The sequence below is a fragment of the Onychostoma macrolepis genome, chromosome 24 (assembly GCF_012432095.1).
Source record: "Onychostoma macrolepis isolate SWU-2019 chromosome 24, ASM1243209v1, whole genome shotgun sequence".
NCBI lineage: Eukaryota > Metazoa > Chordata > Actinopteri > Cypriniformes > Cyprinidae > Onychostoma > Onychostoma macrolepis.
In genome coordinates this window covers 18,128,173-18,181,876 of record NC_081178.1, presented here as the reverse complement: position 1 = coordinate 18,181,876, position 53,704 = coordinate 18,128,173, and the positions used below count along the sequence as shown (strand labels likewise).

Here is a 53,704-nt window from a genome sequence, read left to right as displayed (position 1 = left end):
ATAAAAGAGTTTGTTTTATTAGGGGTGTCAACATTAACGCATGCAATTAATTTTAAAAAATTAACGCGTTAATTTTTTTTAACCCAAATTAATCGTTTGATAAGGTTTGACCCAAACTTTTCCCGTCACCGCAGCGCGAAAGTTATCTATCATTGTGTGATGAGGGTACAGCGAACCAGTGTTGCCAGGGCAGCGGCACAAGTGGGCTATTCTGAAAATACAGTCGCGGGAAAAATTACAGAGCTGTGGGTTGCGGTTTTTGGGCTACTTTTATAATGTACATGACGCCCAATGTGTATATAGACAAATTAAAATTAAAATAGATCCTTTTACTAATGTGTATTATACTTGGAATGTATCCCTGGCAACTTAATAATGGAGAGGCGGATTTAACATAACGAACAACGTGAGTTTCAGCCAAAGCATACATGTTAAGGCTTTTACACAGCAGAAATAAACATGACAACAGCCACTATAGATTATATAAGATAGTAAACACTCGATTACGATAGATATGGTCTGTGCAGGTGCTGGTCATATAATTAGAATATCATCAAAAAGTTGATTTATTTCACTAATTCCATTCAAAAAGTGAAACTTATATATTATATTCATTCATTACACACAGACTGATATATTTCAAATGTTTATTTCTTTTAATTTTGATGATTAGAGCTTACAGCTCATGAAAGTCAAAAATCAGTATCTCAAAATATTAGAATATTACTTAAGACCAATACAAAGAAAGGATTTTTAGAAATCTTGGCCAACTGAAAAGTATGAAAATGAAAAGTATGAGCATGTACAGCACTCAATACTTAGTTGGGGCTCCTTTTGCCTGAATTACTGCAGCAATGCGGCGTGGCATGGAGTCGATCAGTCTGTGGCACTGCTCAGGTGTTATGAGAGCCCAGGTTGCTCTGATAGTGGCCTTCAGCTCATCTGCATTGTTGGGTCTGGTGTCTCTCCAATTCCTCTTGACAATACCCCATAGATTCTCTATGGGGTTCAGGTCAGGCGAGTTTGCTGGCCTATCAAGCACAGTAACACTATGGTCACTGAACCAGCTTTTGGTACCTTTGGGAGTGTGGGCAGGTGCCAAGTCCTCCTGGAAAATGAAATCAGCATCTCCATAAAGCTTGTCAACAGAAGGAAGCATGAAGTGCTCTAAAATTTCCTGGTAGATGGCTGCGTTGACTGTGGACATCAGAAAACACAGTGGACCAACACCAGCAGATGACATGGCAGCCCAAATCATCACTGACTGTGGAAACTTCACACTGGACTTCAAGCAACATGGATTCTGTGCCTCTCCACTCTTCCTTCAGACTCTGGGACCTTGATTTCCAAATGAAATGTAAAATTTACTTTCATCTGAAAAGAGGACTTTGGACCACTGAGCAACAGTCCAGTTCTTTTCTCCACAGCCCAGGTAAGATGCTTCTGACATTGTCTCTAGTTCAGAAGTGGCTTGGTAGCCCTTTTCCTGAAGGCGTCTGAGCGTGGTGACTCTTGATGCACTGACTCCAGCTTCAGTTCTCTCCTTGTGAAGCTCTCACAAGTGTTTGAATCGGCTTTGCTTGACTGTATTCTCAAGCTTGCGGTCATCCCTGTTGCTTGTGCACCTTTTCCTACCCAAATTCTTCCTTCCAGTCAACTTTGCATTTAATATGCTTTGATACAGCACTCTGTAAACAGCCACACCTTTCAGTAATGACCTTCTGTAACTTACCCTCTTTGTGGAGGGCGTCAATGTTCGTCTTCTGGATCATTGCCAAGTCAACAGTCTTCCCCGTTATTGTGGTTTCAAAGAACAAGAGATACCCAGAATTTATACTGTAGGGATGGTCATTTATTCAAACTCAAATGTAAATATTCTAATATTTTGAGATACTGATTTTTGACTTTCATGAGCTGTAAGCTCTAATCATCAAAATTAAAAGAAATAAACATTTGAAATATATCAGTCTGTGTGTAATGAATGAATATAATATACGAGTTTCTGGACATCTGATTGCTGACTGCAAAGTTTGGAAGAAGAAGAACATCGCAGTGAAACCTAAAAGTGTGGCCAATATTTTTTGTGAACCAATGGTTGATGTTGAGAATCAGAGTTTTACGGATGTCTCTGCTTTTACTCCTTTTGTTTTTTAAGGGTAAAATAGCAATTTCTCCTGATTCTACAGTGAGATCCATCTCTATTTTGAGAGATACAGGAGCAGAGCAGTCGTTCATCCTTGAAGGTGTGTTACCTTTTTCAAATGAAACTTATACAGGAACGGATGTTTTGGTTCGTGAAATTGAGTTGAGCTGTATAAAAGTTCCTCTTCATACTGTGTTCCTGACGTCTGATCTAGTTTCAGGTCCTGTGATAGTTGGAGTACGTTCAAGACTGCCTGTAGAAGGTGTGAGTTTAATTTTAGGAAATGACCTCGCTGGTGGTAAGGTGTTTCCTTACACGATTGTGACAAACACTCCTGTTTGTGATGTGGAGCTTGGCAGTCAGTTCCCGTCAACGTTCTCAGCGTGTGCAGTTACTCGTGCACAAGTACGTAAAAATGAGGATGTAACTGACCTGTCTGATACCTTTCTTGCTTTTGCAGAATCCCCTGTTGAACTGACCCTATCTGTACATCCCATGGTTAAAATAGATAGTGAGAGTAAGTCTACTGGTCAAGAATTTTCTTTGACAATGGGGAGAAATCAACTTGGTAAAGCCCAGAAATCTGACACGTCCCTGACACACTGTCTTGAGGCTACAAAGAAAGGGAAAGGAGAGGATGCCGATGAGGTGCAATATTTTTGGGATAGAAGTGTATTGCTGCGTAAGTGGTTGTCTCAGAATGCTAAAACAAATCTGGTTTAAGTCCAGACTACCAGATTGTTTTGCCTTCAGTTTATCGAAACGCAGTTCTTAAACTTGCTCATGATCATTCGTTATCTGGTAATTTGGGCAGTAATAAAACGTTCAAGCGAGTGGCTAGGTACTTTTATTGGCCTGGTTTAAGATTCGCTGTATCAAGATACTGTCGTTCATTGTCATACTTGCCAACTCGTTGGTAAACCCAATCAAATCATTCGGCCGGCTCCTTTGCAGCCTATTCCGGTGATGGGAGAGCCATTTGAGTGTCTTATTCTAGACTGTGTTGGCCCTTTGCCAAAGTCAAAAGTGGGGTTATCAGTATATTCTGACGTTAATGTGTGCGACAACACGTTTCCCTGAGGCAGTGCCATTACGTAATCTTAAAGCAAAAACGATTGTGAAAGAATTCATTACATTTTGCTCAACATTTGGACTACCTCGTGTGATTCAGACGGATCAAGGAACACATTTTAAATCTAGTGTTTGAACAAGTGTTGAATGGAATTTCTATGAGTCACGTAGTGTCAAGTGCTTATCGTCCGCAATCACAGGGAGCTCTCGAGCGATTTCACCAGACACTCAAATCGATGATGCGAGCTCACTGTGCTGAGTCTGGTAAGGACTGGGCTGATGATCTTCCTTTGCTCTTATTTGCGATGAGAGAATCCGTTCAAGAGTCATTAGGTTACAGTCCTGCGGAGCTCATTTTTGGTCACGTGGTTCGTTGCCCGTTAAAGTTATTAAGCGAACAATTGGTTGCTGATAACGTTCCGCTTGTTCCTGTGTCAGAGTATGTTACTTCTATTCGTGAACGCCTTCGCAAGGTATGTGAGAGAACGAGAATGAATTTGGCAGAGTCTCAGACTGATATGAAGGAGTATTATGACCGTAAATGTGTCGCTCGTTCATTTCAGCCCGGCGAGTCAGTTTTGGTGCTATTGGCTACGCCAGGTTCTGCTTTGAAACCAAAATTCTCAGGTCCTTATACAGTGACAAAGAAATTGTCAGACACTAATTATTTAATCTCCACACCTGATTGACGAAGAAAGTCGCGATTGGTTCATGTTAACATGATAAAGTCTTATGTGAAGGATGAGTCTGTGTCAGCTGCACTTACAGCTAAGTCAAGTGCTGTTGTTGCATTTCTGCCTGTGGCAGTTGATGATGTTGCTGAACAGGAGTTCTGGGTGCCTTCTGGTCGATTGTCAAACTCTATAATATTGAATGATTTAGATGTTTATTTAAGTCATTTAACTTTAAATCAAAGAAAAGATATCGTTGCGTTAATTGAAGATTCACGTTCACTCTTTTGTGATATCCCGTCACAGATTACCGTAGCCTACTTCAGCATGATATCAATGTCAGTGATGCGCAGCCTATAAAGCAACATCCTTATCGGCTTAATCCTAAGAAACGTGAGTTGATGAAAGCAGAGGTCGAGTATTTACGCCAAAATAACTTTGCGAGTCCCAGTCAGAGTGCGTGGAGTTCGCCTTGCTTGTTAGTCCCCAGGGCTGATTCGTCAGTTCGCTTTTACACAGACTATTGTAAAGTTAATGCAGTAACTAAACCTGATTCTTTTCCACTTCCCCATATGTAACGTGTGTTGGTGAAAGGATCGCTAACTTAAACATTTGTTGTCAACCACTGAATTAAGTAACAGTTTAGTTGTAATTGTATGTTTGTTACGTTTGGTTGCTTACGTCCTGGACCTTGTTTCAGTGGAGCTTGGTAGGAAGGTGGGTGCCTGTCTGTTTTGTTTGTTTTCTCCTGTTTATGTTAGCAGGGAGGTAAGAACTTGTATTTTATATGTCATTTTGATTTCTAGGTTAGGTTGTGTATAGTAGTAGTTTTGTTTATTGTAATTTACTTTGGCAATTTGCCCCTCCTGAAGTTTACGATGCAACTTTGTTTATCTTTATCAAATAAACTTACGTTTATTTGCACTTAAATAAGTGTCTTGTGATTGAGAAATTGAGAATGAGAGCAGGGACCTCAGGGATCTTTCCTAGATGGATCCCTGTTAATTGTTATGGACCAATTTATTTTCTCTTTGAGTAGGGGTTTAATTTGTAGTTCATAAGAGGCTACCCCTCCATCTGGCATCTGTCCATTCCATACAGTAATCAGTTTCATTTTCAGGAGGTACGATGGTGGGAATATGTGTGCCATCACTGCATACAACCACACTGGAAATCCTGAAGGAAATTCTAATTACTTCCAGAGGTCACAGAAAGATGTTATCAAGTGAACGTCATTTATCAGATTAGCCTCATTTAAACCGATTTCTACACCACTGACCTATAGTCCAGTGAACCTCCTCTTTGACAGATTTGTACCCAGGAAAAAATTATCAGAATGTGTTACAGGGCTGACGAGACGTGAGACGTGCGGATCCATCTGCAGACTTTTATTGACAAGAGACGTGGTCATAACAGGCAGGGTCAAACAGTGGCAAACAGGTATAACATGGGCAAGACAAAGAGTAAACAGAGACAAGCGTGGGTCGACGATCGGCGAACAGTATCCAGAGGGGCGAGACAGGAGAGGTAATCCAAAACGTCAGCGATAATCCAGGCAGGGGAAAACACAATCCGACAAAGGCAAGGCTAGGCGAGACAAGGCAAGACTAGGAAAACTAACGGGGCTCTGTTGGGCAGCGATAATGCATACAATACTCGGCAACGAGGGAGAGAAACTCCATGGCTTAAATAGAGTGTGTGCTTGGTTACAGCTGTGTGCGTGTGATCAGGTGAGCGTGTGATTAGTGAGATGGCTGATGGGAAACGCAGTCCATTGAGATGTGTGGTGTGAAAGTCAATATGATGAGCGAGTGACCTCTGGTGATGAATGAACGGGAGTGCACAGACTGGATTCGTGACAGAATGAGTGTTAGAGCGACGCACACTTTCCTTATCGGTCTGCATACAGCGGCCTTACTAATGTGCTCTGCATCTCCAATGTTTTAAAGAAAACTAGCATTTAAAATGGTACCGCTCAAATAAACATGCATGTGAATATGGCAAAAAGTATTTAGTCTTGTTTCCATGATGGGGAAAAAAAAAATAATAATAATTTATGTGCATTTTTCTTATTTTGCTAATTATCTGCCTGTGGGGTAAGAAATTAAAAATGTTCTTGTTTCCGTTTGCATTAAGATTATTTTTCTGATCCTATGGCGGACAATTGTACATATTTTATGTAAAATGCACTTAAACGTAAAATCCCCCAGGAAACAAATAAATATCTTAGACCATATTTAATCTATAGAAAATGCATCTTAACTTAAGAATTTTTAGATATTTGTACTTGAAATAAGACAAAAAATAAGTTACCTCTCTTTCAGAAACGAGCTTGACTTACCCTGCTTTCCATGGTTTGACAAACTTCCCATTTTGAAATGGAAAACCCAGAGTTTCCCTCATTTCAGGGTTAACATACTTAGAGTTTTCACTTAACCTCCTTTCTGAAACGGGCCCCTGGTGTGCCTAGTTAATTATCCTTGTTTGGTGCTTGTATCCTTGTTGGAGTACTTAAGTTCCTGTATGTTCACTTTGAGTTTGTCTGGTCTTACATCTACATGTCTTAAATGTTGATGTGCTACATTGTGTTTGGATTTACCCTTGTTGGGTTAAAGGCTTGTGATATGTGTAACCTTTCATCTTCGTTGTGCGCTCTTTAACACAGCATAGCTGTGACACTTACAGACTTACTGTGTAGAGTCTGAGTGAGAAGCATTTAGGTTCAAACTTGTGAAGGACGTTTTTTAAAGTATTGGAATGTGTCTTTGAATATTTATCTGTGACATTTGAATTGCTGCTTGTGCAAAACCTGGGTCAGGATGTTTTTACAAAGTAGGACAAGTTTCTGTAACTTATTTGAACATTTAGGGGGGACATTTTTAAATTTCTCTTTAAAATTTGTTGAGTATTGTTGATGCATAACTCACTTAAGGATTAGTGTGGCCCAAATAATGTATATTTAAGGTTTATTTAGTTCATTATTAGCTAAAATGTGGCTGTGGAGTGGCTTGCTTGTGGACCACTGCCAAAATACCACTACTCCATGCAGCATGTGGGCCACATGAGGAATGTGGGGAAAACCAGGGTTAGAAAAAAAGTCAACTGTGGCCCACATTAGGGCCAGTTTTGGTTTATTTGGTTGGCTTACATGCGACAATGCTATGGTTTACTTTAGGCCCAAATCTGGCAAACAGGACCAGACTGCCCAAATGGCATTATTCCACATGGTATGTGGGCCGGAGCAAGGTGTTGGATCTGGGACAGAATTAAAATAATGTGGCCCAGATTTATTTTATTTATTTATTTATTGTCACGACTGCCATGTGGCCTTCCTATGGTTTGCTTGTGGCCCAAATTTGGCAAACAGGAGTGGTCCACCCAAATGCCATCATTCTACACAGTATGTGGGCCGGGACAAGGTGTTGGATCAGGGCCAGAATTAAAATCAATGTGGCCCAGATTTGAGCCAGTTCTGCTTTTTTGGTTTACTCATGGCTGAAATTTGGCCTTCCTATTGCCTACTTGTGGCCCAAATCTGGCAAACAGGAGTGGACCGCCCAAGTGCCATCATTCCACGCGGTATGTGGGCCAGATGAAAGTGTCAGGTGTGGGCCTGATCTGGGCCTCAGAAATTTTGCTGGGCTTCAACCCAAGATAAACAATGGTAGTTGTTTACGGCACTTCTGAATAAAGAACAACACTGAAATATTGTTAAAGACACATTCTCCAAGCAACTATTGATCAAATAAATCCAAGTAAATCAATTTTCTTTGAGTGCACATAAACATTTACCAAAAAGAACAAAATAAATATCACTCACTCTGTGACGCGCTGCACTGCCCTAGAAATGCACGCACACTCACATGCCTTTATTCTCCACTCTAATATTATTTTATTAAAGGAGAAAGAAGTTCTTATCAATATCACAACAATGAACTGCATTTACAAAAAAACACTTAGTGATTATGTTAAACAAGCACTTACGAGAGATCACGTGACCCTTCGACAGCGATGCACGCGTAGTCCTTCGCTATGCTCATTCTGTCAAATATTATATAATCCTGTCAGTAAATTTCGAAGAAGACATATGCTGCAGCTCTACAAAGCAATGGGAAAGCAGCGGCCACCATCTCCATCTCTTCGGCCCAGCGAGAAGAACATAATGACTGGGATGCAGGTGATTCCAGCTGCTCGGGAGAGGATAATAATAACAAGGTGGACATGAACACTTGTTAAATCTCTCTTTTTTTTTTCTTGCTTTCTCTCTCTCTCTCTCCTCCTGGGATATTGTTCCTATTTATCCAGCACAACTGTCTCTTTACTGGTAAGACTAACATCCTTTTTTGGAGGGGTCTAATGGAGAGTAGGTTTAATTACAATAATTTTTGACTGTGGGCCTTTTGGGGACATGTCTTGTTTTGAAGTGGACCGGTCACGTATCATCGCCATTTTTTGTTGCTCAATCAGACCTACGTTCTCAGTAATGTGCGGTCTGGGTTGTTTCTTGTTTCTATTTGTTTGTTGTTCCTGTTTCTGTGTTGCTTTTATTTTTTACAACAGACACTCATACTTTTATTTATTTTACCTTATTTCTAAAAGGATTTTTCATCTAGCTGGTTTGGTATCTAGGATGCACACCAGCGTTTACATGTTACTTACAGAATGGGAGTGCTTTTGCTTTTCTTCATTTACTGAATACAGTTTTGGGATTATGAATACTCAGTGCATACTCTAAATATTTTATCATTGAATGTGAATGGCCTAAATTCTGCTGTGAATTTTAATGCTGTTGTAAATCCTGCTTTGGATAAATCTCAATCTGATACAAAAATCAATCCATCTTCTAAATTACTGAATAAATTTATCACTGAGCTCAACTTAATCGATCTTTGGAGAATTCAGAATACTAAATCTAAGGACTTCACTTTTTTTTCTTATAGACATAAGACTTTCTATTAATTCATGCGTTTATGACCTCAAGGTTAGACTATTGTAATGCTTTATTGGGTGGTTGTTCTGCACGCTTGATCAACAAACTACAGTTGGTCCAAAATGCAGCAGCTAGAGTCCTTACTAGAACCAGGAAATATGACCATATTAGCCCGGTTCTGTCAACACTGCACTGGCTCCCTATCAAACATCGGATAGATTTTAAAATCTTGTTAATTACTTATAAAGCCCTGAATGGTTTAGCTCCTCAGTACTTGAGCGAGCTCTTATCACATTATCGTCCTCCACATCCACTGCGTTCTCAAAACTCTGGCCGTTTGATAATACCTAGAATATCAAAATCGACTGCGGGCGGCAGATCCTATTCCTATTTAGCACCCAAACTCTGGAACAATCTACCTAACACTGTTCGGGAGGCAGACACACTCTGTCAGTTTAAATCTAGATTAAAGACCCATCTCTTTAGCCTGGCTTACACATAACACACTAATATGCTTCTATTATTCAAATCCGTTAAAGGATTGTTAGGCTGCATTAATTAGATCAACCGGAACCGGGAACACTCCCCATAACACACGATGTACTCGTTACATCGTAAATAGAATGGCATCTACGCTAATATTTGTCTGTTTCTTTCCTATTCTGTTTCTCAGTCCGTATCCTATCAGATGGTGGATCAGCACCAAGAGATGATGTCTACAGCCCTGATCGTCAGCGGAGACCAGGACACCCAGATGAGCCCCAGAGACATATCCCCAGTGAAGACCTCGATTAAAATACAATAAAACTAAAAATCTAATAAAATACCTAACTACATAATACTACTATTGTTAGAAATTGCAACAAAATTAAAATAGAAATATAAACTTTTGAACTGCGGGTTTCGTCTGGCCAGAGGAGAACTAGCCCCCCGACTGAGCCTGGTTTCTCCCAAGGTTTTTTTCTCCATTCTGTCACAGAGGGAGTTTTGGTTCCTTGCCGCTGTCACCTCTGGCTTGCTCAGTTGGGGACACTTAATTTCTAGCGATTATCGTCAATTTGATTGCACAGATACTATTTAAACTAAACTGAGCTAGACAATGACATCTCTGAATTCAATAATGAAATGCCTTTAACTGAAAATTGAGTGTTTAATCTTATCATTATACATTACTGACACTCTATCCTCCAATTTGATACTGTTAAGTGCTTTGACACAATCTGTATTGTTAAAAGCGCTATATAAATAAAGGTGACTTGACTTGACTTTCTCTAGGATAGACTACATATTTCTCAGCCCATCTTTAATTCCGTCTAATTCCTCCATCTTTATATTACCAATTTTATTATCTGATCATTCTGCTGTGTTATGCAATATTCCTCTTTCCGATATTAAAGCCAAATCCCCTAGATGGCGCTTTAACATATCATTATTAAGTAATCAGACCTTCATTACTTCTCTAAAAGAATATATAAAGGAATTTCTTGAAATTAATATGCCCTCTGATGTGGATCCTCAAATACTGTGGGAAACGACTAATGCCAAGTTCAAACTGCATGATTTTAGCCTGATTTTTCACTCGCCCACAGGTTTTGATAAATCGCCGACAAATGCCCGAAATCGTGCAGTGTGAATTATCAAAGACGCGCCGATGGGAATCGCCGATGCGTCGCAGATGCCTGTGAAATATTTGGCATGCTAAATATCTGGAGCTGTCGGCGATTCACAATCCTGCTGTGTGAATGAGTTCTGATTGAAAAATACATTGGTGATGACCTACAGTCATTGAGAGAGCATGATACAGGGCAGCAGGAAGTTCGGGGAGGACATTTTTTTTTTTTTACAAAGAGATTAACGTTAGCCATTTACAAATAATGTGCCTACATTTTTGCATTAGAATATACAGAACAGGTAGGCTACATGAAGATGAAGAAGGGGCTAGGGTTTTTCCTGGAAATAATATTCTTCTATAAAGGACAAGAGATTTATTGCATTTTTCTTTTACATCACTTTGAGTGCTTTTATAGGCTATAAGAAATAAACTCATGATGAACTTATTTGTAAGCAGTATTTAGATAAATTGGAATTTCTTCGGATCTCACAAGTGGATAAAGAATCTTTGGAGGCCCCATTAAGTTTGGAGGAGCTCCACTTCTCTCTAAAAAGCCTTCAAAAGGGCAAATCACCAGGTCTAGATGGTCTCCCTCCTGAATTATATTTGGAAATTTGGGATTTGGTAGGGACACTTACCAAATAATTCATTTAATTTTGCAATTGACCATGGTGTATTTCATAGAGATCAAAAAAACATCATTGATGTCATTACTTCTTAAAAAAGGGAAAGATCCATTAGATTGTTCCAGCTACAGACTGATATCGCTTATCCCATGAGCCTGGATTATTGGGAATGAATGTTATTAGTAGTTGTTACCAAGAATTGTTTTTGGAGCATGGGGCTAGGTTATTTGATTCTATTCCTCCTTCTATTCAACATGTAGGGAAAGTGTGGCAGAGAGCCTTTTCTGAGTGTCAACTCTGGGAATGTACTCTAGAAACTGGGTATGTAGGTCCGGCTCGGGTTCAGAGGGGTCCAGCTGTGCGAGTGCCAGCAGGTACCATGAAGTTGGTTCCGGCTACTTGCCATCAGGGCTTGGAGACTACATTTAATTCTTGTTTTTTGGAACCAGTATAATTTGTAGAAGGCCGATTGCCTGGGGACCTTTTAGTTCCATCTGCCTGTCTGTCAGTTATCTGGGGTGGTGAAGGTGCCAGTTATTAATGTGGGGAGTCAATATCGTTGGCTGTAGCCAAAAACTGTACTGGGAGAGTGGCATATTGTTCAGTCACCTGTAGTAACATCTTCCATTCAGTTTAATGTACAGAATGATGAGTCGGACACGGTAACACTGATACAAGCGGTTGGGGTAGAGAATAGTTCCCAGTTTGATTTCTCTCAGCTTACTTGGCCTACCTTGTCGAGTCGGCAACATCAACAAGCCCAAACATTACTTAGAAATATGCTGGTGTATTTAGTCATGGTGATGGAGACCTGGGTTGTACCGATTTACTCCAGCATACTATTCCATTAGTAGACGATGTACCAGTACATCAGCGGTACCGTCGCATGCCCCCTTCTCAGTATGATCTGGTTAAGACTCATATTCGGGAATTGGTTGAACAGGGTATTGTTGAACCCAGTTGTAGCCCATATGCCGCACCCATCGTGGTGGTTCAAAAAAAGGATGGTTCTATTCGGTTATGTGTAGATTATCGGCAACTTAACCCTCTGGGGTCGACAAACGCGGATACGCGTTTTGAGGCAGATTTTCCTGATAAGGCCGAAATGAGCTTGAATTACTCTGCCATTTTTGATCGTACAGATAAGAGCAATACACCATTCGAATATGTAAGGGGTCTACTTTTATTTGTATACACTCATAATAACAACTAAACTTTGTGCTTTTGAAGAATAAAGAAAACAAACAGGGTGCGTTCTCAGTCTTCACTCTCTCCGCGAACTGCTTTTTGAAACATGTCATTAAATGAACTGTAACTCAGCAAATACTTCACACAGAGACATGAGAAATATATCTATAGAAAGCTTGACATGTCTACTCTTAAATGAAGTAAGTCTTACCGAAAACAAATATTCTGTGATAAAGTAATCCGTATGAAACCAACTGCAGGTCCAGTTTTTCCGTCTGGTCTCATTATCTGTAATTAGGTCACGCGCTCGCGCTATTGTTATTACAAATCTCCACGTGAGACACGCGGCATGTAAACGCCCACACCACCGTAAACAAAGCTGCAACGAGTTCATCTCAGATACTTTTCAGTTTTGGAAGAACACGCTGTGAGGAATAAGCCTTGTATTTACCTCAGAAACACGCTGAGAGGAAAAAAACTTGTATTTACCCCCAGAAGACGCGCTGAGAGGAAAAAGCTTTGTTTACAAACAGAACGTGAGCGCAGCTGGAGCCTGCTGAGGAGATCTTTTATATCGAGTAAGTAATGTTTCTTATTGGCATTCGATAATGTGTTGTTGTGACAAAGTTGAACGCATTTACTAGTTGAACTTTTCCCAAACTATAACTCCAGAATAAAATGTGTGAAATCGAGTGCAACATTTTGAAATATGATAGGCAACCTTTCATTGCATTTAAATGTTGCACGACGTGAGGATAGTTATATGTTCTATAAACAATGATATAAAATTAATGTCTAAGAAAGTTTAGACCAGTCTTTAATGTGAAGTAGCCTACACTGTTTGCAAATACCTGCTCAAACATGTTTATAATAAGCTTAACAATAATAATTTAGTTTCTCAGTTATAAAATGTTGTTTTTGTATTGTATAATAATACATGCAAAGCATGTGTGCATCTATGTTATAAAATCATGTGGGCAATATTGGTGATTGTTAATGTAATAATGTAGTTGCTCCTGATAAGCCTATCAACGTGCTCACTAATTTATTTATTAATTTTAGTGTGTGTGTGGGGGGGGGGTGCTTTATTTATTTTGAATAGTAACAATATGTAGGCCTATATATTATAATAAATATAATGTACTGTTTTTGCTGTACTTTGGATCAAATAAATGCAGGCTTGGTGAGCTGAAGACACTTCTTTAAAAAAAAAACATTACAAATCTTACTGTTTAAATAATTTAACTGGTAGTGTATGTATTGTCACCATGTTTGCTTTGTCTTTGTCCGTTCATTGTGTTGCTCACGTCTGTTTTGTGTTTTCTCATGCAGTTTCTGCTGTCTCCCGTTTTCCTGGGTTCCAGTTTCCTATTTTGGATATTGTACCCACGATGTCTTGACTCTTCTGTTGTTTATTTGTTTGTTTGTTCCTAATAAACTTTTTAACTGCACTCGCAAGTGAATCTCAAGTTATTTTATGTGATAGTTATATGTATACACATTTATTTTTTCCTCACATTCTTTCTTGTAGCAATTCCCTCTGTCACATACCTGACTCAATGGCTCATTATGGAGCTCATTATGTGGGCCTTTGTCTTCTCAGGTGTGAGTCACAGCATTATCCAGGATAGTTCACACCCTCTCGCATAGACCCTTTTTACTCAAAAAGTGACTTAGAAAATTTAAATCAATATATTGTTTTCTCTGAATGAGTGAGTTAGATTATTTTCAGATCATTTTGAAGCAAATATTCTTGGCTACAAGATCCAGTTCTCAAAAGTCTTGTGAACAAATGTTCTGTATGTGTTTTATGGCCTTATTTCAGTTACTTTAAAACACATTCACGTACGTACATGCTGCTCACATATTATTGTAGCCCAGTTTGTGCTGAATACAATGTTTTTAGACTTTAGCCATTAAAATGTTTATAAGCAACTGAAAAAAGCACAAATGTCAGGGCATGTCAAAACTTCTCCGGGGCCCCAAAACACCCTCAGACCCCAGAGGGTTAACGCCAAAACTCGTAAGGATACTTTTCCCTTGACGCGAATAGAGGAGACCTTTGATGCGCTTGGTGGGGCCAAATGGTTTAGTACACTGGATCTGGCAAGTGGTTATAATCAGTTTTCGGTAGCCCCTCAAGATAGGGAAAAGATGGCTTTTTGCACACCCTTTGGGCTATTTGAGTTCAAGCGTATGCCCTTTGGGTTATGCAATGCGCCAAGTTCTTTCCAGCGTCTTATGGAACGTATTTTCGGTGATCAGAGCCTTCATGCTCTATTGTTGTATGTAGATGATATTGTAATCTTTTCCAGTACTTTTGGCCAACATCTTGAGCGGTTGAAGATGGTGTTGAGTTGGCTCCAACCCCACAACTTGCCACTTTTTCCAAACAGCGGTGACATACCTGGGCCATGTGATATCAGCGGCTGGGGTGGCAACTGACCCAGAAAAGATCTGTGCTGTTGCTGAATGGGGCAGGCCTAACTCTGTTAGAGAGCTGCGGTCATTTCTTGGATTTGCATAATACTATCGTCGGTTTGTGGAGGGTTTTGCTAGATTAGCAGCTCCCTTGCATAAACTAATTGGGACTTAACAGGGCATTCGGAAGCGGGGTGCAACCACTAAGCAGGGTTCTTTTGAACAACATTGGGATGATAGCTGTGAGAAGGCATTTAATGATTTAAAAGAACGGCTCATTCAGGCTCCTGTTTTGGGGTATGCCAACTTCTCTTGTCCTTTTGTTCTAGTGATGGATGCGAGCCATTTGGGTTTTGGGGCAGTGTTATCACAAGAACATGGGGGGCTGTGGAGACCAATTGCTTTCGCTAGTCGCGGGCTTTGACCAAGTGAGACTAACATGACTAACTATAGTGCAATGAAGTTGGAGCTCTTGGCCCTTAAATGGGCAATAACAGAGAAGTTTAGAGAATATCTTCTTGGTTACAGGGTGACGGTTTATACTGATGACAATCCACTGCACTACCTTGGGTCTGCGAATTTGGGGGCAGTTGAACAGCGTTGGGTTTCCCAACTGGCTCTATTTAACTATGAGATTAAGTGTCGACCAGGCACTGCAAATCGAAATGCAGATGTACTGTCCAGGCTCCCCTTGCATTCTGATCAATCTGCAGTTCTATTATCGGGTATTACGGTTCCTCAGTCAATTGCAGTGCGGGAGAGATCACCTGGGTTTGGCCCCCAGGTGGTGGAATCGTTAACAGTGGACGCTGTTCTGGTTCGTAGTAAGGCAGACTTGAAAGCTTTGCAGGCCGCGGATCCATGTATTCAGGCCTTTCGCCAATTCTGGGTGCAGGGGCAGCAACCAACTGTTGCTGGATTGAAAAACATTTCGAGGGAAGTTCAACAGTTGGTAAAACAGTGGCCCCAAGTACAGGAGGTGGATGGAGTTCTGTATAGGACAGTGCAAATACCTCCTCCTAGAGAGTTGGTGTGGCAATTGTTGCTGCCTAAGGGCCTTCAGGTTGAGGTGCTTACAAGCCTCCATGATAATCACGGTCACCAAGCGGTGGAGCGTACCATAGATCTCGTTCGCCAAAGGTGCTATTGGCCTAACATATGGCAAGATATAAATAAATGGTGTACTGAGTGTGAACGCTGTATTGTTGTCAAGGCATCGCAACCTAAGTTGAGGACATTTTTGGGGAGTTTATTAGCTAGTAGATCTTTAGAAATTATTGCAATTGATTTCACTGTGTTGGATAAAGCTAGTAATGGGCAGGAAAATGTTTTGGTTGTGACAGACATTTTCTCTAAATTTACACAAGCTTATCCTACACCTGATCAGAGGGTGAACACAGTGGCTAAGATTTTGACAAAGAAGTGGTTCTATATTTAGCTTTGAAAGGGAATTGCTGAGGCCGTTGTGTGAATTGTATGGTATTGCCAAAAGTAGAACAACTCCATACCACCCTGAGGGTAACGGTCAATGTGAAATGTTTAACCGGACATTACATGATTTGCTTCGCACATTGCCACCTGAGCAGAAGCGAAAGTGGCCGCAATTGCTGCCACAGCTGCTCTTTGCATACAATACAACGGTACACCAGTCGACTCAGCATTCCCCCTATGAGCTGATGTTTGGGCAGAAGCCCAAATTGCCGGTTGACCATCTGCTTGGTGGTTGTGGTGAAATGGAGGAATGTACCCCATCAGATTGGGTGGCTCAGCATCAAAAGCATTTGACTTCTGTTTATACCAGCGCCCGAAAACACTTGGAGAGTGCGGCAGAGCGCCGTAGGGTTGGATTCTCTGAGGTAACTCCTATACTGTCCTCTGGCACGTTAGTATATTGTAGAAACCATTTTCATGGCCGCCACAAGATCCAGGATGTCTGGAATTCTACGTTGTTTGAAATTGTGACGTGTATTGATCAAGTGGGGACGTTGTATAGGATAAGACATCAGGGAAAAGATGGCCCTATTAAGGTTGTTCATCGTTCACACCTTAAGTTGGCTCCTCGGGGTACAGATAGGCTTGGTCAACCCATTAGAAGTGATTCCGGTATCTCTCTTAGTCCGGGTAGGGAACTGAGGTCTGAGGATTTAGAAGTGTTGAATTCAGCCACAAATAGTTGTGGTTCATACCGGGGTGGGTGCCCAGGCTGATTCTAGTTCTGGAGTTACCAGCCAGGGGTTAGTTTGGCCGGGATAATTAATGATTGTCCTCCCATGAGCCGTATAAGAGAGCCCATGGGTGGGCAATCCCAAGGGTCAACCCAAGAACAGGAGCCGGGGTTGGTTACTAATATAGAGCCTCTTTTGGACCAGCCAGTTGGCCAGTCAGAATTGACTAGTTCCCCTCTTAGGCGTTCTACTTGTAGGACAGCAGGCCAACACCCAAATCCTTTTCAACTTCCTCAGTCCGTAGCACGAAATGGGTCTATTAGTATAGTGGAGGTTAGCGCCCTTACTACCCTTTTTAGACCTTGGCAGTAGTGTGCTAAGTTTGGTTGCTCACCGGAACGGTGATCATTAAAAAGCAGGGGTGTATGTAGCCAAGCCACTAGGAGGCGCTGTTGTACCTACGATAGTAGGCAGGATTCCGTTTAAATACGCACTTCCGTTAATTTAATCTTTTATTTTCTTTGAGAGTGATTATATTATCCTCTGTAGTTATTTGCACTTGCATGAGCAAATTGAGCCAGTTTTGAAGTGAAACTACTGACTTGTTTAATAAAATTTAAACTGTTTATTTTACCTTAAGGATATTCATTTAATTGAATAGCCGTGTGGGGAAAACCTTTTACATGGTCTGGGATCTCCCACCCAAATAAAATCAGAGTGGCGTAGTCAAGAATAGTGAGTGCTTGGTGTGCCTCACTACAATTAGCAGGGTTTTTTCTTTAATTTACTCGATTATATAAAAGAATGACTTGTTTTTTGTTTTTCCCTCCCTCTCTCTCTCCTTTTTGTCTGGACTTTTGAAGTGTTGATTGTATGTCTGTTGTTTTGTTTGTTTTGATGTTATGTAGGAAAATGAATAAAAAGTTGATAATAAAAAAAAAACACTTATCTGTGCCACCGCAGCCTGCGCAATTCCTCCATGTGTTAATCAGAAATCACCGTCATTGTTTCACGATGCCAATCTTTTGTCTGGGACAGTCAAAAATCTTGCAATGTGTTTAGGGATTAAGAAAACAAATGTGTTATTTCCCAATACACGCACTTCAGCTCAGGCGTGCTCAGGGAACCCTAACCAAGCTGTTACAAAAAAATACAAAATAAATAAAAACAACAACAACAGAAACCCTTCTTTTTCTGCTTTCACAACTGCGCTTATGCAGACGCGTGAGAGTGCCCTCTAGAGGCAGGTAGGCATGACCGCAGGCTATTATTATTATTAATATTATTATTCTTATTCTTATTACTACTTTCTTGTCCTCCTGGTTACATATGACAACTTCATCTTCTGCTGCTTGATGATATTAAGACACTGGCTATGTCTTGCATGCATCAAGTTATATTAGTTGGGTGCTTATGAAAACTGAAACTTATAAATGGGAGACATGTGCATGTATGAAAGCTATGTAAACAGTTTTACCTTATGTTTGTTTCAAATTTAACATGCTAATCGTATTACTCATTACCAAGTTAAAACATCCAAGCATATGCCTTATCATCAGTACATCAATTTGAGGACCAAATCTCAGCACAGAACACAAACAAGAAACAGGAAGTGGTTTATTGCTGCTGTGCTACTCAGTTTTATTTCCTGGGTGCCAGGAGATTTTTGAAGTGGGCTAAATTCCAGAAGACAAACTGACAACTAAAAACCTTGGGTTAATTCTACTGTTTTCACAAATACTGACCATTATTATTGCTTTTGTGCAGTAGAGTTCCCTGTACTGCACCAAAAGTCCCCTAGAATTCCAGGGGAATTTTGAGTGCCCAAAAACATTACAGTTTTAGTTGTAGATACAGTGGCTTCACAGTAAGGTCTTGTGATTAGGGATACTTTCATGACTAATGCAGTTAGAAAGGGTTTTGTTGTATAGTGTGTATGTATTTATCTTTCCTCTAACTTTTAACTAAGAATTTTAAGAATTAACTAAATACATTTTCTAAATTGTGAAGCTTAATTTTGTGGTTCGTTACCAAGCAGTACTTTGCTAAAGATTGACATGGTTAAATATAACTTACAAAAGCAGATATTGATTACGGAGAGCCACTACTATAGCTGGTCTGCTAAAGAGTAAGGGTAACCCTTTTTATGAAGCCCGTATTTATAATACATTATAAAGGTATTATTAAGGCATTATAATGAATGAATAGTGCATTATAAAAAACTTTATACTATGTTGTATCATCTCATGAATATTCATAAGAACAGTTTTAATGTATTATTATATGTATTATGATGATTTATAACGCACAATGAACACGATCCATCCGCTTAAGTTTCAATGGACTATATTTCTCATATCTTGCCACTTTACTTATGTTACTTTACTTAAAGCAGACAAAGACCACTTATAAGTAATAATAATAACAATATATATATATTTTTTTCCTCAAACAGCCATAAGATCAGATATCAGATCACATGAATGTGTAATATGACACATTTGCTTTGAACATTTTTTTAAATATATATAATATCAGTTTGATTATTTTGATGGCTCTCTTTAGACAGCTGTTGATAAGTAACTCTGCAACTACATGTCAACTAGCAGTCATGAGAGTATTAGTACTGTGTCTGCTGAATATACTGTATGCTAACACTTTATTTTGATGGTTCTTCAACAGACAAACTGAGTATAGGATACTTTGCAAGTATGTGAACATTCTACCTACCCTACCTAAGGGTGAATCCATTTCACTGTCTTACCCCTTCCCCTTCCCCTACCCCTTCGTCTTACCCCTAGCCCTTGTCCCTCGAAACCGAGTGGTAAGCGCTAGGGGTGAACACATACCCCTATGAAATGAGACACCACTTGGTTACGGTTACGTCATCATACACCGTCGCTAGTTGGCTGCTATGTCACCAAGTGTTGACCACAAACTTTGGATCGTTTTACAAACTTGTTAAAACTGTAGACATGCATGGAGTCCATTCAAGGCTAGTCTGCGGGACTGTTGTGCAACTCAGCAATGTAACGTTAGTGTAGCAAACTAGCGATTTTTTTAAACATTTCAATTAAGAACATGGTTTGCAAATATATATGTACAGGACTGTCTAGAGCACAAAACAAGACTGTCATAATTTTTAAATAAATTATTTAAGCCGAAAATACTTGAATACTTGATGATCTGGCCGCCATTGTTGCCGGTTGCGCAGTGTGTTCTGGGTACCCCTTGGTTTCAAGTAAGCTCGCGAAAATGCTTGGTTTTAAGGGGTATCTACCACTTCCCCTTAGCCCTACCCCTCGATCAAAACGAGAATTGGGATAGCCCTTACTCTCACGTGAACGCGCAAAACTAAGGGGAAGGGCTAAGGGGAAGGGGGAAAACAGAGAAATGGGATTCACCCTAAGTCTACTAATAAAATTAGTTTTATATATATAAACATTGCACCCAAGAGATGTAGTAAGGTACTGTGCAGATCTTAAATAAACAATGTCAAGCTATGATATAGCCCATTATAAATGAAGTACATTTAATATGGTGTTCATTGTGTGTTAAAAATAATCATACTTTTAAAAGTTATAACCACAAATACATAAGTACTATAATGAATTATAATTGTTGTTATGATTATTCATGAGATTTTATAACGCATTATAAGGTTTTTTATAATGCACTATGCATTCATTATAATGCCTTAAGGATACCCTTATAGTGTATTATAAATACGGGCTTCATAGAAAGTGTTAGCAGTAATTTTACAATGAATGGTTAAGGGATAAAATCACTATAATATTTACTTAATTACAAAGCACTCAAATAGCAAATACAGTATAAAAAAAAAACATAGGTGTATTGGAAAAACATGCCTCTGCCTACATTTTTGCCAAACTCCAAAAACATACCTGTACATACAGTTCACTGTGGTTTTCTGCTGAAATGAACACCAGTGGTAGTAAAACAGCAACAACTTAAATTCTTGTTTACACAAATTATAAATACAAGGGCAGAAAAGCGATGGCCGTCTTCCAAGACTTAATTTTACAGGGTTTCTTGCTCAATACTATGTTATCTTAATATTTGCATCACATAACGAGCTCCATATATATGGCTTTTTTTGATGTACTAAACTTGCTCAGCAACTTGGTACAGTATTGTACTTGCGATGCGAAGCGCTTGGGCACAAATTCTGTGAAACATAAGCCATGATAAAAGAGATCAAAGAGTCAAGTCACCTTTATTTATATAGCACTTTTAACAATACATTTGTGTCAAAGCAACTTTCCAATATCAAAATAGGAAATAGCGTGTCAATACTGTAAAATGACAAGATTAAACACTCAATTTTCAGTTAAAGGCATTTCATTTTTTAATTCGGTGATGTCATCATCCAGCTCAGTTCAGTTTAAATAGTATCTGTGCAATCAAGTCGACGATATCGCTGGAAATTAAGTGTCCCCAACTAAGCAAGCCAGAGGCGGCAGCGGCAAGGAACCACAACTCCATCGGTGACAGAATGGAGAAAAAAACCTTGGGAGAAACCAGGCTCAGTCGGGGGGGGGCCAGTTCTCCTCTGGCCAGACGAAACCAGCAGTTCAATTCCAAAGTCAGAAAGTCCCTGTGTAAAGGACTCATCTGGTTCCCGAGGTCTTGTCCTGATGGCCGTCTAGGTGACGAGGTCTTCACTGGGGATCTGTCTCTGGGGCTCATCTAGGTGTCCTGATCTCTGCTGATGTTCAGGGCTGTAGAGGTCATCTCTAGGTGCTGATCCACCATCTGATCTGGATACGGCCTGGATCGGGTGGTTACGGTGATCTCGGAATAAGAAAGAAACAGATTAATATTAGCGTAGATGCCATTCTTCTTACAATGTAACAAGTACATTGGGTGTTATGGGAAGTGTTCCTGGTTCTGGTTGACCTAATTAATGCAGCCTAAAAATTCTTTAACGGATTTGAATATTAGAGGCGTATTATTGTGTTATGTGTACGCCAGGTTAAAGAGATGGGTCTTTAATCTAGATTTAAACTGACAGAGTGCATCTGCCTCCTGAACAATGTTAGGTAGATTGTTCCAGAGTTGGGGCACTAAATAGAAAAAGGATCTGCCGCCCGCAGTTGGTTTTGATATTGTATTATCAAATGGCCAGAGTTTTGAGAATGCAGTGGACGTGGCGGACTATAATGCGATAAGAGCTCTCTCATGTTTACTAGGGAGCCAGTGCAGTGTTGACAGAACCAGGCTAATGTGGTCATACTTCCTGGTTCTAGTAAGGACTCTAGCTGCTGCATTTTGGACCACCTGGAGTTTGTTTATTAAGCATGCAGAACAACCACCCAATAAAGCATTACAATAATATAACCTTGAGGTCATAAATGCATGAATTAACATTTCTGGATTTGACTTTGAGAGCATAGGTCTCAATTTAGATACATTTTTAAGATGAAAAAAATGCAGTTTTACAGATGCTAGAAACGTGGCTGTCAAAGGAAAGACTGCTATCAAATAGCAGACCTAGGTTCCTAACTGATGACAAAGAACTGACAGAGCAACCATCAAGTGTTAGACAGTGTTCTAAATTATTACATGTGTGGGTTTTAGGTCCGATAATTAACACCTCTGTTTATTTCAGAATTTAGCACTAAGAAATTACTCTTCATCCAGTTTTTTTTATATCAACTATGCATTCCGATAGTTTCTCAATTTGGTGTGTTTCACTGGGCCGCGAAGAAATATAGAGCTGAGCATCATCAGCATAACAGTGAAAGCTAACACTGTGTTTCCTGATGATATTTCCCAAGGGTAACATGTAAAGCGTGAAAAGTAACGACCCTAGTACTGAGCCTTGAGGTACTCCATACTGCACTTGTGATTGATATTATACCTCTTCATTCACTGCTACGAATTGATGGCGGTCAGATAAGTACGATTTGAACCATGCTAATGCATTTCCACTAATGCCAACAAAGTTTTCTAGTTTATTCAAAAGAATGTTGTGGTCAATAGTGTCGAACGCAGCGCTAAGATCCAGTAGCACTAATAGAGAGATACAACCACTATCAGATAATAAGAGCAGGTCATTTGTTACTCTAATGAGAGCAGTCTCAGTACTATGAAACGGTCTAAATCCTGACTGGAAATCCTCACAGATACCATTTTTCTCTAAGAAGGAATATAATTGTGAGGATACTACCTTTTCTAGTACTTTTGACAGAAAAGGGAGATTCGAGATCGGTCTGTAATTGATCTTGTGGATTTTTAATGAGAGGCTTAATAACAGCCAATTTGAAGGTTTTGGGGACATATCCTAATGACAATGACGAATTAATAATAGCCAAAAGAGGATCTATGACTTCTGGAAGCACCTCTTTTAGTAGTTTAGATGGAATAGTGTCTAACATATATGTTGTTGGTTTAGATGATTTAACAAGTTTAAACAATTCTTCCTCTTCTATAGTAGACAGACTAAAAGACTTGTAAAAGCCATCTAAAATGGCATGGCTTCTTTAACAAAATCACTTTATGTTTATGTTGCGCTTCTACAAAGGGAACTAATAGTAGCAGGAGACCAGTGGTTTACAAATATTCAGTGTTTTCATCGCTCAGGTCTTAAAACAGTTGTTGGAGGCCGTTGTTGTCTTGCCGTTTGTGGTTATGCTCTGTGCCAAACTGATCTGTGTTCTCATACCAGGTCTAGTAATTAGATGAATCATTGGAAGCATTCGACTGGGCTTTCAAGTTAAGGACAGAATAAAATGTGGCGTAACGACTACAGATCAGTTTCAGAAAGAGTTTTCTGACAGGGACAGGTTTAAACTCTGCAACCTCATTGAGTGTAACTAACTCAGTCTAGCTGAATACCCTGCTAGCTTAAAGGGAGATTTCACCCAAAAATGAAAATTAACCCATGATTTACTCACCTTCAAGCCATCCTAGGTGTATGTGACTTTCTTCTTTTAGACGAACACAATCTGAAAAAAATGTCCTAGCTCTTCCAAGATTTATATTGGAAGTGAATAGTGGTTGGGATTTTTCAGCAAAATAAAGTGTATAAATCCATCATAAGAAGTACTCCACACGGCTCCAAGGCGTTAATAAAGGCTTTCTGAAGTCAATCAATGCATTTGTGTAATAATAATATCCATATTTAAAACTTTATAAACCATAATCAGTAGCTTCCACTAACTGTCCTACGAGTATTCACGATAGAGTGGCGTTCCAGCAGATGATGTAGGACGGGCGCCCAACCCTATTCCTGGAGATCTACCATCCTGCAAAGTTCAGCTCTAACCCTGATCAAACACAAATGAACCAACTAATTAGGATCTGAAGGAGCACTTGATAATTACAGACAGGTGTGTTTGATCAGGGTTGGAGCTGAACTCTGCAGGAAAGTAGATCTCCAGGAACAGGGTTGGGCACACCTGATGTAGGACGTAGGTGTTACATAAGCTCCGGTGAGAATATGCTAGTCTTGTGAGAAGTAAGTTTTTTTCAAGCAAAGGAAAACCAGTCTCCTCTTGGCTTACATCGAAATCATGCAACATTTTTCTTCACAAATCCTTGCTTTGTACTTCTAATTCACGACCTTTTTTGTTTTGTTTTGCTCTTTCCTCTGTGCTTCCACGTTTGTCACTACTCGCTGGAGCTTACGCTAAGTCTACGTCATATGCTGGAACACAACTCTCTCATGAACGCAAGTACGTCAGTTTGCAGAAGCTAGAAATTACAGTTTATAAGGTTTTAAATATGTATATTATTCTTACACCTAGGATGGCCTGAGGGTGAGTAAATCATGGGGTAATTTACATTTTTGGGTGAACTATCCCTTCAAACTATACCCAACATAAATGTGCTGTACCACTCAGCATCCTAACTGACCATTCCTCCAGCTGATTAATCTGCTAGCTTAACCTGTGCCTTATAAATGATTATAACCATCAGCATACTAGTTTAGCATTTCATTAAACAATTACCCTGTTGGTTCGGCTTAGCTATATCCTGTAAACGTACTACTCAGGATCTCAGTACTCCACCAGCCAATTAGCCTGCTAGCTTATCCTATACCCCATATAAATGTTCAAGGTCCCACTTTATATTAGGTGGCCTTAACTACTATGTACTTGCATTTAAATTAATCATTTGATACAATGCACTTACTGTGTACATACATGTTTTTACATTGTACTTATATTTTAAAAAATACCTATATGTAATTACATCTGTAATTAATTTCTGTAATTAAATTTATAATTACACTGTTCACCCATCCCTTACACGTTAACCCACCCTTAAACCTACCCATACCAACAAACCTGTCCCTAACATTACCCGTATCCCTCCTCAATAGCAGCAGAAGTGTTTTGCAATACAATATGACCACGGTAAGTACATTGTACTTATTTTTTGATGTAAGTACATAGTAGTTAAGGCCACCTAATATAAAGTGTGACCATGTTCAAATATAACATTTAGCATACTAACTTGGCATTCAACTAGCTCATTAGCATGCTAGCCTATACAAATGTTCAGTTATGGATTTATACATACTACATACAGTTAGGTCCATATCTATTTGCACATAGGCACAATTTTTTTTTTAAATTTTAGCTGCTGACCAAAACATATTCAAGTTGCTGTCATATAATGAGTACGGGCTTAAAGTGCACACTCTGATCTTTAATTCACATCAAAATTGGAGGAGAGGTTAAGGAATTACAGCTCTTTAATATATGCCTTTCCCTTTTTCAAGGCACCATAAGTAAATGGACAGTTGACTCAAAAGCTGTTTCATGGACAGATGTGGGCTATTCCTTCGTTATTTCTACATCAACTAAGCAGGTAAAAGTTCTGGAGTTGATTCTAAGTGTGCCATTTGCATTTGGAAGCTATTGCTGTGAACCCACATCATGCGGTCAAAGGAGCTCTCCATGCAAGTGAAACAGACAGTTTTTAGGCTTCAAAATCAAAATAAATCCATCAGAAATGCAGCAGGAACATTAGGAGTGGCCAAATCAACAGTTTGGTAAATTCTGAGAAAAAAAAAAAAGAAAAAAGAATGCACTGGTGAGCTTAGCCATATAAAAAGGCCTGGATGTCCATGGAGGACAACAGTGGTAGATGATTAGAGGATCCTCTCCATGGTAAAGAAAAACCCTTTCACAACATCCAGCCAAGTGAAAAACACTCTCCAGGAGGTAGCCGTCTCACTGTCAAAGTCTACAATCAAGAGAATACTATACAGAGCAAATAAAGAGGGTTCACCACAAGGTGCAAAAAAGGCCTGATAAGGCTGGTTGCACACTAGATGATTTTCAAATCTTAAACGATTTTAAAACCATGGGAGACCACAGACATGAAGACAGTTCAACCCATTTTTAGTCTTATAATCCTCTGAACGCGCAACACTAGAGGATTAGACCAGACCACGAGACCACACACTTGTCGATTGTAGGAACGATTTCACAGTGACACGTGATCTCGCGGACACTCACGAAATCAAACGTGACTTGAGAAGAAAAACAATAGAGGACAATCAATGTTGCCAGCTGGCTCTCCTGGCGCGTGTTCTGTTTCACAGTAAAAAACAAAGTATAGAAAAGAATATGCAATACCTCCGCTCCCTATACGCAGAGTATGCAGTTTGAAGTACTCCAGAGTGCAATCTGGACGATTGGGGTGTATTTAATTTGGCCATATTAAAGAAATATTATGTGCTAACTCTAGAATCATAGGCTTATCTTAATTATTATCTGTTTAGTAACCATGGTAATTTTAGTTAGATGAAGTCATTGTTTACAAATAAACTCTTGATGACAGCACCTCTGGGTTCTTCAAGCTGAATAGCGCTTCATTTATATTTCCTTGAGGATCGGCAGGCTGAAAATCTCTGAGTGAAAATCACTCAGAGCTGTAAATCTGTACAATAGATACGTGAGCACTTTTAATGAGTAAAAGAGACTTTCTCTGTGATTAATATTTTTTTATTTATTAAAGACTATAATAACTACTAAAAATCCAAAATCAGTAGACTTAATATAGTACAGTGATTCCTGGTTCTTTTTAAAGGATTGAGCCATAAAACCAGTAATTTAATTTGTGCATATAGCCTATATATAAAAGTATAAATAAAAATGTTGCAGAGAAAATTAACATTTATTGCTTAAATACACACTAAAGCACATTAATAATAATATTTGCTGTAGGTCAGATTTAATAACAGCTGTTTTAGTAAACAAAAACATTTAAAATAGGCCTATATGCAAAAAAAATAAAAATAAATAATAATAAAAAAGATATATATATACAGGTGCTGGTCATATAATTAGAATATCATCAAAAAGTTGATTTATTTCACTAATTCCATTCAAAAAGTGAAACTTGTATATTATATTCATTCATTACACACAGACTGATATATTTCAAATGTTTATTTCTTTTAATTTTGATGATTAGAGCTTACAGCTCATGAAAGTCAAAAATCAGTATCTCAAAATATTAGAATATTTACATTTGAGTTTGAATAAATGACCATCCCTACAGTATAAATTCTGGGTATCTCTTGTTCTTTGAAACCACAATAATGGAGAAGACTGCTGACTTGGCAATGATCCAGAAGACGAACATTGACACCCTCCACAAAGAGGGTAAGTCACAGAAGGTCATTACTGAAAGGTGTGGCTGTTTACAGAGTGCTGTATCAAAGCATATTAAATGCAAAGTTGACTGGAAGGAAGAATTTGGGTAGGAAAAGGTGCACAAGCAACAGGGATGACCGCAAGCTTGAGAATACAGTCAAGCAAAGCCGATTCAAACACTTGGGAGAGCTTCACAAGGAGAGAACTGAAGCTGGAGTCAGTGCATCAAGAGTCACCACGCTCAGACGTCTTCAGGAAAAGGGCTACCAAGCCACTTCTGAACCAGAGACAACGTTAGAAGCATCTTAACTGGGCTGTGGAGAAAAAGAACTGGACTGTTGCTCAGTGGTCCAAAGTCCTCTTTTCAGATGAAAGTAAATTTTACATTTCATTTGGAAATCAAGGTCCCAGAGTTTGAAGGAAGAGTGGAGAGGCACAGAATCCATGTTGCTTGAAGTCCAGTGTGAAGTTTCCACAGTCAGTGATGATTTGGGCTGCCATGTCATCTGCTGGTGTTGGTCCACTGTGTTTTCTGAAGTCCACAGTCAACGCAGCCATCTACCAGGAAATTTTAGAGAACTTCATGCTTCCTTCTGTTTACAAGCTTTATGGAGATGCTGATTTCATTTTCCAGCAGGACTTGGCACCTGCACACACTGCCAAAGGTACCAAAAGCTGGTTCAAAGATCATAGTGTTACTGTGCTTGATTGGCCAGCAAACTCGCCTGACCTGAACCCCATAGAGAATCTATGCACTGTAAAAAATGTACCGTAGAATTTACAGGATGTTACTGGCAAAAGAGTTGCCAATAAAATCTTGTAAAAATGATGTTAATTGCTGTAAAATGGATTACAGTATAATACTGCAAAGCAAATCACAGTTAATTGCTGTATGTGAAATACAGTAATTTGTAGTATTTTTTACAGTAACATTGAATTAAACTTGTAGTTTATATTACAGCAATATTTTGTAATCTCACGAAAGTACAGTATTTACCTGGCAACAAAAGTTGCCAATAAAATCCTGTAAATACCCCTAAATCCTAGATGTTGTAATAATTTAACAATGAAAATGCTGCAAAGAATAATTTTAACAGTAAACTGTAAAATACTGATTTAAATGAATTATCATGAGAACTATCTTAATACATTTACAAATGAATAAAAACCAAGTCAAAGATGTTGCAAATAAATATTTATTAAAACTGGCAGAAAGACACTGCAAGGCTTTTACTGGTAAAAATAAAAATGTCAGTCTTTCAACAGTTCTTATCATAAAAATAACATAGCATCACAAAATAACTACAAATAACTGTTATATCACAAAAAAATAAGCCATATTCTGAGTAGAACATTTACTTTCTATAAAAAAATTAAGGTCAATCAACAGAATTTGTATAATTTTGGTTAAAGGATTAAAATAAAATGCTGGAATCAACATTATACCACAAATTCTGTTGTTTGAGCTTATGTTCTATTAAATTTAGAATATTCCTGCAAAAGACAATTTAATAAATACATACTGAAAGTCCATCATCTTTCTGAGATGAGCACACACATGAGGGTTGTCCCTCTTCTCTGAGACCTTTCCACTTGTTTTGCCTCCATGTATCCGTCTTGTATCCAGTGAGTGTTGTGATTCCAACAAAACATCTGCACATAAAAACAAGCAGAAGCTTTAGAATAAAGTTCAGTATTGAATGAAACTAGCTCAATAAAATAAATGTAAAAATGCCACTTATACAATACAATCAGCATTTACCAGTACTTAAACTAAATAAGTAACCTTTTTCACAAATGAAATTACTCAAGTAAAACATGTTACCTTTGAAATTAATTCAAGTGTGCAAAAGACGCCTGCTCCCGGGACGCCAGGCTGAAGTTGTAATAAGATTGAAAATCCAGCCGCAAAGTTGAGGTATGAATTCACAACCGTGTGACCCTCGAATAGGCCTAGTCAAAAGCCACTGGGTGCACCTGAAATGAATAAATAGAAGCAATAATGTAACTTACAATACAGTATTTCAATACAAGTTTATCAAATGATTTACAACAGCATTAATAAGAATTAATACATTACCTAATATAATCAGCTTCAGAGAGTCTTGAAGCATCAAACATTTCTCCACATCAGCTGCTATTCTTTGCACCTACAAGAAATAATGAAAATTATCTTGATTAAAAAAAATTAAATAAAATAAAAATGCATTTACATAAATGAGACCAAAATGAACACCCAAAAAGGCATATATTTTAAAATAAACTTTTACATTTGATTAATAAATTCAATTATAACAATACATTGTAGAACTGTACCACCAATCAAATTAAATAATTTATAATGCAAAATTACAACTGTGTTATGACATTAATGTTTTACATTAATTTTTGAAATTACAAATAAGAAACGTTGTAAAAATGCAATGACACTTTTAAACGTGAAACTAAACCGCCATTAGGTGGCAGCAAATAATTTAATGAGTGAGTCAATTGAGTCATTCATTGAACCGATTCGTTCAGAATGCTGAATCATTCAGTAAAAACACCGCTGAGTTTTGCTTTGATCTTTGTTTGGAACGATTTTCGTTGGTGAAATAAAACAACAGTCAATATTATGTCTAAAAGTAAGTAACTTAATGTTAACTAATTGTTTATTGAACTACGTAACATTTGCAATCGTGATAATCAGCAACAGATCGCTTGTTATGCTACTTAACAATATCATGTGTTATAAATAAACTCGACAGTTTGAACATTAACCTCATGTTTCTTCCGTGAGTTTATGTGTGCTGTTAAGGTTATTTGTTTGTTGAATGTAACATTAGCAAAATCAGAATCAATCTTGCGTTTCGATGCTTCCCTAGTTATTTTTTTTTCCACTCAAGTTTTAATCATGCTAACTTGTCCAATCGGGCATGTAAAGATGTATTTCACAAAAAAATTGCCCCGGACAAGCTTTAATGTCGTGTTTGTCAGTTATTTCGACAGATAGAAGTTAACGTTACTATGACAATCGTTGGCGCTGGGCATTGTTAAAAGTTGGGTAAACACTACTTTAAATGCTCTCAATAAGAAAATTAAACTGCCAAAATGAGAAAAATGCAGCATTTAGCCTAACTATGCTATGATAGCAATTTCCAGTTTACTGCACATACCAAGGCCGCTTGTCTAAATGTGTGGTCGCAGGCTATTGTGGCATGATATCACTTATACATTAACTTAAATTTAAAAGGATACATTTCTTAAGTAAAATTAAGTGAACTTACCAGGAATTATGAATAAAGCCTCTAATCTTCAATAGTTCTGGCACTTCTCCAGTCGCTGGATTTCAAATTTGAATGATGCGCGTGCAATCCCATAATGCCACACTACAGTAAAGTAGTTTAAAAAGCAGGAGCTACAGTGATAACACCTGCTTCTTGTAAATTAATTACAGTTGACATGGAAATATACAGTTAACAACTGTAAAACCTTATTTGACCCATAATGCATTGCGGATTACAGCTACATCTTGTAAAATGTTTAAACAGTAAAATCTGTAAAATTTTGCTGTAGAAACTACAGCAATTTTTTACAGTGTGGGGTATTGTCAAGAGGAAGATGAGAGACACCAGACCCAACAATGCAGAAAAGCTGAAGGCCACTATCAGAGCAACCTGGGCTCTCATAACACCTGAGCAGTGCCACAGACTGATCGACTCCATGCCACGCCACATTGCTGCAGTAATTCAGGCAAAAGGAGCCCCAACTAAGTATTGAGTGCTGTACATGCTCATACTTTTCATTTTCATACTTTTCAGTTGGCCAAGATTTCTAAAAATCCTTTCTTTGTATTGGTAATATTCTAATATTTTGAGATACTGATTTTTGACTTTCATGAGCTGTAAGCTCTAATCATCAAAATTAAAAGAAATAAACATTTGAAATATATCAGTCTGTGTGTAATGAATGAATATAATATACAAGTTTCACTTTTTGAATGGAATTAGTGAAATAAATCAACTTTTTGATGATATTCTAATTATATAACCAGCACCTGTATAGTTTCAGCAAGGTTTTTATTCCCATTATCCACACATAAAAACCCAGTTCACGCTGATGGACTATTTGGTATTATTGTCTTATTTGTCACCGCAGTTGTTCTTTAAAATAAAACCATTTGCGGGTTTGTCCTATGTCTTATTGAACTACAGTGAATTATCATCATATCATAAAATAAAGAATATAGGCTACATGTAAATATACATTATAGCCTACAAAACAGCTAAATCTCAAACAGTGGATCATTTTTATCAACATCGCCCAGCTAAAACTGCTCAATGTTAAAGTATATCTGCTTCGTGTACAGTGAAAAGTGCAATAATATCTGACTTCGTTTAACCCACCTGTTGAGATTGAGGACCACTATTTACGTTTATCACACAGAAACAAATGTTTTTTTTGTGTGTGTTTTTTTGTTGTTGTTTGTATTTTATTGAATCAGATACCAGCACCAGATGTATCCTGATGTCTCTTCAAACTGTTTTCCTCTGAGAGCGCTGTACCAACATCAGATATTCAACTACACTGATATTCTATGTTAAAACAAGCTCCTTTTCTACTGATTATGTTTTTTTCTTCTTGAATCCATGGAAAGAAGTAGAAACACTTAAATAACACACGTAAATATCAGGTGTGATTTACTTGTTTCACTTGTTGAACAGAATCTGTTGCAGGAATGACTCAAAGTCTGTTCACACCTCTGTGGTCTTTGACCTTCATTATGTTCAATCTCCTCACATTCTCTCTTACCTGCCTCAAAGTCACAGTCACACTGATGGGCCATCAGGGGCCATTAGGGGAGGGCCCTTTGTCTCTCAGGTGAGACTCACTTAATATTCATGGCCATTGCCATTCCCTCGCAAATAGACCCTCGATGACAAAACATGTCTTGAAAAATTTAAATCAACATTGTTTTCTGTGAATGAGTAAGCAGAATGATTTTCACATAATTTTGAAGTAAATATTCTAGCCTACAAGACTGATTACTCAAAAGTCTTATTCAGAACTATTTAGTGTGGGTTTTATGGCCTTATTTCAGCTACATTTTTCTTCCCAAAACTTACTAACCACGCATAATATTTTTTTTCTAAAAAATGCAAACATGTACATCCATCTTGGTCACATATTATTGTAGCACAGTTTGTGCTGAATACAAAAAACAATTACATGTTGGTCAATAGTATGTTTTAAGTAGCTGAAATAAGCACAAATATCAGGGCATGTCAAAACATCTCAAGGGCCCCAAAATGACCTCAGACCCCAGAGGGTTAAAGACCCATCTCTTTAACCTGGCATACACATAACACACTAATATGCTTCTAATATTTAAATCTGTTAAAGTATTGTTAGTCTGCATTTATTAGGTCAACTGGAACCGGGAACACTTCCCATAAGACCCGATGTACTTGTTACATCGTAAGAAGAATGGCATCTACACTAATATTAATCTGTTTCTTTCTTATTCCAAGATCACCGTAGCCACCCGATCCAGTCCGTATCCAGATCAGATGGTGGATCAGCACCTAGAGATGACCTCTACAGCTCTGAACGTCAGCAGAGACCAGGACACCTAGATGAGCCCCAGAGACAGATCCCCAGTGAAGATCTCGTCACCTAGATGAGCCCCAGAAACAGGTCCCCAGTGAAGATCTCGTCACCTAGACGGCCATCGAGACAAGACCACGGGAACCAGATGAGTTCTACACAGTCTGACTTTGCTGCAGTTGGAATTTAACTGCTGGTTTCTTCTGGCCAGAGGAGAACTGGCCCCCCAACTGAGCCTGGTTTCTCCCAAGGTTTTTTCTCCATTCTGTCACCGATGGAGTTTTGGTTCCTTGCTGCTGTCGCTTCTGGCTTGCTTAGTTGAGGACACTTAATTTCCAGCGATATCGTCAACTTGATTCCACAGATACTATATAAACTGAACTGAGCTGGACAATGACATCACTGAATTCAAAAATGAAATGCCTTTAACTGAAAATTGAATTTTTAATCTTGCCATTTTACATTATTGACACACTGTTTTCCTATTTGATACTGTAAAGTTGTGTAGAAGATTTTTATTGATATTAATCAGAATTATTTAGACTTAATCAAGGTGAATTTTGCCAAAAATGTATCTATTGAATCTACCAATATGTTCTGAAGGCCTTTTTGTCAAAATGTGTACGTGGCAAAGCACATCTGGAAGAAATGAGGAGGGGGCTTTTCTCCCCTTTACCATAAAGTCAGGATGGTCTTCTCTCCTATGGGACAGATAGAATTACGTACACTAGTAAAATATAGGATGGTAGACGTGGGGTTCAATGTATAGAGACCCCCTCCCTTTTGTTAATTTTTTGAGTATATATACGAGAGACAACAAGTTTTCGGGAGGACTCCTTTGCAAACGAGTTTTCAGGTTTTATTCCATTAAAAAATAAAACCTACTCTGGAATCAAACTCTGGCACGGCGTCTTGTTCTTTGAATTGCGGCGGACGACACTTCAGTTGCTTTAACACAATCTGTATTGTTAAAAGCGCTATATAAATAAAGGTGACTTGACTAATATATATATATATATAAAAAATTATTTTATTTTTTTAAATGACTGAATTAATCTGACTACATTATATTACACATGAAGTACATTTTCTATTAACTAAACATTTTTACGACATTTAAATTAAATTTGTGGGAACAATGTCCTTAGTTAACAGGTGTTCAAATGTGGTCTTGGGCTGTCACTTTTCTTGAGAAACAGATACAGTGCAAAGTCTACTTGGTGTGAAAGTCATACATCTGAAAACATCCTCCATGTCATACACAAGGGGGTTTCAGTACCAAAACCTGATTTGACAGTTTCACTACTCGGGTACAAAGTTTTTTTTTTTTTTTTTCTGCAAAGGAACCCGAGATATTACTATGAAGTTGAGGTGTCGTGCCCACGGGTTTGTCATTTTTCTTTTTCACTTTAGACCACAGTAACGTAGAACAAAACGGTCGTCTCCAGGCAGTACACGGCCTGGGAAAGTGTTCTCACAGGATGTGACACAAACAGAGCTAATTGCAGTGTGTGAGACAAAAGGAATCACCTGTGATCAACTGAGAGAACAAACACCCTGAGAAAATGTTTTTTTTTTTTTAAATAAGATATATTTTCTCTCGTCCACAACATTCACTCACAAATATACTGTGGGTACGGAAAGTATTCAGACCCCTTTAAATTTTTCACTCTTTGTTATATTTCAGCCATTTTCTAAAATCATTTGTTCATTTTTTTTATTCCTCATTAATGTACACACAGCACACCATATTGACAGAAAAACACAGAATTGTTGACATTTTTGCAGATTTATTAAAAAAGAAAAACTGAAATATCACATGGTCCTAAGTATTCAGACCCTTTGCTCAGTATTTAGTAGAAGCACCCTTTTGATCTAATACAGCCATGAGTCTTTTTGGGAAAGATGCAACAAGTTTTTCACACCTGGATTTGGGGATCCTCCGCCATTCCTCCTTGCAGATCCTCTCCAGTTCTGTCAGGTTGGATGGTAAACATTGGTGGACAGCCATTTTTAGGTCTCTCCAGAGATGCTCAATTGGGTTTAAGTCAGGGCTCTGGCTGGGCCATTCAAGAAAAGTCACGGAGTTGTTGTGAAGCCACTCCTTCGTTATTTTAGCTGTGTGCTTAGGGTCATTGTCTTGTTGGAAGGTAAACCTTCGGCCCAGTCTGAGGTCCTGAGCACTCTGGAGAAGGTTTTCGTCCAGGATATCCCTGTACTTGGCCGCATTCATCTTTCCCTCAATTGCAACCAGTCGTCCTGTCCCTGCAGCTGAAAAACACCCCCACAGCATGATGCTGCCACCACCATGCTTCATTGTTGGGACTGTATTGGACAGGTGATGAGCAGTGCCTGGTTTTGTCCACACATACCGCTTAGAATTAAGGCCAAAAAGTTCTATCTTGGTCTCATCAAACCAGAGATTCTTATTTATCACCATCTTGGAGTCCTTCAGGTGTTTTTTAGCAAACTCCATGCGGGCTTTCATGTTCTTGCACTGAGGGGAGGCTTCCGTCGGGCCACTCTGCCATAAAGCCCCAACTGGTGGAGGGCTGCAGTGATGGTTGACTTTCTACAACTTTCTCCCATCTCCCGACTGCATCTCTGGAGCTCAGCTATAGTGATCTTTGGGTTCTTCTTTACCTCTCTCACCAAGGCTCTTCTCCCCCGATAGCTCAGTTTGGCCGGACGGCCAGCTCTAGGAAGGGTTCTGGTTATCCCAAACATCTTCCATTTAAGGATTATGGAGGCCACTGTGCTCTTAGGAACCTTAAGTGCAGCAGAATTTTTTTTGTAACCTTGGCCAGATCTGTGCCTTGCCACAATTCTGTCTCTGAGCTCTTCAGGCAGTTCCTTTGACCTCATGATTCTCATTTGCTCTAACATGCACTGTGAGCTGCAAGGTCTTATATAGACAGGTCTGTGGCTTTCCTAATCAAGTCCAAACAGTATAATCAAACACAGCTGGACTCAAATGAAGGTGTAGAACCATCTCAAGGATGATCAGAAGAAATGGACAGCACCTGAGTTAAATATATGAGTGTCACAGCAAAGGGTGTGAATACTTAGGACCAAGTGATATTTCAGTTTTTCTTTTTTAATAAATCTGCAAAAATGTCAACAATTCTCTGTTTTTCTGTCAATATGGGGTGCTGTGTGTACATTAATGAGGAAAAAAATGAACTTAAATGATTTTAGCAAATGGCTGCAATATAAAAAAAAGTCACCATAGTCCATTGTTTACCAGGAGCCAGAGCGCCTGACATCTTGGCAAATTTAAAAGTGCTGACTAATGCTAAACGTAAATTCAGTAAGATTGTTATCCACGTCGGCGCTAATAATGTTTGACTTCGCCAGTCGGAGATCACTAAAAATAATGTTAAAGAGGTGTGTGAACTTGCAAGTACGATGTCAGACACTGTGATATGCTCTGGTCCCCTCCCTGCTTACCGGGGTGATGAGATTCATAGCAGACTGTTGTCACTTAATGGCTGGATGTCTAAGTGGTGCCCGCAAAATAACATAGGCTTTATAGACAATTGGAAGAATTTTTGGGGCAGACCTGACCTGTTGAAAAGAGATGGTGTTCATCCCTCCTGGGGTGGTGCCGCTCTTCTCTCTAGAAATATGGCACATAGTCTTAGAGTTCGTACTGGACTAACTGGAGCCCAGGTCAGGAAGCAGACAGACTGGCTAAACCGACCGTCTGCTAGCCGCCTCACGTCACAGAAGTCAGTTAACTCTAAGCACATAGAAACTTTTTCACCTAGATATCACTCTATAGAGACTGTGTCTGTTCCCCGAACTAGAAAATACAGAAAACATCCAAACCAAAGTAATAGTAAAATTTAATTGATGTTCAACAAATAAAAAAACAATATAATACAGATAAACACATGATAAAGCTTGGCTTACTGAATACTAGATCCCTTTCTTCAAAAGCACTTTTTGTAAATGATATGTTCACTGACCATAAACTAGATGTGCTTTGTCTGACAGAAACCTGGCTAAAACAAGATGATTACATTACTTTAAACGAGTCTACACCCCAAGATTACTGTTACAAACATGAACCGTGTCCAAAAGGTAAAGGGGGAGGTGTTGCTACAATTTATAGCAATATTTTCAGTATCTCTCAGAGGTCGGGTTTCAAGTATAATTCGTTCGAAGAAATGGTGCTTCATATAACGTTATCCAAAGAAACAAGTGTTAATGATAAATCCCCTGTGATGTTTGTACTGGCTACTGTATACAGGCCACCAGGGCACCATACAGACTTTATTAAAGAATTTTCTGATTTTCTATCGGAGTTAGTGCTGACTGCAGATAAAGTCCTAATCGTTGGTGATTTTAATATCCATGTTGATAATGAAAGAGATTCGTTGGGATCAGCATTTATATACATTCTAAACTCTATTGGTGTTAAACAACACGTGTCAGGACCTACTCATTGTCGAAATCATACTCTAGATTTAATACTGTCACATGGAATTGATGTTAGTGGCATTGAAATTTGGCAGCAGAGCGATGATATCTCAGATCATTATCTAGTCTCCTGTATATTCCATATAGCTAAAGCTGTAAAGCCAACTCCTTGTTACAAATATGGTAGAACCATTACCTCTACCACAAAAGACTGCTTTATAAATAATCTTCGTGACTTATCTCAGTTCCTCAGCATATCCAATAGCTCAGCACAACTTGATGATGTAACTGAAACTATGGACTCTCTCTTTTCTAGCACTTTAGATGCGGTTGCTCCTTTACGCTTAAGGAAGATTAAGGATAAGAGTCCAACACTGTGGTATAATGAGCACACTTGCGCCCTAAAGAGAGCAGCCCGGAAAATGGAGCGCAGCTGGAGGAAAACTAAATTAGAGGTATTTCGTTTAGCTTGGCGGGAAAGTACCCTATCCGACAGGAAAGCATTAAAAACTGCTAGATCTGATTACTTTTTGTCTCTTCTAGAAGAAAACAAACATAACCCTCGGTATTTATTCAATACAGTAACTAAATTAACGAAAAATCAAGCATCAACAGGTGTTGGCATTTCCCAAGAGCATAGCAGCAAGCAAGCAGGTGACTTCACTTCACTTCCAAGATCGATACTATCAGTGATAAAATTGTATCCTTGCAGCCGTCAGCTACAGTATCACATCAGATAGCGCACTATAGATCCCCTGAGGAACAATTCCATTCATTCTCTACTGTGGGAGAGGAAGAATTGTATAAACTTGTTAAATCATCTAAACCAACAACATGTATGTTAGACCCGATTCCATCTAAACTACTAAAAGAGCTGCTTCCAGAAGTCATAGATCCTCTTTTGGCTATTATTAATTCATCATTGTCATTAGGATATGTCCCCAAAACCTTCAAATTGGCTGTTATTAAGCCTCTCATTAAGAAACCACAACTTGACCCCAAAGATCTAGTTAATTACAGACCGATCTCAAATCTCCCTTTTCTGTCAAAGATACTATAAAAGGTAGTATCCTCACAATTATATTCCTTCCTAGAGAAAAATGATATCTGTGAGGAATTCCAGTCAGGATTTAGATCGTATCATAGTACTGAGACTGCTCTCATTAGAGTTACAAATGACCTGCTTCTATCATCTGAGCGTGGTTGTATCTCTTTATTAGTTCTACTGGATCTTAGCGCTGCGTTCGACACTATCGACCACAACATTCTTTTGAATAGACTAGAAAACTTTGTTGGCATTAGTGGAAGCGCCTTAGCATGGTTCAAATCGTACTTATCTGACCACCATCAGTTCGTAGCAGTGAATGAAGAGGTATCATATCGATCACAAGTGCAGTATGGAGTACCTCAAGGCTCAGTACTAGGGCCGTTACTTTTCACGCTTTACATGTTACCCTTGGGAGATATTATCAGGAGACATGGTGTTAGCTTTCGCTGTTATGCTGATGATACTCAGCTCTATATTTCTTCACGGCCTGGTGAAACACACCAAATTGAGAAACTAACGGAATGCATAGTCGATATAAAAAACTGGATGACGAGTAATTTTTTACTGCTAAATTCTGAAAAAACAGAGGTGTTAATTATCGGACCTAAAAACACCACATGTAATAACTTAGAACATTATCTAACACTTGAAGGCTGCTCTGTCAATTCTTCTTCATCAGTCAGGAACCTAGGTGTGCTGTTTGATAGCAATCTTTCATTTGAAAGCCATGTTTCTAGCATCTGTAAAACTGCATTTTTTCATCTCAAAAGCATATCTAAATTGCGTCCAATGCTCTCAACGTCAAATGCAGTTCTGTCAACACTGCACTGGATCCCTATCAAACATCGGATAGATTTTAAAATCTTGTTAATTACTTATAAAGCCCTGAATGGTTTAGCTCCTCAGTACTTGAGCAAGCTCTTATCACATTATAGTCCTCCACGTCAAATGCGTTCTCAAAACTCTGGCCGTTTGATAATACCTAGAATATCAAAATCGACTGCGGGCGGCAGATCCTATTCCTGTTTAGCACCCAAACTTTGGAACAATCTACCTAACACTGTTCGGGAGGCAGACATACTCTGTCAGTTTAAATCTAGATTAAAGACCCATCTCTTTAGCCTGGCTTACACATAACACACTAATACGCTTCTATTATTCAAATCCGTTAAAGGATTGTTAGGCTGCATTAATTAGATCAACCGGAACCGGGAACACTCCCCATAACACACGATGTACTCGTTACATCGTAAGTAGAATGGCATCTACGCTAATATTTGTCTGTTTCTTTCCTATTCTGTTTCTCAGTCTGTATCCGGTCAGATGGTGGATCAGCACCAAGAGATGATGTCTACAGCCCTGATCGTCAGCGGAGACCAGTACACCCAGAGACATATCCCCAGTGAAAACCTCGATTGAATACAATAAAACTAAAAAAATATAACAAAATAACTAAAATATAATAAAATACCTAACTACATAATACTACTATTGTTAGAAATTGCAACAAAATTAAAATAGAAATATAAACTTTTGAACTGCGGGTTTCATCTGGTCAAGTCAAGTCAAGTCAAGTCACCTTTATTTATATAGCGCTTTTACAATACAGATTGTGTCAAAGCACTTAACAGTATCAAATTGGAGGATAGAGTGTCAGTAATGTATAATGATAAGATTAAACACTCAATCTGGTCAGAGGAGAACTGGCCCCTCGACTGAGCCTGGTTTCTCCCAAGGTTTTTTTCTCTCCATTCTGTCACAGAGGGAGTTTTGGTTCCTTGCCGCTGTCGCCTCTGGCTTGCTCAATTGGGGACACTTAATTTCTAGCGATTGAAATGAAATGCCTTTAACTGAAAATTGAAAATTGAGTGTTTAATCTTATCATTATACATTACTGACACTCTATCCTCTAATTTGATACTGTTAAGTGCTTTGACACAATCTGTATTGTTAAAAGTGCTATATAAATAAAGGTGACTTGACAAATTTAAGGGGGTCTGAATAGTTTCCGTACCCACTGTAAATGTTTATGTGTTTTTCTTTGAAAAACAGCACATTATAGTTTTAGCCATTTAAAGCCGATTCTGAACTATATGGTTATCTGTCAATTAAATCAAGTCTGTCTTGACCCCTAAGGAAATCCGTTTGTAATGCCTGATCAAACAGAAATACCGTTAGGTCCATATATATTTGGACACTGACACAATTTTAATAATTTCGGCTCTGTATGCCACCAGAATAGAATTAAAATCAAACAATCAAGATGAAATTGTAGTGCAGACTTTAAGCTTAAGCTTTAATTAAGGTTGAACAAAAATCTAACATAAAATGCTTAGGAATTAGCGGTTTATGAAAGTCTTACAGTTTGCCCAGTTTAACCAAGAGTTGAGTTCATTAAATACTGTATCTTTCATTCGGCTTTTGCTTTAAAAGTAATGTCCCATGACAGGAACGAGCCAGCTATTTGTGAGGGAAGAGGAACTAACAAAGAACTCAAAGTTCAGAGAAGAAAGAGAAAAAGTGGAAGTAAACATGGCTTAGAAGGCCTGAAAACCTAATTGGGTTTTTCCAAATTTGTTGTATCTAATACTGCATCTGATTAATATCATAGTGGTTCTACAGACAAGTTGTCACATGGAGAATGTTTTACAAAGGCAGTATCTACATAATCATAAGATTCTGAGTAAAATTCCAACAACGCTGTACTGGTTTTTTATGTTGTTTTACACTTCACTTTCAAGTATTGTGTGAGAAGGCAAAAGTTTTGCAAGCGAATTCAAGTTTTTCGGAAGAATGCAATCATTTTTTGAGAGAACACAAAATATTTGTGGGCGAACATCTCATTGTTTTCCCATCTCTGTGTCCATTATATAGGTTATTTAATTAGTTTCCCAGTGTGATCACTTACTGCCATTATGTGACAACACGACCACCAGTGGAAAATCAAAGCACACAATGAGGGGAATTCTGGTATTTCATGATGTGAAAAGTTAGCCACACCATTCTCATCTAACATTTTTGTTTCACTTTCCTCTTTCTAGTTATTTTTGAATTCTTCTTTTTTTCTCTCTCTTCCTTCTCTCAAGGTCCTGCTAGTCATAATATTCCTATATTAAATTATATTGATCATACAAGCATTACAGGTGAGTTTACATTTTTGAGTTCAAACAGACCTTCAAAAATGTGTTTGTGGTTCAGTACCATTTGCTCTTTTTCAAGCATTACTATAGTGTTTGCCAGTTTTATTTACATGGTTGTCAATGATTCTGTTCTAGCATTTAGAAATGTAATTTCTTGTGAAATATTAAGATGGGCTTGTTCTTCTTTTTAAATTATCATTTACCCTGTTGTTTATCTAATTGTTACCCTTGTTGTGTTTAATGTACCAAGTCTTGTATTTTATGAGTGTTTGTTTGTTTGTTACAGTGCATGGTGAAAGCAGCAGCACGCCAGAAGGTTTCATCTTTTGAGTCATAACAACCCACATCTCCATAAAGTAGCTTCAATCATATTAGAGAGGACAGATACAGTTCAGAGCAGAAGGCAATGGGTATCTACAGTCTCCACCCAAAATTTATTTTTTGTACACTGTTGATGCAGAACTGTCACATGAAGTGACTGACGTTACTATTCTCAGACACGTGACTTTGTGGTCTTATAAACTAGCAAAGTCAATGGGGGAAGCTTATTCATCACTGAACTGTTGTTAAACTCTTGGTTATCTGTTGTGACTCTCCTGAGAGACGGAACATGGCTGTCTTTACAACCTCAGACTGTAAGTATCACAAATTGTATTACATTCAATATGACTGTTTAAACAATAAACAACCTTTTAAAAGACAGGAATTATAGATTAATAGGTCAGCTATATTAGTCATGTTATGTCATTAGGTCAGACTTTTTATTAACTGTTAACTGCTTTGGTCCTATATGTTCACTATTTGATTAAATTAATCACATGGTTTAAATCAACTGAATAATTTAAGCACCAAAAAGGACTCAATCTGTGTTTACCTGAATGATTTCTGGCTTCCAACAAGAATAGTATTTTTTTTTTTCTGAAGTGCTTTGAAAAGACTTTTCATCACTGCTTCATGTCACTGCACTCTTCCATATTATATTTTGCACTAATTGCATGTTTTCTCTTTTAATAGATGAAAGTGATTATTTTAATTTCACAAATTTGACAGACTTGGTGAGTATTATTATACATGATATTATATTTTGTGGAGTCCAACATTCTGGTTTAAAAGTCTTCTGTTTTGCATATTATACATCTGAGTTAAAGCTAAATGACATACAGTATACTGTCAATGTGGTCACATTTTGTAAATTAAAAAGTTCTAGAATATGTCATCAATAATAACAACTGTTAACCCATAACAACTGTTAACGCTGCCCACAGCAAATCTTATCAGTTAGCAGTTGTTAAGATCCGTTCTTGTTAGTGCTGTATGATTGTTTGGACATTAGATGTCTTTTTCTGAAAATGTATTGTGTCAGTCAAGTAAAACTATGTATCTTTATCTTCACATCTTACTACCTCATGCATCTCTTGGATTAAGATCATACAGACAGATTTGACTGTTTCCAAATTGTTGATTTTTTTAAACAACACAATGAAAAGATTTTCCACTGTGTGCGTCACATATCCTTTATCTGCCTTGTATGTATGTCAGGATGGAACAGAATTTAGTGTTTGACATGCTCCAAAGGGGGTCTGAGTCTGAAGACCTCTGGGGGGAGGGGGTGACGCTCTATCTGTTTGTGCACAATTTAGAAAGGGTTGAAAGAGGATGTGGATGTGGTGTACTTGTGTGGTTTCTCCACTAGAGACACCTGCACCTTAGCTAAGCTGTGGAACATGTTTCATAAATTTAGATTGTCAGAGCTCGCTGGGGCCTGATGTCACACAGAGTCACACTTTACTGATCAACTGGATTACAGCTGCAAAATGGCGAGAGACTGTTGTACCACTGTAGACAGGAAGTGGTTGTCAGTTGAGTAGAAGATTGTCTGAAAACACAGTGGGAAACAAACTTTTAAATTTCATAGTCAGCATTTTGACAAGTGATAACCTAATTTCAATAAAACTACATTAATAACATTACCAAACTGCCATGGTATGCAGAACTTAAATGAATAATTAAAGGAATATTTAACACAAAAATTATTTACTCAACCTCGTGTCATTTCAAACACTTATTACTTACTTTCTTCTGTTGAACATGAAAGAAGATATTTTGAAGAATGTACAGGCCACGCTTTACCATATAATGAAAATTAAAGAGTGTAAAGAAAATGATTAAAAATAAAAATAATAATAATAAAGTATCAAGCTGTCCACATGACTCATGCTCAATATTGTAAGTTCACAAGTTTGCCTACCCATTCCGTCCTGCTAGATAATGGTAAACATTACCAAGTCACCTTTATTTATATAGCGCTTTTAACAATACAGATTGTGTCAAAGCACTTAACAGTATCAAATTGGAGGATAGAGTGTCAGTAATGTATAATGATAAGATTAAACACTCAATTTTCAGTTAAAGGCATTTCATTATTGAATTCAGAGATGTCATTGTCTAACTCAGTTTAGTTTAAATAGTATCTGTGCAATCAAATCGGCGATAATCGCTAGAAATTAAGTGTCCCCAACTGAGCAAGCCAGAGGCGACAGCGGCAAGGAACCAAAAAAATTACCATTGCTGTCCTCGAAAGAAAGCTTGAACCTGAGGCTTGGCTTGAGCTCCAAGTTAGACAAAAGTGTTGTGCCAGAGTTAGCTATAAAGCTAATTTGCATCTGCAGTCCCTGGGTAGGATGTTGTCACAAAATTACAAACAATACAATACATACAACACATACAATATCACATCATACTCCATTAAATTAAAAAATCAAGTCAATAATCACATATTTGATTTTCCTTAAGCCATACTTTAAGCGTAGTTTTAAAAATACTAAATGCTGTACACTCTCTAATATAAACAGGTATTGTTTACATTAGATTGTCTACATGTGATGTCAATGGAAGGTGACCAGCTGTGATGTGACAAGTTTTAACTGGAACTGCAAATTAAATAATGCAGGGAAAGATTATTAGTAACAACTTAAATTTTCTTCATCACACAAATGAATCACGTATCTTGAGAAGACTTGAACAAAATATTTACAGAATATAGTGCAAAAGTCATACGGACTGCTTTTATTATATTTTTTCCGATTTTTTCCATATTGGAGCTTGACAGTCCAAATCCAAAACAGAGGTCAGTATGTTCCTCAAAACCTCTCCTTTTGTGTTCCACAGAAGAGATAATGTTCCTTTAGATCAGTGATTCTTAATTCCATTCCTCACATAACGCCACTCTGCATATTTTGCATCTCTCTTATTTAACACACCCAAACACTTTAATGCCCTTTGAATGGAACATATACGCTCTCTTTGAACTGGAATCATGGTGGAATATCCTGTGATGTCCACTTTGCAGGGCACTTACTGTCAAATACAAGAAGCGTCTGAAGTGATGAGATGCATACAAAATGTGCAGAGCGGTGTTATGCAAGGATGAAATTGAGAACCATTGCTTTAGATGATTGGTACAGTTGGTTTTCAAGAGGTACTTTTATAAATCAAATGAAACAGTCATTGCACAGAATTTGAAGTGCCTGAATATATCAAATCTTTCCATTTCAGACAACTGATACTGATGACTATGAAACAGACCTGGGTGGATTATGTAACAAAGAGTTGGTACGACAGTTCAGTAAGACCTTCGAGCCCCCTCTCTACTGGATCATCTTTGTCGTGGGGGCTTTGGGCAACCTACTGGTCGTCTGTATCTTCACAACTGTGCGAAACCGCCTCAAGACCATGACTGATGTGTACCTGCTGAACCTGGCAGTGGCTGATCTTCTCTTCCTAGGCACATTGCCCTTCTGGGCAACAAATGCCGCTCAGGGCTGGGTATTCAGCCAGGCCATTTGCAAAGGAGTTTCTGCGGTCTACAAGATCAACTTCTTCGCTAGCATGCTCTTACTCACCTGCATTAGTGTGGACCGCTACATTGCTATCGTTCATGTAACCGAAGCTCACAACTACAAAAACAAACGAATGCTATATAGTAAGATAACTTGTGTTTTTGTGTGGCTCGCCTCTTGCCTCTTAGCTCTACCAGAATTTATCTTTGCTAAAGTGAAAAACATTGACCCCCAGAGCACTTCCTGTGTCATGGTGTATTCAATCACAGACAACAATCGTACCAAAGTCTTGGTATTGGCTTTACAGATCAGTGTGGGCTTCCTACTCCCATTGATTGTCATTATGTTGTGTTACTCAGTCATTATTCGTAAACTCATGCAGGCTCGAAGCTTTGAAAAACACAAGGCTCTAAGGGTCATCTTTGCAGTTGTGTCCGCATTTGTTCTCTCACAGTTGCCATTCAACGGATATCTGATTGTAGAAGCAGGCCAAGCCAACAATGCTACAATAACAAACTGTGAAGTCATGCAAAGCTTAGACATGGCTGGGCAAATTGTGAAGTGTCTTGCCTACACACACTGTTGTCTGAATCCCATCCTGTACGTATTTATTGGCGTTCGCTTTCGGAAGGATCTCTTCAGCCTGCTTCAGCGCATGTCCTGTGGCCTGGGACTGGTCAACAACAGCAAACTGCAACAAGTTCCCAAGAGGCCCTCTGTTATGTCTGACACTGACACCACCCCTGTTTTTTCTTTATAGACCAGCCTACAGTATTGACAACCTTAAAAAAAACGTTGCCTACATCTACAGAGTGTCATTTTTATAGGAGTTATAGGTCCTTATAACTGCAAACATTTTTGGGCAAGGCCTTTGAAATGTGCTTTATGATAGTATTATTCCCGTATAGTTATCTGGCTGTACATGATGGTAGATTGTGGAGACATAGGTTTTATACATAGATTCTGTTCTTGCGCATTTAACCACAATTTTGGCAAGGATGATTGCAGTTAGAGCAGTGTAATGTATGCAATGGGAATACTGTTATGATTTACATACTTTTTTTTAGAAAACATGTTGCAAAAATATTGTAAAGTGTAAATAGATTTTGAGAATTTGGAGAATTTTTTAAGTGTAATGGATTTAATTTTGTTTTATAAATAAAGTGAAAATTTTATTTTATAAAGATTTCTGATTTTCTTTTCATAAAATCTATATTTTTTTCATGGGTTTATTCACTTTTGGCCCCATGGACCTTTAGAAACTAATTAAAATTCTGTACAAAATTACAGCTTGTGGCTGGTTATGAAAGAACTGTGCATTATTATTTCAGTCTGTGTTTAGATCATAGTGTAATCATTAATATTTAGCAGATGAAGGGGCGTGCATGATAAAAAGTATCCAAGTTGCCTAAAGTTGAAGAAAAACTATATGTCCAATAGAACAGTACAGAAGTTATCATACAGACATGATGTGCTCAAGTAATAAGTTTAATGGTCACTACTGTGGTTAAGTCATTCACTTGTAAGGGGAAATAACAATAATCTTTTGCACCAGATTAGGAGCACTCCAGGGCACTGGTATTGCTTAATTTATGCCTGTACAAGCACAGATGGTGTACCGCAAGGCACAACCTTATATATATATCTTAGAAGAAGAAAAGGTTCAAAAATTAACCTTTTGAAGTTCCTGGAGATTGCAACTGTGGGGGAACCTTAAAGGTTCATTTTGAAACTTTTGAAAAGGTTCTAATTGGAACCTTCACTTAAAGGTGCATTAATGACCCTCATGGGTTCCTTTTTTAACCTTTTTCTAGATAGCAATAAAATTATTATTATTATTATACTCTACATTACTAATCCAATTTCACTATATAGACAGAACACCGTGATTGTCCACAAACTGTTTAATACATAAATATTTATTACAAACAAACCAACAAACACATAAATAAATAAACAAACAACAATCAAACATAAATATGTGTTACAAACAAACCAACAAACACATAACTAAATAAATAAACAACAATCAAACATAAATGTGTTACAAACAAACCAACACACAAATAAATAAACAATCAAATATAAATATATATTACAAACAAACCAACAAACACAATAAATAAACAACAATCAACATCATGCATTTATATACATACTGTATACATTAATTTAATTTAAAAAAACTGGCCATTGTGGCTGGCATATTGGTTTTGGCATTATGATACTGTAACGGGAGGAAGAATCACACGACAAGGTGAGATCAATAAAGGCCCCGAAGGGTGCGTTTATTGTGTATTGTGGTCGTGCCGTAGTGCTCGTGTGAGGAGTCTTCATGCTCCAGGATCTGCTTCTTTCCGTGCTCCACGTGGGTGAGGGTCTGGTGTCCGTGCAGTGAGTGTGCCTCGGGGCTGGCCGGTCAGACGCTGCTCTCTGTTCACAGAAGAGAGGAAAGTTAGCGATGCAACAACTGGAGTCATGTCTCGCCCGTCTGAGCCTTCTGGCGGCTTATATATGCGTCCCGTAATTGGGCTCAGGTGTGGCCGGCCAGCCTGCGTTGATGGCGTGCAGGTGATCCTCCTCCGTTTCCAGGGCGACGCTGATGAGGTCTCGGGACACGCGTCACAATACATTAAACAGTTTTCAATGAATGTCAGGGTGTCTCTCAACTTTGAAGCATATTCATTGTTGAAGATGAAGTGTAGAGCCGTGTTCACATTGTCTACTTCTCAGACCTCCTCCTCCCCTTCCATCATTATTTCTGAAATAGACTCTGCATCCAAGGCACGTCCCTTTATAAACAGCATGGGTTGGGTGTATGTGGTTCCTAAACAAGGAGAAAATAATGTTATACTATAACAATATTTAGTAGTTGAAGTGAAATTTGTTTTTTTTTTTAAATTAAGATTAAAAAATGAGTCAGTAATAAATCTTTGACTATTTTTGAACCTGTCAATGTAAAAGAGGCTTTGAAAAGAAAGATGAGGCAGTGTAAACGGTATTATCAACATAATTAAGATAATAGAGAGGGTGGCAAGTAGTCATGAAAAACTACATTACGAGTTTTTTGGTTGCAAGAATCCCTTACTAATATTATAAGTTCACATCAGTGAGAAAACAGTTAATTCTAAATATAACAAATTGTAATCAAAAGTATATGACCCATTAAAGGGATATTTTGTCGGCATTTACTCTCCCTGATGTTGTTCCAAACAACCATTTTTCTTCTGCAGAACACAAAATAAGATATTTTTAAGAATGTTAAAGAATGTCCATATGATGAAAATCACTGGGGTCCAGAACAACATGTCAATGATTTTCATTGACATTCTTGAAAATAATTTCTTTCACAAAACAAAAGAAAGTCATACGAGTTTGAAACAACATGAAGGTGAGTAAATTATGACAGAATTTTAATTTTTGTTTGAATATTCCCTTTATTCATTCTTGCTGATGTTACTGTGGAACCTGCATGGACACAAACAGTTCCACAGAATAACCCCTAACTAAATGTTTAGAAGAAATCATAACCAGGAGAAGGGGTTGAAAAAGAAAAAAATATAGATTTAAATATTATGGATACACTGTTCCAAATGCACTCACCTCACTGATGACATGAAAAGATCTCTGACTCTCCTTTAATAGAAGTGGAAACAGCAGGACAGCAGCAACCATTCAGACCTTAAATATAAAATTTGTTAAATTGAATATGGCATACTATGTTTCTGATAATTGTGACTCTTAGCATTACTGTTCATGTAAATCAGTGAATTATTACCTTTGTGTGCCAAACCAACGCAGATTTGTTTTTCTTCATTCAACTCAGTAACAATATCTACCCCAACTGCTCTTCTTTGGCACTCGTTGATCACTGTCTGTGCCACCAGACTCTGTCTGTGACACTTACCCCTACTGGTCTTGGCCTCTTTTGATACAAATCTTGGCCAGATAGATCATCCATCTACAAAATAAATAAATAATAGAAAAATAAACATATACATGAAACATTCTCACTTGATAATAGAAATGTAAGTATCGAAGTGTCACTTTATTTTAGCAAACCTACCACTGAAACGCACTGAAAGTTGCTTTGTAATAACAATGTCAACCAAATGCATAAATGTGAGAAAATGTTAAAGTCACTAAGTTCTTCCGTACATCCCATTAAATAATTTGAGGGAATCTGAGGGAAGAAACTGTTCCTGTGTCTGGTCGTTCTGGTTCTCAGAGCTCCGTAGCGTCGACCAGACGGCAACAGTTATACGGTAATAATTAATAATAATTAGTAGCCTAAATGTGCCCACAAATTTTTAAACCCGTAGAATAGTAACTTACTCATGGTGTCTGTGGTCTTGCTGGCATCTCAGTCTTTAGGTTTTCTTGTAATCTTATGAATTTAACTTTATCCTTCATTTTTGGTAATATTTAAGCTTTCGTAGTCTCAGTTAGGTTCATTAAAATATCTCCATCAATTTCAGTCCGTTAAAACAACATGAAATTATAGTTATAAAGGCAGTTATAAAGTACATACAAACAGTATTATTTTAATTCAACATACTACCTTGATAGGGACAATGGTGTCTCTTTTGAGAATTGATGATAATAGCGCGCTGCTGTCGTCCAGGTTCTTCACGAATGAAGTAGCGGCACGTGACCAAGCACTCAATGTAGCTCGCAGCGCCCTCTGTTGGTGAACATAATCAATACACGAGTGCTCTGGTAACCAGCAGGCTAAAATCTTTAAAAAATATCTTGAAATAAAACATCTGAGAAAAGGTCTTCAGGTGTAGTAACCATGGTATATGTGGAATAATTAACTCTGGACCGGTAAACTGACTTAATATTGTGGCCACATTAACATCGTTTGTACTTAATTTTTCTACAATTCTGTGACCCGTCGTCATTTATTCATTATGAAACACACAATTATGACATCACGTAGGTGTTATTTTCATAGCTTTTCAAAAAGATCATAGTTTATCTGAAAGGTTTTGTTGTCTTACCTCAGATATTCGTGCTGCTCCACTGAGTGTTGCTGCTTGGCTTGAATGTTTGTAACGGTTTTTCAGCGCGACCTCTGACCTTGCGCGAAACAGTTTCAGTGCTTTGCTTTGCGTTACCCACCAAGCCCAGAAACCCTCGGCCTGGTTTAAATGTTTTTGTTTTGTTTGTTTTTATTCTCAAAATCGAAACAATATAATCAAAATAGTAATAATAATAGTATAATAATGATAATGATAAAAACAACAACAATAATAAAACTACCAATAAAGAAATAAAGAAAAATAATCTTGCTGATGAAACCTTACACAACACATAGATTTGCTTCACATTTGAAGGAGTGTTACAGAATGGCATAATGGTGTTCCTCAATAATATAAACATGTGCCCAACCTGATCATGTCTAAAAGGTGTTTGCCAACCAGATTCATTTAAAAATTATTCACTTTTGTCACTTGTTTTGTTCTGAGCTGAATTAGTAGGCTTTCTGAGATTTGAAGGTTGAATGTGCAATGTTAAAGGATGCACAGGTGTAAAATATGAAGATAGTCTACTGAATATAAAGTTTGGTCCCATTTTATATTAGGTGGCCTTATAATATGTACTTACATTTAAATTAATAATTTGGTACAATGCACTTATTGTGTACATACATGTTTTTACATTGTACTTATATTTTTAAAAATAACTATATGTAATTACATCTGTAATTAATTTAAGTAAGTACATTTATAATTACACTGTTGACCCATCCCTAACACCTTAACCCAACCGTTAAACCTACTCATACCACCAAACCTGGCCCTAACCTTACCCGTATCCCCCCTCAATAGCAGCAAAAGTGTTTTGCAATACAGTATGAACACAATAAGTACATTGTACATTTTTTTTAATGTATTTTTTATTTTATTTTTAGGGGTAAGAATTTCACCCTCTTAATTTAACACAGAATAGCTTCTTGTTCATTTCTGAACATAAAACTGAACTTTGATTTTTGTGATTTTTAATTTGTGTTCTAAAAATTGGCAACAACATGGTGCCCTAAAGGTTATTGTGCATTTTAGAGATATGTGAGGTGCATGGGGCACAGACGAAACACATTGTATCAACTCAAGGCCTAAACATTTTGGTTAAACTGATGGAGGCCACAACTGCATCTGACATCACAATTAGTAACTGAATAAGAGTAAATTCATTAATACTGAGTTTGTGAATTTACTAATGTAACAAGCAAATGGTGTTCTAACTGTACTCAGTCTAGTCTTTACATTACATCTTAGAAAAGGTTCATGAAAGAACCTTAACTATGCTAGGTTCTAATATGAACTTTTTACCACAACAAAGATTCAAAAAATAACTGCCAAATAACCAGTGGATCATTATAGAACCTTTAAGTTCAACTTTGAACTTTTTGATAGCTAGAAGTTCATATTTGCACTTTAAAGTTCTTTTTTGAACTCTAAAGGTTCAATCTCTTCTAAGAGTGTATATATATATATATATATATATATATATATATATATATATATATATATATATATATATATATATATATATATGACGAAGGAATGGTACAGATACAGCTGCCGATAGAGTCTGTAAGGAAGCTAAAATTCCTGCTTGGTTCAGGATCCACCAGCAGGAAAGTAAAAATAATAAAACAAATGTGTTTGATGTCTGAAAAGAATTCTGTCATAATTTACTTTCCCTCATATCGTTCCAAACTGTATGACATTCTTGAATATTTGAATATCAGTCTATGAATATCCTGGCCAATCTTTTCAAAATATCAAAGTGAATGGTGACCAGATCTGTCAAGCTACAAAATTACAAAAAAGCACCATAGAGGTATTATAAAAGTGGTCTGCTAACTTTTCTGTGGTCTACGACTATTTTTTTCAATGCTTAAGCATTTTGAAAACAAACTTGATATTTTCAATATAGATTCTGGAAATATATCTTGTTAATAATGATATTACTCATAAACAAATTATCATTGATTACCCCCAGGTCTTGTTTTTGTTTAAACCCCAGCAGAAGCCACATGGTGTTTTTAGCAGTGTGTAACGTATTTTCTGTGGTAAGAGAAAAGTTTGTGAATGTGGCTTCTCTGCACTGCCGTGTTTTCACTATGACTGTTATGGCTGGTGTGGATTGAGAAAAATGTTGAATAATGAAAAAAGGTCTGGTTGGCATGCACCTTGCGTTATGGTAATAATAGTAACAGTGACACAGCAGATTTATGCTGTGTTAGATACAGAATTAGACCATGCATGCAGAGTCAACTGCAATGACATATCAGCTGCCACACAGTAGTGCAGAGTTATGCAATTGCAAGAAAAAGCTGATAACATTAGTGACACAAATATTTGTAAATCGTTTCAGAATTGCAGATCGGTTGTTTTTGTCTTCACAAGATAGAATAATGATGGTGTTTCAAGACTTACAATGCATGTACAGTACACACACGCGCGCACACACAGTATATATATATATATATATATATATATATACAGTGAGGAAAATAAGTATTTGAACACCCTGCTATTTTGCAAGTTCTCCCACTTAGAAATCATGGAGGGGTCTGAAATTGTCCACTGTGAGAGACATAATCTAAAAAAAAAAATCCAGAAATCACAATGTATGATTTTTTTACTATTAATTTGTATGATACAGCTGCAAATAAGTATTTGAACACCTGTCTATCAGCTAGAATTCTGACCCTCAAAGACCTGTTAGTCTGTCTTTAAAATGTCCACCTCCACTCCATTTATTATCCTAAATTAGATGCACCTGTTTGAGGTCGTTAGCTGCATAAAGACACCTGTCCACCCCATACAATCAGTAAGAATCCAACTACTAACATGGCCAAGACCAAAGAGCTGTCCAAAGACACTAGAGACAAAATTGTACACCTCCACAAGGCTGGAAAGGGCTACGGGAAATTGCCAAGCAGCTTGGTGAAAAAGGTCCACTGTTGGAGCAATCATTAGAAAATGGAAGAAGCTAAACATGACTGTCAATCTCCCTCGGACTGGGGCTCCATGCAAGATCTCACCTCGTGGGGTCTCAATGATCCTAAGAAAGGTGAGAAATCAGCCCAGAACTACACGGGAGGAGCTGGTCAATGACCTGAAAAGAGCTGGGACCACCGTTTCCAAGGTTACTGTTGGTAATACACTAAGACGTCATGGTTTGAAA

The 53,704-nt window shown here is 37.9% G+C and overlaps 1 protein-coding gene and 2 long non-coding RNA genes across 4 annotated transcripts; 1 reads left to right on the top strand and 2 right to left on the bottom strand.

Annotated features, from left to right (window-relative positions):
- Positions 1 to 28,548: 28,548 nt before the first annotated feature.
- Positions 28,549 to 30,812, bottom strand: LOC131533569 (uncharacterized). Its single transcript, XR_009269153.1, has 4 exons — positions 30,731 to 30,812; positions 29,545 to 29,614; positions 29,290 to 29,441; positions 28,549 to 29,117 (listed from the first exon to the last, which is right to left on the bottom strand). It is a non-coding gene; the product is annotated as an uncharacterized LOC131533569 (long non-coding RNA).
- An 11,381-nt stretch (positions 30,813 to 42,193) lies between these two features.
- Positions 42,194 to 46,678, top strand: ccr9b (chemokine (C-C motif) receptor 9b). The gene is made up of 3 exons (XM_058765459.1): positions 42,194 to 42,298; positions 42,678 to 42,718; positions 45,219 to 46,678. Exons 1-3 carry the CDS (start codon positions 42,274 to 42,276, stop codon positions 46,260 to 46,262), a joined length of 1,110 nt encoding a protein of 369 aa, XP_058621442.1. The 5' UTR covers positions 42,194 to 42,273; the 3' UTR covers positions 46,263 to 46,678.
- A 1,016-nt stretch (positions 46,679 to 47,694) lies between these two features.
- Positions 47,695 to 50,552, bottom strand: LOC131533470 (uncharacterized). 2 transcript variants are annotated; one of them, XR_009269116.1, is made up of 5 exons: positions 50,506 to 50,552; positions 50,064 to 50,186; positions 49,281 to 49,463; positions 49,106 to 49,183; positions 47,695 to 48,329 (listed from the first exon to the last, which is right to left on the bottom strand). It is a non-coding gene; the product is annotated as an uncharacterized LOC131533470 (long non-coding RNA). The 2 variants fall into 2 exon arrangements; XR_009269117.1 differs by lacking the exons at positions 50,064 to 50,186; positions 50,506 to 50,552 and adding an exon at positions 49,838 to 50,052.
- Between the last annotated feature and the right edge of the window lie 3,152 nt (positions 50,553 to 53,704).

Coding starts and splice junctions, on each gene's coding strand:
- ccr9b (XM_058765459.1), top strand. CDS start 42,274: ATGGCTGTCTTTACAACCTCAGACT. Junction 42,299..42,677: donor TGTCTTTACAACCTCAGACT/GTAAGTATCACA, acceptor CTCTTTTAATAG/ATGAAAGTGATTATTTTAAT. Junction 42,719..45,218: donor TCACAAATTTGACAGACTTG/GTGAGTATTATT, acceptor TTTCCATTTCAG/ACAACTGATACTGATGACTA.